We start from the raw sequence: 72089 nt of genomic DNA on the forward strand, positions 1-72089 counted from the left end.
AAGAAGAATGACTCTTCTTACTGTCTATGTTTGAGCAATTCCTGTGACACTAGTTATAGATTACGTTGCTTCACTTCAGGTTTACTGTATCCCTTGGACCTTCTTATCGACGATGAAACAGAAATAGCATCGGAATTTAATACAAAAGGCACAGTGCCGACTTAAGTACAAGAAGACTGACTTTTCTTACTGTCTATGTTTTGAACCATTCCTGTGACACTAGTTATGGATTCCGATGCTTCACTTCAGGTTTACTGAATCCCTCTGACATTCTTATTGACGATGAAACAAAGAAATTGCATCGGAATTAAATAGAAAAGGCACAATGCCGACTTAAGTACAAGAAGACTGACTCTTATAACTGTCTATGTTTTTAAAAATTCCTGTGACACTAGTTATAGATTCCGATGCTCCACTTCAGGTTTACTGTATCCCTTGGACCTTCTTATCGACGATGAAACACAGAAATAGCATCGGAACACAGAAATAGCATCGGAATTAAATACAAAAGGCACAATGCCGACATAAGTACAAGAAGACTGACTCTACTTAGTGTCTATGTTTTGAACCATTCCTGTGACACTAGTTATGGATTCCGATGCTTCACTTCAGGTTTACTGAATCCCTCTGACATTCTTATTGACGATGAAACACAGAAATTGCATCGGAATTAAATGCAAACGGCACAGTGCAGACTTAAGTACAAGAAGACTGACTCTTCTTACTGACTATGTTTTGAATATTTCCTGTGAGACCAGTTTTAGTTTCCGATGCTTCACTATACGTTTACTGTATCCCTTGGACCTTCTTATTGACGATGAATCACAGAGATTGCATCGGAAATTAATACAAAAGGCACAATGCCGACTCAAATACAAGATGACTGGCTCTTCTTACTCTCTATGTTTTGAACCTCTCCTGTGAGACCGGTTTTAGATTCCGATGCTTCACTTCAGGTTTACTGTATCCCTTGGACCTTCTTATTGACGACGAAACACAGAAATTGCATCGGCATTAAATAGAAAAGGCACAATGCTGACTTACGTACAAGAAGACTGACACTTCCTAGTGTCTATGTTTTGAACCGTTCCTGTGACACTAGTTATAGATTCCGATGCTTCACTTCAGGTATTTTGTATCACTCTGACATTCTTATTGTCGATGAAACACAGAAATTGCAACGGAATTAGATAGAATAGGCACAATGCCGTATTAAGTACAAGAAGACTGACTCTTCTTACAGTCTATGTTTTGAAAAATTCCTGTAACAATAGTTATAGATTCCGATGCTACACTTCAAATTTACTGTATCCCTCTGACCTTCATATTGACGATGAAACACAGTAATTGCATCGGAATTAAATACAAAAGGCACAATGCCGACTTAAGTACAAGAAGACTGACTCTTCTTATTGTTGCATGTTTTGAACCATTCCTGTGGCATTAGTTATAGATTCCGATGCTTCAGTTCAGGTTTCCTGTATCCCTTGGACCTTCTTATCGACGATGTAACATAGATATTGCATCGGAACTGAATGCAAAAGGCCCAATGCCGACTTATGTACAAGAAGATTGACTCTTCTTAGTGACTATGATTTGAACATTTCCTGTGAGACCAGTTTTAGCTTCTGATGCTTCACTATAAGTGTACTGTATCCCTTGTACCTTCATATTGACGATGAAACACAGAAATTGCATCGGAATTAAATGCAAAAGGCACAAGGCCGACTTAACTACAAGAAGACTGACTCTTCTTACTGTCTATGTTTTGAACCATTCCTGTGACACTAGTTGTAGATTACGATGCTTCAATTCAGATTTACTGTATCCCTCTGACCTTCTTATTGACGACGAAACACAGAAATTGCATCGGAATTAAATTGAAAAGGCACAATGCCGACTTTGGTACAAGAAGGCTGACTCTTCCTACTGTCTATATTCTGAACCATTCCTGAGACTCTAGTTATAGACTCCGATGCTTCACTTTACATTTACTGTATCTCTCTGACCTTCTTATTGAGGATGAAACACAGAATTTGCATCTGAATTATATAAAAAAGGCACAATGCCGACTTAAGTACAAGAAGATTGACTCTTCTTACTGTCTATGTTTTGGACCATTCCTGTGACACTAGTTATAGATTCCGATGCTTCACTTCAGGTTTACTGTATCCCTCTGACATTCTTTTTGGCGTTGAAACAGAGAAATTGCATTGGAATTAAATGCAAACGGCACAGTGCCGACTTAAGTACAAGAAGACTGACTCTTCTTACTGACTATGTTTTGAATGTTTCCTCTGAGACCAGTTTTAGATTCCGATGCTTCACTATACGTTTACTGTATCCCTTGGACCTTCTTATTGACGATGAAGCACAGAAATTGCTTCGGAATTAAATACAAAAGGCACAATGCCGACTTAAGTACAAGAAGACTGACTCATCCGACTATCTATGTTTTGAACCATTTCTGTGACACTAGTTACAGATTCCGATGCTTCACTTCAGGTTTACTGTATCCCTCTGACTTTCTTATTGACGATGAAACACAGAAATTGCATCGGACTTAAATACAAAAGGCACAATGCCGACTCAAATACAGGATGACTGGCTCTTCTTACTCTCTATGTTTTGAACCTTTCCTGTGAAACCGGTTTTAGATTCCGATGCTTCACTTCAGGTTTACTGTATCCCTTGGACCTTCTTATCGACGATGAAACAGAAATTGCATCGGAATTTAATACAAAAGGCACAACGCCGACTTAAGTACAAGAAGACTTACTCTTCTTACTCTCTATGTTTTGAAACATTCCTGTGACACTAGTTATAGTTTCCGATGCTTCACTTCAGGTTTACTGTATCCCTGTGACCTTCGTATTGACGACGAAGCACAGAAATTGCATCGGAATTAAATAGAAAAGGCAAAATGCCGACTTAAGCACAAGAAGACTGACTCTTATAACTGTCTATGTTTTTAAAAATTCCTGTGACACTAGTTATAGATTCCGATGCTCCACTTCAGGTTTACTGTATCCCTTGGACATTCTTATCGACGATGAAACACAGAAATAGCATCGGAATTAAATACAAAAGGCACAATGCCGACTTAAGTACAAGAAGACTGACTCTTCTTACTGTCTATGTTTTGAACCATTCCTGTGACACTAGTTATGGATTCCGATGCTTCACTTCAGGTTTACTGAATCCCTCTGACATTCTTATTGACGATGAAACACAGAAATTGCATCGGAATTAAATACAAAAGGCACAATGCCGACTTAAGTTCAAGAAGACTGACTCTTCTTACTGTCTATGTTTTGAACCATTCCTGTGACACTACGTATAGATTCCGAAGCTTCACTTCAGGTTTACTGTATCCTTTGGACCTTCTTATTGACGATGAAACACAGAATTTGCATCTGAATTATAAAAAAAAGGCACAATGCCGACTTAAGTACAAGAAGAATGACTCTTCTTACTGTCTATGTTTTGAGCAATTCCTGTGACACTAGATATAGATTACGTTGCTTCACTTCAGGTTTACTGTATCCCTTAGACCTTCTTATCGACGATGAAACAGAAATAGCATCGGAATTTAATACAAAAGGCACAATGTCGACTTAAGTACAAGAAAACTGACTCTTCTTACTCTCTATGTTTTGAACCATTCCTGTGACACTAGTTATATATTCCGATGCTTCACTTCAGGTTTACTGTATCTCGCTGACCTTCTTATTGACGACGAAACACAGAAATTGCATCGGAATTAAATAGAAAAGGCACAATGCCGACTTAAGTACACGAAGACTGCCTCTTATAACTGTCTATGCTTTTAAAAATTCCTGTGACACTAGTTATGGATTCCGATGCTTCACTTCAGGTTTACTGAATCCCTCTGACATTCTTATTGACGATGAAACACAGAAATTGCATCGGAATTAAATGCAAACGGCACAGTGCCGACTTAAGTACAAGAAGACTGACTCTTCTTACTGACTATGTTTTGAACATTTCCTGTGAGACCAGTTTTAGATTCCGATGCTTCACTATACGTTTACTGTATCCCTTGGACCTTCTTATTGACGACGAAACACAGAAATTGCATCGGCATTAAATAGAAATGGCACAATGCTGACTCAAGTACAAGAAGACTGACACTTCCTAGTGTCTATGTTTTGAACCGTTGCTGTGACACTAGTTATAGATTCCGATGCTTCACTTCAGGTTTTCTGTATCCCTCTGACATTCTTATTGTCGATGAAACAAAGAAATTGCAACGGAATTAGATAGAAAAGGCACAATGCCGTATTAAGTACAAGAAGACTGACTCTTCTTACAGTCTATGTTTTGAAAAATTCCGGTAACAATAGTTATAGATTCCGATGCTTCACTTCAAATTTACTGTATCCCTCTGACCTTCATATTGACGATGAAACACAGTAATTGCATCGGAATTAAATACAAAGGGCACAATGCCGACTTAAGTAGAAGAAGACTGACTCTTCTTATTGTTGTATGTTTTGAACCATTCCTGTGGCATTAGTTATAGATTCCGATGTTTCAGTTCAGGTTTCCTGTATCCCTTGGACCTTCTTATCGACGATGAAACACAGATATTGCATCGGAACTGAATGCAAAAGGCACAATGCCGACTTATGTACAAGAAGATTGACTCTTCTTACTGACTATGTTTTGAACCATTCCTGTGACACTAGTTATAGATTCCGATGCTTCACTTCAGGTTTACTGTATCCCTTGGACCTTGCCATTGTCGATGAAACACAGAATTTACATCGGAATTAAATACAAAAGTCACAATGCCGACTTATGTACAAGAAGACTGACTCTTCTGACTGTCTATGTTTTGAATCATTCCTGTGACACTAGTCTTAGATTCCGATGCTTCACTTCAGGTTTACTGTATCCCTTGGACCCTCTTATTGACTATGAAACACAGAAATTGCATCGGAATTAAATACAAAGGGCACAATGCCGACTTAAGTACAAGAAGACTCACTCTTCTTACTGTCTATGTTTTGAACCTTTTCTGTGACATTAGTTATAGTTTCCGTTGCTTCACTTCAGGTTTACTGTATCCCTTGGACCTTCATATTGACGACGAAATACAGAAATTGCATCAGAATTAAATACAAATGAACAATGCCGACTTAAACACAAGATGACTGACTCTTCCGTGTCTATGTTCTCAACCATTCCTGTGAAACTAGATATAGATTCCAATGCTTCACTTCAGGTTTACTGTATCCCTTGGACTTCCGTATTGACGAGGAAAAACAGAAATTGCATCGGAATCAAATAGAAAAGGCACAATGCCGACTTAAGTACAACAAGAATGACTCTTCCAACTGTCTATGTTTTGAACCATTCCTGTGATACTAGTTATAGATTCCGATGCTTCACTTCAGGTTTACTGAATCCCTTGGACCGTCTTATCGACGATGAAACACAGAAATAGCATCGGAATTAAATACATAAGGCACAATGCCGGCTTAAGTACAAGATGACTGACTCTTCTTACTCTCGATGTTTTGAACCATTCCTGTGACACTAGTTATAGATTCCGATGCTTCAGTTCAGGTTTACTGTATCCCGTGGACCTTCTTATTGACGACGAAACACAGAAATTCCATCGGGATTAAATACAAAAGGCACAATGCGGACTTAAGTACAAGAAGACTGACTCTTCCTACTGTCTATGTTTTAACCATTCCTGTGACACTAGTAATAGATTCCGATGCTTCACTTCAGGTTTACTGTATCCCTCTGACCTTCTTATTGACGATGAAACACAGAAATTGCATCGGAATTAATACAAAAGGCACAATGCCGACTCAAATACAAGATGACTGGCTCTTCTTACTCTCTATGTTTTGAACCTTTCCTGTGAGACCGGTTTTAGATTACGATGCTTCACTTCAGGTTTACTGTATCCCTTGGACCTTCTTACTGACGACGAAACACAGAAATTGCATCGGCATTATATAGAAAAGGCACAATGCCGACTTAAGTACAAGAAGGCTAACTCATCCAACTGGCTATGTTTTGAAAAATTCCTGTGACACTAGTTATAGATTCCGAGGCTTCACTTCAGGTTTACTGTATCCCTCTGACACTCTTACGGACGATGAAACACAGAAATTGCATCGGAATTTAATACAAAAGGCACAATGTCGACTTAAGTACAAGAAGACTGACTCTTCTTACTCTCTATGTTTTGAACCATTCCTGTGACACTAGTTATATATTCCGATGCTTCACTTCAGGTTTACTGTATCCCGCTGACCCTCTTATTGACGACGAAACACAGAAATTGCATCGGAATTAAATAGAAAAGGCACAATGCCGACTTAAGTACACGAAGACTGACTCTTATAACTGTCTATGCTTTTAAAAATTCCTGTGACACTAGTTATAGATTCCGATGCTCCACTTCAGGTTTACTGTATCCCTTGGTCCTTCTTATCGACGATGAAACACAGAAATAGCATCGGAACACAGAAATAGCATCGGAATTAAATACAAAAGGCACAATGCCGACTTAAGTACAAGAAGACTGACTCTTCTTACTGTCTATGCTTTGAACCATTCCTGTGACACTAGTTATGGATTCCGATGCTTCACTTCAGGTTTACTGAATCCCTCTGACATTCTTATTGACGATGAAACACAGAAATTGCATCGGAATTAAATGCAAACGGCACAGTGCCGACTTAAGTACAAGAAGACTGACTCTACTTACTGACTATGTTTTGAACATTTCCTGTGAGACCAGTTTTAGATTCCGATGCTTCACTATACGTATACTGTATCCCTTGGACCTTCTTATTGACGACGAAACACAGAAATTGCATCGGCATTAAATAGAAATGGCACAATGCTGACTTAAGTACAAGAAGACTGACACTTCCTAGTGTCTATGTTTTGAACCGTTCCTGTGACACTAGTTATAGATTCCGATGCTTCACTTCAGGTTTTCTGTATCCCTCTGACATTCTTATTGTCGATGATACAAAGAAATTGCAACGGAATTAGATAGAAAAGGCACAATGCCGTATTAAGTACAAGAAGACTGACTCTTCTTACAGTCTATGTTTTGAAAAATTCCTGTAACATTAGTTATAGATTCCGATGCTTCACTTCAAATTTACTGTAACCCTCTGACCTTCATATTGACGATGAAACACAGTAATTGCATCGGAATTAAATACAAAGGGCACAATGCCGACTTAAGTAGAAGAAGACTGACTCTTCTTATTGTTGTATGTTTTGAACCATTCCTGTGGCATTAGTTATAGATTCCGATGTTTCAGTTCAGGTTTCCTGTATCCCTTGGACCTTCTTATCGACGATTAAACACAGATATTGCATCGGAACTGAATGCAAAAGGCACAATGCCGACTTATGTACAAGAAGATTGACTCTTCTTACTGACTATGATTTGAACATTTCCTGGGAGACCAGTTTTAGATTCCGATGCTTCACTACATGTTTACTGTATCCCTTGGACCTTCTTATTGACGATGAAACACAGAAATTGCATCGGAATTAAATACAAATGGCACAAGGCCGATTTTGGTACAAGAAGACAGACTCTCCTTCCTGTCTATGTTTTGAACCATTCCTGTGACACTAGTTATAGATTCCGATGCTTCACTTCAGGTTTACTGTATCCCTTGGACCGTCTTATCGACGTAGAAACACAGAAATAGCATCGGAATTAAATACATAAGGCACAATGCCGACTTAAGTACAAGAAGACTGACTCCTCTTACTCTCTATGTTTGAACCATTCCTGTGACACTAGTTGTAGATTCCGATGCTTCAGTTCAGGTTTACTGTATCCCTCTGACACTCTTATTGACGATGATACACAGAAATTGCATCGGAATTAAATACAAAAGGCACAATGCCGACTTAAGTACAAGAAGACTGACGCTTCTTACTCTCTATGTTTTGAACCATTCCTGTGACACTAGTTATAGATTCCGATGCTTCACATCAGGTTTACTGTATCCCTTGGACCGTCTTATCGACGATGAAACACAGAAATAGCATCGGAATTAAATACATAAGGCACAATGCCGGCTTAAGTACAAGAAGACTGACTCTTCTTACTCTCGATGTTTTGAACCATTCCTGTGACACTAGTTATAGATTCCGATGCTTCAGTTCAGGTTTACTGTATCCCGTGGACCTTCTTATTGACGACGAAACACAGAAATTCCATCGGGATTAAATACAAAAGGCACAATGCGGACTTAAGTACAAGAAGACTGACTCTTCCTACTGTCTAAGTTTTAACCATTCCTGTGACACTAGTAATAGATTCCGATGCTTCACTTCAGGTTTACTGTATCCCTCTGACCTTCTTATTGACGATGAAACACAGATATTGCATCGGAATTAATACAAAAGGCACAATGCCGACTCAAATACAAGATGACTGGCTCTTCTTACTCTCTATGTTTTGAACCTTTCCTGTGAGACCGGTTTTAGATTCCGATGCTTCACTTAAGGTTTACTGTATCCCTTGGACCTTCGTACTGACGACGAAACACAGAAATTGCATCAGCATTAAATAGAAAAGGCACAATGCCGACTTAAGTACAAGAAGGCTAACTCATCCAACTGGCTATGTTTTGAAAAATTCCTGTGACACTAGTTATAGATTCCGAGGCTTCACTTCAGGTTTACTGTATCCCTCTGACACTCTTACGGACGATGAAACACAGAAATTGCATCGGAATTAAATACAAAAGGCATAGTGCCGACTTAAGTACAAGAAGACTGACTCTTTATACTGTCTATGTTTTGAACCATTCCTGTGACACTAGTTATAGATTCCGATGCTTCACTTCAGGTTTACTGTATCCCTCTGACATTTTTATTGTCGATGAAACACAGAAATTGCATCGGAATTAGATAGAAAAAACACAATGCCGTATTAAGTACAAGAGGACTGCCTCTTCTTACAGTCTGTGTATTGAATAATTCCTGTAACTAAAGTTACAGATTCCGATGGTTCACTTCTAATTTACTGTATCCCATTGACCTTCTTATTGACGATGAAACACAGAAATTGCTTCAGAATTAAATACAAAAGGCACAAAGCCGACTTAAGTATAACAAGACTGACTTTTCTTACTGACTATGATTTGAACATTTCCTGTGAGACCAGTTTTAGAGTCCGATGCTTCACTATAAGTGTACTGTATCCCTTGTACCTTCCTATTGACGATGAAACACAGAAATTGCATCGGAATTAAATACAAAAGGCACAAGGCCGACTGAAGTACAAGAAGACAGACTATTCTTACTGTCTATGTTTTGAACCATTCCTGTGACACTAGTTATAGATTCCGATGCTTCACTTCAGGTTTACTGTATCCCTTGGACCGTCTTATCGACGTAGAAACACAGAAATAGCATCGGAATTAAATACATAAGGCACAATGCCGACTTAAGTACAAGAAGACTGACTCCTCTTACTCTCTATGTTTGAACCATTCCTGTGACACTAGTTGTAGATTCCGATGCTTCAGTTCAGGTTTACTGTATCCCTTGGACCTTCTTATTGACGACCAAACACAGAAATTGCATCGGGATTAAATACAAAAATCACAATGCGGACTTAAGTACAAGAAGACTGACTCTTCCTACTGTCTATGTTTTAACCATTCCTGTGACACTAGTTATAGATTCCGATGCTTCACTACAGGTTTACTGTATCTCTCTGACCTTCTTATTGACGATGAAACACAGAAATTGCATCGGAATTAAATACAAAAGGCACAATGCCGACTCAAATACAAGATGACTGGCTCTTCTTACTCTCTGTGTTTTGAACCTTTCCTGTGAGACCGGTTTTAGATTCCGATGCTTCACTTCAGGTTTACTGTATCCCTTGGACCTTCTTATTGACGATGAAACACAGAAATTGCATCGGAATTAAATACAAATGGCACAAGGCCGACTTAGGTACAAGAAGACTGACTCTCCTTACTGTCTATGTTTTGAACCATTCCTGTGACACTAGTTATAGATTCCGATGCTTCACTTCAGGTTTACTGTATCCCTTGGACCTTCTTATTGACTATGAAACACAGAAATTGCATCGGAATTATATACAAAGGGCACAATGCCGACTTAAGTACAAGAAGACTCACTCTTCTTACTGTCTATGTTTTGAACCTTTTCTGTGACACTAGTTATAGATTCCGATGCTTCACTTCAGGTTTACTGTATCTCTTGGACCTTCATATTGACGACGAAACACAGAAATTGCATCGGAATTAAATACAAATGAACAATGCCGACTTAAGCACATGAAGACTGACTCTTCCGTGTCTATGTTCTCAACCATTCCTGTGACACTAGAAATAGATTCCAATGCTTTACTTCAAGTTTACTGTATCCCTTGGACTTTCGTATTGACGACGAAACACAGAAATTGCATCGGAATTAAATAGAAAAGGCACAATGCCGACTTAAGTACAACAAGACTGACTCTTCCAACTGTCTATGTTTTGAACCATTCCTGTGATACTAGTTATTGATTCCGATGCTTCACTTCAGATTTACTGTATCCCTCTGACACTCTTACTGACGATGAAACACAGAAATTGCATCGGAATTAAATACAAAAGGCACTGGGCCGACTTAAGAGCAAGAAGACTGACTCTTCTTACTGTCTATGTTTTGAACCATTCCTGTGACACTAGTTATAGATTCCGATGCTTCACTTCAGGTTTACTGTATCCCTCCGACATTCTTATTGTCGATGAAACACAGAAATTGCATTGGAATTAGATAGAAAAGGCACAATGCCGTATTAAGTACAAGAAGACTGACTCTTCTTACAGTCTATGTATTGAATAATTCCTGTAACAATAGTTATAGATTCCGATGCTTCACTTCTAATTTACTGTATCCCATTGACCTTCTTATTGACGATGAAACACAGAAATTGCTTCAGAATTAAATACAAAAGGCACAAAGCCGACTTAAGTATATCGAGACTGACTCTTCTTACTGACTATGATTTGAACATTTCCTGTGAGACCAGTTTTAGAGTCCGATGCTTCACTATAAGTGTACTGTATCCCTTGTACCTTCCTATTGACGATGAAACACAGAAATTGCATCGGAATTAAATACAAAAGCCACAAGGCCGACTTAAGTACAAGACGACTGACTATTCTTACTGTCTATGTTTTGAACCATTCCTGTGACACTAGTTATAGATTACGATGCTTCACTTCAGATTTACTGTATCCCTTGGACCTTGTTATTGATGATGAATCACAGAAATTGCATCGGAATTAAATACAAAAGGCACAATGCCGACTTAAGTACAAGAAGACTGACACTTCCGACAGACTATGCTTTGAATCATTCCTGTGACACTAGTTATAGATTCCGATGCATCACTTCAGGTTTACTGTATCCCTTGGACCTTCGTATTGACGATGACGCACAGAAATTGCATCGGATTTAAATACAAAAGGCTCAATGTCGACTTAAGTACAAGAAGACTGACTCTTCTTGCTGTGTATGTTTTGAACCATTCCTGTGACACTAGGTATAGATCCCGATGCTTCACTTCAGGTTTACTGTATCCCTCTGACATTCTTATTGACGATGAAACACAGAAATTGCATCGGAATTAAATGCAAACGGCACTGTGCCGACTTAAGTACAAGAAGACTGACTCTTATTGCTGTGTATGTTTTGAACCATTCCTGTGACAATAGTTATAGATTCCGATGCTTCAATTCAGGTTTACTGTATCCCTCTGACCTTCTTAGTGACGTCGAAACACAGAAATTGCATCTGAATTATGTAGAAAAGGCACAAAGCCGACTTAAGTATAAGAAGACTGACTCTTCTTACTGACTATGATTTGAACATCTCCAGTGAGACCAGTTTTAGATTCAGATGCTTCGCTATATGTTTACTGTATCCCTTGGTCCTTCTTATTGACGATGAAACACAGAAATTGCATCGGAATTATGTAGAAAAGGCACAAAGCCGACTTAAGTATAAGAAGACTGACTCTTCTTACTGACTATGATTTGAACATTTCCAGTGAGACCAGTTTTAGATTCAGATGCTTCACTATATGTTTACTGTATCCCTTGGACCTTCCTATTGACGGTGAAACACAGAAATTGCATCGGAATTAAATACAAATGGCACAAGGCCGACTTAGGTACAAGAAGACTGACTCTTCTTACTGTCTATGTTTTGAACCATTCCTGTGACACTAGTTATAGATACCGATGCTTCACTTCAGGTTTACTGTATCCCTTGTACCTTGTTATTGTCGATGAAACACAGAATTTGCATCGGAATTAAATACAAAGGGCACAATGCCGACTTAAGTACAAGAAGACTCACTCTTCTTACTGTCTATGCTTTGAACCTATTCTGTGACACTAGTTATAGATTCCGATGCTTCACTTCAGGTTTACTGTATCCCTTGGACCTTCTTATCGCCGATGAAACACAGAAATAGCATCGGAATTAAATACAAAAGGCACAATGCCGACTTAAGTACAAGAAGACTGACTCTTCTTACTCTCTATGTTTTGAACCATTCCTGTGACACTAGTTATAGATTCCGATGCTTCAGTTCAGGTTTACTGTATCCCTTGGACCTTCGTATTGACGATGACACACAGAAATTGCATCGGATTTAAATACAAAAGGCTCAATGTCGACTTAAGTACAAGAAGACTGACTCTTCTTGCTGTGTATGTTTTGAACCATTCCTGTGACACTAGGTATAGATCCCGATGCTTCACTTCAGGTTTACTGTATCCCTCTGACATTCTTATTGACGATAAAACACAGAAATTGCATCGGAATTAAATGCAAACGGCACAGTGCCGACTTAAGTACAAGAAGACTGACTCTTATTGTTGTGTATGTTTTGAACCATTCCTGTGACAATAGTTATAGATTCCGATGCTTCAATTCAGGTTTACTGTATCCCTCTGACCTTCTTAGTGACGTCGAAACACAGAAATTGCGTCTGAATTATGTAGAAAAGTCACAAAGCCGACTTAAGTATAAGAAGACTGACTCTTCTTACTGACTATGATTTGAACATTTCCAGTGAGACCAGTTTTAGATTCAGATGCTTCGCTATATGTTTACTGTATCCCTTGGTCCTTCTTATTGACGATGAAACACAGAAATTGCATCGGAATTATGTAGAAAAGGCACAAAGCCGACTTAAGTATAAGAAGACTGACTCTTCTTACTGACTATGATTTGAACATTTCCAGTGAGACCAGTTTTAGATTCAGATGCTTCACTATATGTTTACATTATCCCTTGGACCTTCCTATTGACGATGAATCACAGAAATTGCATCGGAATTAAATACAAATGGCACAAGGCCGACTTAGGTACAAGTAGACTGACTCTTCTTACTGTCTATGTTTTTAACCATTCCTGTGACACTAGTTATAGATACCGATGCTTCACTTCAGGTTTACTGTATCCCTTGTACCTTGTTATTGTTGATGAAACACAGAAATTGCATCGGAATTAAATACAAAGGGCACAATGCCGACTTAAGTACAAGAAGACTCACTCTTCTTACTGTCTATGCTTTGAACCTATTCTGTGACACTAGTTATAGATTCCGATGCTTCACTTCTGGTTTACTGTATCCCTCTGACCTTCTTATTGACGATGAAACACAGAAATTGCATCGGAATTAGATAGAAAAGGCACAATGCCGTATTAAGTACAAGAAGACTGACACTTCCGACAGACTATGCTTTGAACCATTCCTGTGACACTAGTTATAGATTCCGATGCATCACTTCAGGTTTACTGTATCCCTTGGACCTTGTTATTGACGATGAAACACAGAAATTGCATCGGAATTAAATACAAAAGGCACAATGCCGACTTATGTACAAGAAGACTGACACTTCCGACAGACTATGCTTTGAACCATTCCTGTGACACTAGTTATAGATTCCGATGCATCACTTCAGGTTTACTGTATCCCTTGGACCTTCGTATTGACGATGACACACAGAAATTGCATCGGATTTAAATACAAAAGGCACAATGTCGACTTAAGTACAAGAAGACAGACTCATCTTGCTGTGTATGTTTTGAACCATTCCTGTGACACTAGTTATAGATTCCGATGCTTCACTTCAGGTTTACTGTATCCCTCTGACATTCTTATTGACGATGAAACACAGAAATTGCATCGGAATTGAATGCAAACGGCACAGTGCCGACTTAAGTACAAGAAGACTGACTCTTCTTACTGACTATGTTGTGAACATTTCCAGTGAGACCAGTTTTAGATTCCGATGCTTCACTATACGTTTACTGTATCCCTTAGACCTTCGTATTGACGACGAAACACAGAAATTGCATCGGAATTAAATACAAATGCACAATGCCGACATAAGCACAAGAAGACTGACTCTTCCGTGGCTATGATTTCAACCATTCCTGTGACAAAAGATATAGATTCCAATGCTTCACTTCAGGTTTTTGTATCCCTTGGACCTTCGTATTGACGACGAAACACAGAAATTGCATCGGAATTAAATAGAAAAGGCACAATGCCGTCATAAGTACAAGAAGACTGACGCTTATTTCTGACTATGTTTTGAACCATTGCTGTGACACTAGTTATAGATTCCGAAGCTTCACTTCAGGTTTACTGTATCCTTTGCACCTTCTTATTGACGATGAAGCACAGAATTTGCATCGGAATTAAATACAAAAGGCATAAAGCCGACTTAAGTATAACAAGACTGACTCTTCTTACTGACTATGTTTTGAACATTTCCTGTGAGACCAGTTTTAGAGTCCGATGCTTCACTATAAGTGTACTGTATCCCTTGTACCTTCCTATTGACGAGGAAACACAGAAATTGCTTCGGGATCGAATACAAAAGGCAAAAAGCCGACTTAAGTATAAGAAGACTGACTCTTCTTACTGACTATGATTTGAACACTTCCTGTGAGACCAGTTTTAGATTCCGATGCTTCACTATATGTTTACTGTATCCCTTGGACCTTCTTATTGACGATGAAACACAGAAATTGCATCGGAATTAAATACAAAAAGCACAATGCCGACTTAAGTACAAGAAGACTGACTCTTATTGCTGTGTATGTTTTGAACCATTCCTGTGAAACTAGTTATAGATTCCGATGCTTCACTTCAGGTTTACTGTATCCCTCTGACCTTCTTATTGACGACGAAACACAGAAATTGCATCGGAATTATGTAGAAAAATCACAAAGCCGACTTAAGTATAAGAAGACTGACTCTTCTTACTGGCTATGATTTGAACATTTCCTGTGAGAACAGTTTTAGATTCCGATGCTTCACTATATGTTTACTGTATCCCTTGGACCTTCTTATTGACGATGAAACACAGAAATTGCATCGGAATTAAATACAAATGGCACAAGGCCGACTTAGGTACAAGAAGACTGACTCTTCTTACTGTCTATGTTTTGAACCATTCCTGAGACACTAGTTATAGATTCCGATGCTTCACTTCAGGTTTACTGTATCCCCTGGACCTTGTTATTGTCGATGAAACACAGAAATTGCATCGGAATTAAATATAAAAGGCACAATGCCGACTTAAGTACAAGAAGACTGCCTCTTCCTACTGTCTATGTTTTAACCATTCCTGTGACACTAGTTATAGATTCCGATGCATCACTTCAGGTTTACTGTATCCCTTGGACCTTCGTATTGACGATGAAACACAGAAATTGCATCGGAATTAAATACAAAAGGCACAATGCCGAATCAAATACAAGATGACTGGCTCTTCTTACTCTCTATGTTTTGAACGTTTCCTGTGAGACCGGTTTTAGATTCCGATCCTTCACTTCAGGTTTACTGTATCCCTTGGACCTTCTTATTGACGACGAAAGTCTGAAATTGCATCGGCATTAATGAGAAAAGGCACAATGCCGACTTAAGTACAAGAAGACTGACTCTTCTTAGTGTCTATGTTTTGAACCATTCCTGTGACACTAGTTATAGATTCCGATGCATCACTTCAGGTTTACTGTATCCCTTGGACCTTCGTATTGACGATGACACACAGAAATTGCATCGGATTTAAATACAAAAGGCACAATGCCGACTTAAGTACGAGAAGACTGACTCTTCTTGCTGTGTATGTTTTGAACCATTCCTGTGACACTAGTTATAGATTCCGATGCTTCACTTCAGGTTTACTGTATCCCTCTGACCCTCTTATTGACTCTGAAACACAGAAATTGCATCGGAATTAAATAGAAAAGGCACAATGCCGACTAAAGTACAAGAAGACTGACTCTTCCTATTGTCTATGTTTTGAACCACTCCTGTGACTCTAGTTATAGATTCCGATGCTTCACTTCACGTTTACTGTATCCCTCCGACCTTCTTATTGAGGATGAAACACAGAAATTGCATCGGAATTAAATACAAAAAGCTCAATGCCCACTTCAGTACAAGAAGATTGACTCTTCTTACTGTCTATGTTTTCAACCATTCCTGTGACACTAGTTATAGATTCCGAAGCTTCACTTCAGGTTTACTGTATCCTTTGGACCTTCTTATTGACGATGAAACACAGAATTTGCATCTGAATTATATAAAAAAGGCACTATGCCGACTTAAGTACAAGAAGAATGACTCTTCTTACTGTCTATGTTTTGAGCAATTCCTGTGACACTAGTTAAAGGCTCCGATGCTTCACTTCAGGTTTACTGTATCCCTCTGACCTTCTTATTGACGACGAAACACAGAAATTGCATCGGAATTATGTAGAAAAATCACAAAGCCGACTTAAGTATAAGAAGACTGACTCTTCTTACTGGCTATGATTTGAACATTTCCTGTGAGAACAGTTTTAGATTCCGATGCTTCGATATATGTTTACTGTATCCCTTGGACCTTCTTATTGACGATGAAACACAGAAATTGCATCGGAATTAAATACAAATGGCACAAGGCCGACTTAGGTACAAGAAGACTGACTCTTCTTACTGTCTATGTTTTGAACCATTCCTGTGACACTAGTTATAGATTCCGATGCTTCAGTTCATGTTTACTGTGTCCCTTGGACCTTCTTATTGACGACGAAACACAAAAATTGCATCGGAATTAAATACAAAAGGCACAATGCGGACTGAAGTACAAGAAGACTGACTCTTCCTACTGTCTATGTTTTAACCATTCCTGTGACACTAGTTATAGATTCCGATGCATCACTTCAGGTTTACTGTATCCCTTGGACCTTCGTATTGACGATGAAACACAGAAATTGCATCGGAATTAAATACAAAAGGCACAATGCCGAATCAAATACAAGATGACTGGCTCTTCTTACTCTCTATGTTTTGAACGTTTCCTGTGAGACCGGTTTTAGATTCCGATCCTTCACTTCAGGTTTACTGTATCCCTTGGACCTTCTTATAGACGACGAAACACAGAAATTGCATCGGCATTAATGAGAAAAGGCACAATGCCGACTTAAGTACAAGAAGACTGACTCTTCTTAGTGCCTATGTTTTGAACCATTCCTGTGACACTAGTTATAGATTCCGATGCATCACTTCAGGTTTACTGTATCCCTTGGACCTTCGTATTGACGATGACACACAGAAATTGCATCGGATTTAAATACAAAAGGCACAATGCCGACTTAAGTACGAGAAGAATGACTCTTCTTGCTGTGTATGTTTTGAACCATTCCTGTGACACTAGTTATAGATTCCGATGCTTCACTTCAGGTTTACTGTATCCCTCTGACCCTCTTATTGACTCTGAAACACAGAAATTGCATCGGAATTAAATAGAAAAGGCACAATGCCGACTTAAGTACAAGAAGACTGACTCTTCCTATTGTCTATGTTTTGAACCACTCCTGTGACTAGTTATAGATTCCGATGCTTCACTTCACGTTTACTGTATCCCTCCGACCTTCTTATTGAGGATGAAACACAGAAATTGCATCGGAATTAAATACAAAGGGCTCAATGCCCACTTCAGTACAAGAAGACTGACTCTTCTTACTGTCTATGTTTTCAACCATTCCTGTGACACTAGTTATAGCTTCCGAAGCTTCACTTCAGGTTCACTGTATCCTTTGGACCTTCTTATTGACGATGAAACACAGAATTTGCATCTGAATTATATAAAAAAGGCACTATGCCGACTTAAGTACAAGAAGAATGACTCTTCTTACTGTCTATGTTTTGAGCAATTCCTGTGACACTAGTTAAAGGCTCCGATGCTTCACTTCAGGTTTACTGTATCCCTCTGACATTCTAATTGACGATGAAACACAGAAATTGCATTGGAATTAAATGCAAACGGCACAGTGCTGACTTAAGTACAAGAAGACTTACTCTTCCTACTGTCTATGTTGTGAACATTTCCTGTGAGACCAGTTTTAGATTCCGATGCTTCACTATACGTTTACTGTATCCCTTGGACCTTCTTATTGACGATGAAACACAGAACTTGCTTCAGAATTAAACACAAAAGGCACAAAGCCGACTTAAGTATAACAAGACTGACTCTTCTTACTGACTATGATTTGAACATTTCCTGTGAGACCAGTTTTAGATGCCGATTCTTCACTATATGTTTACTGTATCCCTTGGACCATTTTATTGTCGATGAAACACAGAAATTGCATCGGAATTAAATACAAAAGTCACAAGGCCGACTTAGGTACAAGAAGACTGACTCTTCTTACTGTCCATGTTTTGAACCATTCCTGTGACACTAGTTATAGATTCCGATGCTTCACACCAGGTTTACTGTATCCCTTGGACCTTGTTATTGACGATGAAACACAGAAATTGCATCGGAATTAAATACAAAAGACACAATGCCGACTTAAGTACAAGAAGACTGACTCTTCCGACTGTCTGTGTTTTGAACCATTCCTGTGACACTAGTTATAGATTCCGATGCATCACTTCAGGTTTACTGTATCCCTTGGACCTGCTTATTGACGATGAAACACGGAAATTGCATCGGAATTAAATACAAAAGGCACAATGCCGATTTAAGTACAAGAAGACTGACTCTTCTTACTGTCTATGTTTTGAACCTTTTCTGTGACACTAGTTACAGATTCCGATGCTTCACTTCAGGTTTACTGTATCCCTTGGACTTTCTTATTGACGACGAAACACAGAAATTGCATCGGAATTAATTACAAAAGGCACAATGCCGAGATAAGTACAAGAAGACTGACTCTTCCATGTTTATGTTTTCAACAATTCATGTGACACTAGATATAGATTACGATGCTCCACTTCAGGTTTACTGTATCCCTTGGAGCTTCTTTTTGACGACGAAACACAGAGATTGCATCGGAATTAAATAGAATAATCACAATGCCGACTTAAGTACAAGAAGACAGAATTTTCAAACTGTCTATGTTTTGAACCATTCCTGTGACACTAGTTATGGATTCCGATGCTTCACTTCAGGTTTACTGTATCCCTCTGCCACTCTTATTGACTATGAAACACAGAAATTTCATCGGAATTAAATACAAAAGGCACAATGCCGACTTAAGTACAAGAAGACTGACTCCTCTTACTGTCTATGTTTTGAACCATTCCTGCGACACTAGTTATAGATTCCGAAGCTTCACTTCAGGGTTACTGTATCCTTTGGACCTTCTTATTGACAAGGAAACACAAAATTTGCATCGGAATTAAATACAAAAGGCACAATGCCGACTTAAGTACAAGAAGACTGACTCTTCTTACTGTCTATGCTTTGAGCAATTCCTGTGACACTAGTAAGAGATTCCGATGCTTCACTTCAGGTTTACTGTATCCCTTGGACCTTCTTATCGACGATGACACACAGAAATTGCATCGGATTTAAATACAAAAGGCACAATGCCGACTTAAGTACGAGAAGACTGACTCTTCTTGCTGTGTATGTTTTGAACCATTCCTGTAACACTAGTTATAGATTCCGATGCTTCACTTCAGGTTTACTGTATCCGTCTGACCCTCTTATTGACTCTGAAACACAGAAATTGCATCGGAATTAAATAGAAAAGGCACAATGCCGACTTAAGTACAAGATGACTGACTCTTCCTATTGCCTATGTTTTGAACCACTCCTGTGACTCTAGTTATAGATTCCGATGCTTCACTTCACGTTTACTGTATCCCTCCGACCTTCGTATTGAGGATGAAACACAGAAATTGCATCGGAATTAAATACAAAGGGCTCAATGCCGACTTAAGTACAAGAAGACTGACTCTTCTTACTGTCTATGTTTTCAACCATTCCTGTGACACTAGTTATAGATTCCGAAGCTACACTTCAGGTTTACTGTATCCTTTGGACCTTCTTATTGACTATGAAACACAACATTTGCATCGGAATTAAATACAAAAGGCACAATGCCGACTTAAGTACAAGAAGACTGACTCTTCTTACTGTCTATGTTTTGAACCATTCCTGTGACACTAGTTATAGATTCCGATGCTTCACTTCAGGTTTACTGTATCCCTTGGACCATCTTATTGACGACTAAACACAGAAATTGAATCAGGATTAAATACAAAAGGCACAATGCCGACTTAAGTACAGGAAGACTGACTCTTCCTACTGTCTATGTTTTAACCATTCCTGTGACAGTAGTTATAGATTCCGATGCTTCCCTACAGGTTTACTGTATCCCTCCGACCTTCGTATTGAGGATGAAACACAGAAATTGCATCGGAATTAAATACAAAAGGCCCAATGCCGACTCATGTACAAGAAGACTGACACTTTTAACTGTCTATGTTTTGAACCTTTCCTGTGACACTAGATATAGATTCCGATGCTTCACTTCAGGTTTACTGTATCCCTTGGACCTTCTTATTGAAGGCGAAACACAGAAATTGCATCGGAATTAAATACAAAAGGCACAATGCCGACTTAAGTACAAGACGACTGACTCTTCTTACTGTCTATGTTTGAACCATTCCTGTGACACTAGTTATAGATTCCGATGCATCACTTCAGGTTTACTGTATCCCTTGGACCATCTTATTGACGACGAAACACAGAAATTGAATCAGGATAAAATACAAAAGGCACAATCCCGACTTAAGTACAAGAAGACTGACCCTTCTTACTGTCTATGTTTTAACCATTCCTGTGTCACTAGTTATAGATTCCGATGCTTCACTACAGGTTTACTGTATCCCTCTGACCGTCTTGTTGACGACGAAACACAGAAATTGCATCGGAATTAAATACAAAAGGCACAATGCCGACTTAAGTAAAAGAAGACAGACTCTTCTTACTGACTATGATTTGAACATTTCCTGTGAGACCAGATTTAGATTCCGATGCTTCACTATATGTTTACTGTATCCCTTGGACCTTCTTGTTTACGATGAAACACAGAAATTGCATCGGAATTCTATACAAAAAGCACAATGCCGACTTAAGTACAAGAACACTGACTCTTCTTGCTGTGTATGTTTTGAACCATTCCTGTGACACTAGTTATAGATTCCGATGCTTCACTTCAGGTTTACTGTATCGCTCTGACCTTCTTATTGACGATAAAACACAGTAATTGCATCGGAATTAAATACAAAAGGCCCAATGCCGACTCATGTACAAGAAGACTGACACTTCTGACTGTCTATGTTTTGAACCTTTCCTGTGACACTAGATATAGATTCCGATGCTTCACTTCAGGTTTACTGTATCCCTTGGACCTTCTTATTGAAGGAGAAACACAGAAATTGCATCGGAATTAAATACAAAAGGCACAATGCCGACTTAAGTACAAGAACACTGACTCTTCCTACTGTCTATGATTTCAACCATTTCTGTGACACTAGTTATAGATTCGGATGCTTCACTTCAGGTTTACTGTATCCCTCTGACATTCTTATTGACGATGAAACACAGAAATTGAATCGGAATTAAATACAAACGGCACAGTGCCGACTTAAGTACAAGAAGACTTACTCTTCTTACTGACTAAGTTGTGAACATTTCCTGTGAGACCAGTTTTAGATTCCGATGCTTCACTATATGTTTACTGTATCACTTGGACCTTCTTAATGACGATGAAACACAGAAATTGCATCGGAATTAGATACAAAAGTCACAAAGCCGACTTAAGTATAAGAAGACTGTCTCTTCTTACTGTCTATGATTTGAACATTTCCTGTGAGACCAGTTTTAGATTCCGATGCTTCACAATATGTTTACTGTATCCCTTGGACCTTCTTATTGACGATGAAACACAGAAATTGTAACGGAATTAAATACAAAAGGCACAATGCCGACTTAAGTACGAGAAGACTGACTCTTCTTACTGTCTATGTTTTGACCATTCCTGTGACACTAGTTATAGATTCCGATGCTTCACTTCAGGTTTACTGTATCCCTTGGACCTTGTTATTGACGATGAAACACAGAAATTGCATCGGAATTAAATAACCAGACACAATGCCGACTCATGTACAAGATGACTGACACTTCTAACTGTCTATGTTTTGAACCTTTCCTGTGACACTAGATATAGATTCCGATGCTTCACTTCAGGTTTACTGTATCCCTTGGACCTTCTTATTGAAGGCGAAACACAGAAATTGCTTCGGAATTAAATACAAAAGGCACAATGCTGACTTAAGTACAAGAACACTGACTCTTCCTACTGTCTATGTTTTCAACCATTTCTGTGACACTAGTTATAGATTCGGATGCTTCACTTCAGGTTTACTGTATCCCTCTGACATTCTTATTGACGATGAAACACAGAAATTGAATCGGAATTAAATACAAACGGCACAGTGCCGACTTAAGTACAAGAAGACTGACTCTTCTTACTGACTAAGTTGTGAACATTTCCTGTGAGACCAGATTTAGATTCCGATGCTTCACTATTTGTTTACTGTATCCCTTGGACCTTCTCATTGACGATGAAACACAGAAATTGCATCGGAATTAAATACAAAAGGCACAAAGACGACTTACGTATAAGAAGACTGTCTCTTCTTACTGACTATGATTTGAACATTTCCTGTGAGACCAGTTTTAGATTCCGATGCTTCACTATATGTTTACTGTATCCCTTGGACCTTCTTATTGACGATGAAACACAGAAATTGCATCGGAATTAAATACAACAGGCACAATGCCGACTTATGTACAAGAAGACTGACTCTTCCTACTTTCTATGTTTTGAACCATTCCTGTGACACTAGTTATATATTCCGATGCATCACTTCAGGTTTACTGTATCCCTTGGACCTTCCTATTGACGATGAAACACAGAAATTGCATCGGAATTAAATACAAAAGTCAAATGCAGACTTAAGTACACGAAGACTGACTCTTCCTGCTGTGGATGTTTTGAACCATTTCTGTGACACTAGTTATAGATTCCGATGCTTCACTTCAGGTTTACTGTATCCCTCTGACCTTCGGATTGACGACGAAACACAGAAATTGCATCGGAATTAAATACGACAGGCACAATGCCGACTTAAGTACAAGAAGACTGACACTTCCAAATGTCTATGTTTTGAACCATTCCTGTGACACTAGTTATAGATTCCGATGCTTCACTTCAGGTTTACTGTATCCCTCTGACACTCTTATTGACTCATGAAACACAGAAATTGCATCGGAATTAAATACAAAAGGCACAATGCCGACTTAAGTACAAGAAGACTGACTCTTCCTACTGTCTATGTTTTGAACCATTCCTGTGACACTAGTTATAGATTCCGATGCTTCACTTCAGGTTTACTGTATCCCTCTGACACTCTTATTGACGATGAAACACAGAAATTGCATCGGAATTAAATACAAAAGGCACAATGCCGACTTAAGTACAAGAAGACTGACTCTTCCAAATGACTATGTTTTGAACCATTCCTGTGACACTAGTTATGGATTCCGATGCTTCATTTCAGGTTTACTGTATCCCTCTGACACTCTTATTGACGATAAAACACAGAAATAGCATCGGAATTAAATACAAAAGGCACAATGCCGACTTGAGTACAAGAAGACTGACTCTTATTACTGTCTATGCTTTGAACCATTCCTGTGACACTAGTTATAGGTTCCGAAGCTTCACTTCAGGTGTACTGTATCCTTTGGACCTTCTTATTGACGATGAAACACAGAATTTCTATCGGAATTAAATACAAAAGGAACAATGCCGGCTTAAGTACAAGAAGACTGACTCTTCTTTCTGTCTATGTTTTGAGCAATTCCTTTGACACTAGTTATAGATTCCCATGCTTCACTTCAGGTTTACTGTATCCCTTGGACCTTCTTATTGACGATGAAACACAGAAATTGCATCGGATTTAAATAGAAAAAGCACAATGCCGACTTAAGTACAACAAGATTGACTCTTCCTACTGTCTATGTTTTGAACCATTCCTGTGACACCAGTTATAGATTCCGATGCTTCACCTCAGGTTTACTGTAACCCTCTGACATTCTTATTTACGATGAAACACAGAAATTGCATCGGAATTAACAACAAACGGCACAGTGCCGACTTAAGTACAAGAAGACTGACTCTTCTTACTGACTATGTTGTAAACATTCCCTGTGAGACCAGTTTTAGATTCCGATGCTTCACTATATGTTTACTGTATCCCTTCGACCTTCTTATTGATGATGAAACACAGAAGGTGCATCGGAATTTAATACAAAAGGCACAATGCCGACTTAAGTATAAGAAGACTGAATCTTCTTACTGACTATGATTTGAACCATTTCTGTGACACTAGTTATAGATTCCGATGCTTCACTTCAGGTTTACTGTATCACTTGGACCTTGTTATTGACGACGAAACACAGAAATTGCATCGGAATTAAATACAAAAGGCACAATGCCGACTTAAGTACAACAAGACTGACTCTTCTTGCTGTGTATGTTTTGAACCATTCCTGTGACACTAGTTATAGATTCCGATGCTTCACTTCAGGTTTGCTGTATCCCTTGGACCATCTTATTGACGACGAAACACAGAAATTGCATCGGAATTAAATAGAAAAGGAACAATGCCGACTTAAGTAGAAAAAGACTGACTCGTCCGTGTCTATGTTTTGAACCATTCCCGTGACACTAGTTATACATTCCGATGCTTCACTTCAGGTTTACTGTATCCCTCTGACACTCTTGTTGACGATGAAACACCGAAATTGCCTCGGAATTAAATACATCAGGCACAATGGCGACTTAAGTACAAGAAGACTGACTCTTCCAAATGCCTATGTTTTGAACCATTCCTGTGCCACTAGGAGTGGATTCCGATGCTTCACTTCAGGTTTACTGTATCCCTCTGACACTCTTATTGACTCATGAAACACAGAAATTGCATCGGAATTAAATACAAAAGGCACAATGGCGACTTAAGTACAAGAAGACTGACTCTTCCTACTGTCTATGCTTTTAACCATTACTGTGACTCTAGTTATAGATTCCGATGCTTCACTTCAGTTTTACTGTATCCCTCTGACAATCTAATTGACGATGAAACACAGAAATTGCATCGGAATTAAATACAAAAGGCACAATGCCGACTTAAGTACAAGAAGACTGACTCTTCCAAATGTCTATGTTTTGAACCATTCCTGTGACACTAGTTATAGATTCCGATGCTTCAATTCAGGTTTACTGTATCCCTTGGACCTTATTATCGACGATGAAAATCAGGAATAGCTTCGGAAATAAATACAAAAGGCACAAAGACGACTTACGTATAAGAAGACTGTCTCTTCTTACTGACTATGATTTGAACATTTCCTGTGAGACCAGTTTTAGATTCCGATGCTTCACTATATGTTTACTGTATCCCTTGGACCTTCTTATTGACGATGAAACACAGAAATTGCATCGGAATTAAATACAACAGGCACAATGCCGACTTATGTACAAGAAGACTGACTCTTCCTACTTTCTATGTTTTGAACCATTCCTGTGACACTAGTTATATATTCCGATGCATCACTTCAGGTTTACTGTATCCCTTGGACCTTCCTATTGACGATGAAACACAGAAATTGCATCGGAATTAAATACAAAAGGCACAATGCCGACTTAAGTACAACAAGACTGACTCTTCTTGCTGTGTATGTTTTGAACCATTCCTGTGACACTAGTTATAGATTCCGATGCTTCACTTCAGGTTTACTGTATCCCTCTGACATTCTTGTTGACGATGAAACACAGAAATTGCATCGAAATTAAATAGATAATGCACAATGCAGACTTAAGTACAACAAGATTGACTCTTCCTACTGTCTATGTTTTGAACCATTCCTGGGGCACTAGTTATAGATTCCGATGCTTCACCTCAGGTTTACTGTAACCCTCTGACATTCTTATTGACAATGAAACACAGAAATTGCATCGGAATTAAATACAAACGGCACAGTGCCGACTTAAGTACAAGAAGACTGTCTCTTCTTACTGACTATGTTGTAAACATTTCCTGTGAGACCAGTTTTAGATTCCGATGCTTCACTATATGTTTACTGTATCCCTTGGACCTTCTTATTGATGATGAAACACAGAAAGTGCATCGGAATTAAATACAAAAGGCACAATGCCGACTTAAGTATAAGAAGACTGACTCTTCTTACTGACTATGATTTGAACATTCCTGTGAGACCAGTTTTAACTTCCGATGTTTCACTATATGTTTACTGTATCTCTTGGACCTTCTTATTGACGAAGAAACACAGAAATTGCATCGGGATACATACAAAAGGCACAATGCAGACTTAAGTACAAGAAGACTGACACCTCTTACTGTCTATGATTTGACACACTTTTGTGACACTAGTTATAGATTCCGATGCTTCATTTCAGGTTTACTGTATCCCTTGGCCCTTCTTAATGACGACGAAACACAGAAATTGCATCGGAATTAAACAGAATAGGCACAATGCCGACATAAGTACAAGAAGACTGACTCTTCTTACTGACTATGATTTGAACATTTCCTGTGAGACCAGTTTTAGATTCCGATGCTTCACTATATGTTTACTGTATCCCTTATGCCTTTTTTTTGACGATGAAACACAGAAATTGCATCGGAATTAAATACAAATGGCACAATGCCGACTTAAGTACAAGATGACTGACTCTTCTTGCTGTGTAAGTATTAAACCATTCCTGTGACACTAGTTATAGGTTCCGATGCTTCACTTCAAGTTTACTGTATCCCTTTGACCTTCTTATATACGATGAAACACAGTAATTGCATCGGAATTAAATACAAAATTCATAATGCCGACTCATGTACAAGAAGACTGACTCTTCTTACTATGTATGTTTTGAACCATTCCTGTGACACTAGATATAGATTCCGATGCTTCACTTCAGGTTTATTGTATTCCTCTTACCTTCTTATTGACGACGAAACTCTGAAATAGCATCGGAATTAAATAGAAAAGGCACAATGCCGACTTAAGCACAAGAAGACTGACTCTTCCAACTGTCTATGGTTTGAACCATTCCTGTGGCACTAGTTATAGTTTCCGATGCTTCACTTCAGGTTTACTGTATCCTTTGGACCTTCTTATTGACGATGAAACACAGAATTTGCATCGGAATTAAATACAAAAGGTACAAAGCCGACTAAAGTACAAGATGACTGACTCTTCCTACTGTCTATGTTTTGAGCAATTCCATTGACACTAGTTATAGATTCCGATGCTTCACTTCAGGTTCACTGTATCCTTTGGACCTTCTTATTGACGTTGAAACACAGAAATTGCATCTTAAATAAATACAAAAGGCACAATGCCGACTCAAATATAAGATGACTGGCTCTTCTTACTCTCTATGTTTTGAACCTTTCCTGTGAGACCGGTTTTTGATTCCAATGCTTCACTTCAGGAATACTGTATCCCTTGGACCTCCTTATTGACGACGAAACACAAAAAATGGCATTGGAATTAAATAGAAAAGGCACAAGGCCGACATAAGTACAAGAATACTGACTCTTCTTACTGACTATGATTTGAACATTTCCTGTGAGACCAGTTTTAGATTCCGATGCTTCACTATATGTTTACAGTATCCCTTGGACCTTCTAGTTGACGATGAAACACAGAAATTGCATCGTAATAACATACAAAAGGCACAATGCCGACTTAAGTACAAGAAGGTTGACTCTTCTTGCTGTGTATGTTTTGAAGCATTCCTGTGACACTAGTTATAGATTCCATGCCTCACTTCAGGTTTACTGTATTCCTCTGACATTCTTATTGACGATGAAACACAGTACTTGCATCGGAATTAAATACAAAATGCACAATGCCGACTCATGTACAAGAAGACTGACTTTTCTTACTGTCTATGTTTTGAACCTTTCCTGTGACGCTATATACAGATTCCGACGCTTCACTTCAGGTTTACTGTATCCCTTGGACCTTCTTATTGACGACGAAACACAGAAATTGCATCGGAATTAAATAGAAAAGGCACAATGCCGACTTAAGTACTAGAAGACTGACTCTTCCTACTGTCTATGCTTTGAACCATTCCTGTGACACTAGTTATAGATTCCAATGCTTCCCTTCAGGTTTACTGTATCCCTCTGACATTCTTATTGACGATGAAACACAGAAATTGCATCGGAATTAAATACAAACAACAAAGTGCCGACTTAAGTACAAGAAGACTGACTCTTCTTACTGACTATGTTGTGAACATTTCCTATGAGACCAGTTTTTGATGCCGATGCTTCACTATATGTTTACTATATCCCTTGGACCTTCTCATTGATGATGAAACACAGAAAGTGCATCGGAATTAAATACAAAAGGCACAATGCCGACTTAAGTATAAGAAGAGTGTCTCTTCTTACTGCCTATGATTTGAACATTTCCTGTGAGACCAGTTTTAGATTCGGATCTTCACTATATGTTTGCTGTATCCCTTGGACCTTCTTATTGACGAAGAAACACAGAAATTGCATCGGAATTAAATACAAAAGGCACAATGCCGACTTCAGTACAAGAAGACTGACTCTTCTTACTGTCTATGTTTTGAACCATTACTGTGACACTAGTTATAGATTCCGATGCTTCACTTCAGGTTTACTGTATCCCTTGGACCTTGTTATTGACGATGAAACACAGAAATTGCATCGGAATTAAATACAAATGGCACAATGCCGACTTAAGTACAACATGACTGACTCTTCTTGCTGTGTATGTTTTGAACCATTCCTGTGACACTAGTTATAGATTCCGATGCTTCACTTCAGGTTCACTGTATCCCTCGGACCATCTTATTGACGACGAAACACAGAAATTGCATCGGAATTAAAGAGAAGAGGCACAATGCCGACTTAAGTACAAGAAGCCTGACTCGTCCGTGTCTGTGATTTGAACCATTCCTGTGACACTAGTTACAGATTCCGATGCTTCACTTTAGGTTTACTGTATCCCTCTGACACTCTTATTGACGATGAAACACAGAAATTGCATCGGAATTAAATACAAAAGGCACAATGCCGCCTTAAGTACAAGAAGACTGACTCTTCTTGCTGTGTATGTTTTGAACCATTCCTGTGACACTAGTTATAGATTCCGATGCTTTACTTCAGGTTTACTGTATTCCTCTGACCTTATTGACGATGAAACACAGTAATTGCATCGGAATTAAATACAAATTGCACAATGCCGACTTAAGTACAAGAAGACTGTCTCTTCATTTTGACTATGTTTTGAACCATTCCTGTGACACTAGTTATAGATTCCGATGCTTCACTTCAGATGTACTGTATCCCTCTGACGGTCTTATTGACGATGAAACACAGAAAATGCGTCAGAATTAAATACAAAATGCACAATGCCGAATTAAGTACAAAAAGTCTGACTCTTCTTACTGTCTATGTTTTGAACCATTCCTGTGACACTAGTAATAGATTCCGATGCTTCACTCTTGGTTTACTGTATCGCTTGGACCCTCTTAATGACGATGAAACACTGAAATTGCATCGGAACTAAACACAAAAGGCACATTGCCGACTTTGGTACAAGAAGACTGACTCTTCTTACTGACTATGTTTTAATTCATTCCTGTGACACTAGTTATGGATTCAGATGCTTCACACCAGGTTTACTGTATCCCTTGGACCTTCTTATTGACGATGAAACACAGAAATTGCATCGGAAATAAATACAAAAGGCACAATGCCGACTTAAGTACAAGAAGACTGACTCGTCCGTGTCTATGTTTTGAACCATTCCTGTGACACTAGTTATAGTTTCCGATGCTTCACTTCAGGTTTACTGTATCCCTCTGACACTCTTATTGACGTTGAATCACAGAAATTGCATCGGACTTAAATACAAAAGGCACAATGCCGACTTAAGTACAAGAAACTGACTCTTCTTACTGTCTATGTTTTGAACCATTCCTGTGACACTACTTATTGATTCCGATGCTTCACATCAGGTTTACTGTATACCTCTGACACCCTTATTGACGATGAAACACAGAAATTGCGTCGGAATTAAATACAAAAGGCACAATGCCGACTTAAGTACAAGAAGACTGACTCTTCCAAATGTCTATGATATGAACCATTCTTGTGAAACTAGTTATAGATTCCGATGCTTCACTTCAGGTTTACTGTATCCCTGTGACACTCCTATTGACGATGATACACAGAAATTGCATCGTAATTAAATACAAAAGGCACAATGCCGACTTAAGTACAAGAAGACTGACTCTTCTTACTGTCTAGGTTTTGAACCATTCCTGTGACACTAGTTATAGATTCCGAAGCTTCACTTCAGGTTTACTGTATCCCTTGGAATTTCTTATTGACGATGAAACACAGAATTTGCATCGGAATTAAATACAAAAAGTACAATGCCGACTGAAGTACAAGAACACTGACTCTTCTTACTGTCTATGTTTTGAGCAATTCCATTGACACTAGTTATAGATTCCGATGCTTCACTTCAGGTTCACTGTATCCCTTGGACCTTCTTATCGACGATGAAACACAGAAATAGCATCGGAATTAAATAGAAAAGGCACAATGCCGACTTAAGTACAAGAAGACTGACTCTTACTAATGTCTATGTATTAACCATTCCTGTGGCACTAGTTATAGATTCCGATGCTTCACTTCAGGTTTACTGTATCCCTCTGACCTTCGTATTGACGATGAAACACAGAAATTGCATCGGAATTAAATACAAAAGGTACAATGCCGACTCAAATACTAGATGACTGGCTCTTCTTACTCTCTATGTTTTGAACCTTTCCTGTGAGACTGGTTTTAGATTCCGATGCTTCACTTCAGGATTACTGCATCCCTTGGACCTCCATATTGACGACGAAACACAGAAATTGCATCGGAAGTAAATAGAAAAGGCACAATACCGACATTAGTAAGAAAAGACTGACTCTTCTTGTTGTGTATGCTTTGAACTATTCCTGTGACACTAGCTATAGATTCCGATGTTTCACTTCAGCTTTACTGTATCCCTCTGACCTTCTTATTGACGATGAAACGCAGTAATTGCATCGGAATTAAATACAAAATGCACAATGCCGACTTATGTATAAGAAGACTGTCTATGTATTGAACCATTCCTGTGACACTAGATATAGATTCCGATGCTTCACTTCAGGTTTACTGTATCCCTTGGACATTCTTAATGACGACGAAACACAGTAATTGTATCGGAATTAAATAGAAAACGCACAATGCCGACTTAAGTACAAGAAGACTGACGCTTCCTACTGTCTATGTTTTGAACCATTCCTGTGACACTAGTTATAGATTCCGATGCATCACTTCAGGTTTACTGTAACCATCTGACATTCTTATTGACGATCAAACACAGAAATTTTATCGGAATTAAATACAAACGGCACAGTGCCGACTTAAGTACAAGATTAATGACTCTTCTTACTGACTATGTTGTAAACATTTCCTGTGAGACCAGTTTCAGATTCCGATGCTTCACTATATGTTTACTGTATCCCTTGGACCTTCTTATTGATGATGAAACACAGAAAGTGCATCGGAATTAAATACAAAAGGCACAATGCCGACTTAAGTATAAGAAGACTGACTCTTCTTACTGACTATGATTCGAACATTTCCTGTGAGACCAGTTTTAGATTCCGATGTTTTACTATATGTTTAAAGTATGCATTGGACCTTCTTATCGACGATGTAACACAGAAATAGCATCGCAATTAAATACAAAAGGCACAATGCCGACTTAAGTACAAGAAGACTGACTCTTCTTGTTGTGTGTGCTTTGAACTATTCCTGTGACACTAGTTATAGATTCCGATGCTTCACTTCAGGTTTACTGTATCCATTGGACCTATTTATTGACGACGAAACACAGAAATTGAATCGGGATTAAATACAAAAGGCACAATGCCGACGTAAGTACAAGAAGACTCACTCTTCCTACTGTCTATGTTTTAACCATTCCTGTGACACTGGTTATAGATTCCGATGCTTCACTTTAGGTTTAGTGTATCGCTTGGACCTCCGTATTGACGACGAAACACAGAAATTGCATCGGAATTAAATAGAAAAGGCACAATGCCGACATAAGTACAAGAAGACTGACTCTTCTTACTGACTATGATTTGAACATTTCCTGTGAGACCAGTTTTAAATTCCGATGCTTTACTATATGTTTACTGTATCCCTTGGACCTTCTTGTTGACGATGAAACACAGAAATTGCATCGGAATTACAAACAAAAGGCACAATGCCGACTCAAGTACAAGAAGACTGACTCTTCTTGCTGTGTATGTTTTAAACCATTCCTGTGACACTAGTTATAGATTCCGTTGCTTCACTTCAGGTTTACTGTATACCTCTGACACCCTTATTGACGATGAAACACAGAAATTGCGTCGGAATTAAATACAAAAGGCACAATGCCGACTTAAGTACAAGAAGACTGACTCTTCCAAATGTCTATGATATGAACTATTCTTGTGACACTAGTTATAGTCTCCGATGCTTCACTTCAGGTTTACTGAATCCCTCTGACACTCCTATTGACGATGATACACAGAAATTGCATCGTAATTAAATACAAAAGGCACAATGCCTACATAAGTACAAGAAGACTGACTCTTCTTACTGTCTAGGTTTTGAACCATTCCTGTGACACTAGTTATAGATTCCGAAGCTTCACTTCAGGTTTACTGTATCCCTTGGAATTTCTTATTGACGATGAAACCCAGAGATTGCATCGGAATTAAATACAAACGGCACAGTGCCGACTTAAGTACAAGAAGACTGACTCTTCTTACTGACTACGTTGTGAACATTTCCTATGAGACCAGTTTTAGATTCCGATGCTTCACTATATGTTTACTGTATCCCTTGGACCTTCTTATTGATAATGAAACACAGAAAGTGCATCGAAATTAAATAGAGAATTTACAATGCCGACTTAAGTACAAGAACACTGACTCTTCCGTGTCTATGTTTAGAACCATTCCTGTGACACTCGATATAGATTCCGAAGCTTAACTTCAGGTTTTCAGTATGCCTTGGACCTTCCTATTGACGACGAAACACAGAAATTGAATCGGGATTAAATACAAAAAGCACAATGCCGACTTAAGTACAAGAAGACTCACTCTTCTTACTGTCTATGTTTTGAACCATTCCTGTGACACTACTTATTGATTCCGATGCTTCACATCAGGTTTACTGTATACCTCTGACACCCTTATTGACGATGAAACACAGAAATTGCGTCGGAATTAAATACAAAAGGCACAATGCCGACTTAAGTACAAGAAGACTGACTCTTCCAAATGTCTATGATATGAACTATTCTTGTGACACTAGTTATAGTCTCCGATGCTTCACTTCAGGTTTACTGAATCCCTCTGACACTCCTATTGACGATGATACACAGAAATTGCATCGTAATTAAATACAAAAGGCACAATGCCTACATAAGTACAAGAAGACTGACTCTTCTTACTGTCTAGGTTTTGAACCATTCCTGTGACACTAGTTATAGATTCCGAAGCTTCACTTCAGGTTTACTGTATCCCTTGGACCTTCTTATCGACGATGAAACACAGAAATAGCATCGGAATTAAATACAAAAGGCACAATGCCGACTTAAGTACAAGAAGACTAACTCTTACTACTGTATATGTATTAACCATTCCTGTGGCACTAGTTATAGATTCCGATGTTTCACTTCAGGTTTACTGTATCCCTCTGACACTCCTATTGACGATGATACACAGAAATAGCATCGTAATTAAATACAAAAGGCACAATGCCGACTTAAGTACAAGAAGACTGACTCTTCTTACTGTCTAGGTTTTGAACCATTCCTGTGACACTAGTTATAGATTCCGAAGCTTCACTTCAGGTTTACTGTATCCCTTGGACCTTTTTACTGACGATAAAGCACAGAATTTGAATTGGAATTAAATACAAAAAGTACAATGCCGACCTAAGTACAAGAAGACTGACTCTTCCTACTGTCTATGTATGAACCATTCCTGTGACACTAGTTATAGATTCCGATGCTTCACTTCAGGTTTACTGTATCCCTCTGACCTTCTTATTGACGATGAAACACAGTAATTGCATCGGAATTAAATACAAAATGCATAATCCCGTCTAATGTACAAGAAGACTGACTCTTCTTCCTGTCTATGTTTTGAACCTTTAATGTGACACTAGATATAGATTCCGATTCTTCACTTCAGGTTTACTGTATCCGTTGGACATTCTTATTAAAGACGAAACACAAAAATTGCATCGGAATTAAATAGAAAAGGCACAATGCCAACTTAAAACAAGAAGACTGACTCTTCCTACTGTCTATGTTTTGAACCATTCCTGTGACACTACTTATAGATTCCGATGCTTCACTTCAGGTTTACTGTATCCCTCTGACATTCTTATTGACGATGAAACTCAGAAATTGCATCGGATTTAAATACAGACGGCACAGTGTCGACTTAAGTACAAGATGACTGACTCTTCTTACTGTTTATGTTTTGAACATTTCCTGTGAGACCAGTTTTAGATTCCGATGCTTCACTATATGTTTACTGTATCCCTTGGACCTTCTTATTGATGATGAAACACAGAAAGTGCATCGGAATTAAATAGAGAATTCACAATGCCGACTTAAGTACAAGGAGACTGACTCTTCCGTGTCTATGTTTAGAACCATTCCTGTGACACTTGATACAGATTCCGATGCTTCACTTCAGGTTTTCTGTATCCCTTGGACCTTCTTATTGACGATGAAACACAGAGATTGCATCGGAATTAAATACAAACGGCACAGTGCCGACTTAAGTACAAGAAGACTGACTCTTCTTACTGACTACGTTGTGAACATTTCCTATGAGACCAGTTTTAGATTCCGATGCTTCACTATATGTTTACTGTATCCCTTGGACCTTCTTCTTGATGATGAAACACAGAAAGTGCATCGAAATTAAATAGAGAATTCACAATGCCGACTTAAGTACAAGAAGACTGACTCTTCCGTGTCTATGTTTAGAACCATTCCTGTGACACTTGATATAGATTCCGATGCTTAACTTCAGGTTTTCAGTATGCCTTGGACCTTCTTATTGACGACGAAACACAGAAATTGAATCGGGATTAAATACAAAAAGCACAATGCCGACTTAAGTACAAGAAGACTCACTCTTCTTACTGTCTATGCTTTAAACCATTCCTGTGACACTAGTTATAGATTCCGAAGCTTCACTTCAGGTTTTCTGTATCCCTCTGACCTTCTTATTGACGATGAAACACAGAAATTGCATCGGAATTAAATACAAAAGGCACAATGCCGACTTATGTACAAGAAGACTGACTCTTCTTACAGTGTATGTTTTGAACGTTTTCTGTGACACTAGTTATAGATTCCGATGCTTCACTTCATTTTTACTGTATCCCTTGGACCATCTTATTGACGACGAATACAGAAATTGCATCGGAATTAAATAGAAGAGGCACAATGCCGACTTAAGTACAAGAAGACTGACTCTTCCTACTGTCTATGTTTTGAACCATTCCTGTGACACAAGCTATTGATTCCGATGCTACACATCAGGTTTACTGTATCCCTCTGACACTCGTCTTGACGATGAAACACAGAAATTGCATCGGAATTAAATACAAAAGGCACAATGCCGACTTAAGTACAAGAAGACTGACTCTTCCTACTGTCTATGTTTTGAACCATTCCTGTGACACTAGCTATTGATTCCGATGCTTCACATCAGGTTTACTGTATCCCTCTGACACTCTTCTTGACGATGAAAAACAGAAATTGCATCGGAATTAAATAGAAAAGGCACAATGCCGACTTAAGTACAAGAAGACTGACACTTCCAAATGTCTATGTTATGAACCATTCCTGTGACACTAGTTATAGATTCCGATGCTACACTTCAGGTTTACTGTATCCCTCTGACACTCCTATTGACGATGATACACAGAAATTGCATCGTAATTAAATACAAAAGGCACAATGCCGACTTAAGTACAAGAAGACTGACTCTTCTTACTGTCTAGGTTTTGAACCATTCCTGTGACACTAGTTATAGATTCCGAAGCTTCACTTCAGGTTTACTGTATCCCTTGGAATTTCTTATTGACGATGAAACACAGAATTTGCATCGGAATTAAATACAAAAAGTACAATGCCGACTGAAGTACAAGAAGACTGACTCTTCTTACTGTCTATGTTTTGAGCAATTCCATTGACACTAGTTATAGATTCCGATGCTTCACTTCAGGTTTACTGTATCCCTTGGACCTTCTTATTGACGACGAAACACAGAAATTGAATCGGGATTAAATACATAAGGCACAATGCCGACTCAAATACTAGATGACTGGCTCTTCTTACTCTCTATGTTTTGAACCTTTCCTGTGAGACTGGTTTTAGATTCCGATGCTTCACTTCAGGATTACTTCATCCCTTGGACCTCCATATTGACGACGAAACACAGAAATTGCATCGGAAGTAAATAGAAAAGGCACAATACCGACATAAGTACAAAAAGACTGACACTTCTTGCTGTGTATGTTTTGAACCATTCCTGTGACACTAGTTATAGATTCCGATGCTTCGCTTCAGGTTTACTGTATCCCTCTCACCTTGTTATTGACGATGAAACACAGTAATTGCATCGGAATTAAATACAAAATGCACAATTCCGTCTCATGTACAAGAAGACTGACTCTTCTTCCTGTCTATGCTTTGAACCTTTCCTGTTTAACTAGATACAGATTCCGATTCTTCACTTCAGGTTTACTGTATCCCTTGGACATTCTTATTGACGACGAAACACAGATATTGCATCGGAATTAAATAGAAAAAGCACAATGCCGACTTAAAACAAGAAGACTGATTCTTCCTACTGTCTATGTTTTAACCATTCCTGTGACACTACTTATAGATTCCGATGCTTCACTTCAGGTTTACTGTATCCGTCTGACATTCTTATTGACGATGAAACACAGAAATTGCATCGGAATTAAATACAAAAGGTACAATGCCGACTCAAATACTAGATGACTGGCTCTTCTTACTCTCTATGTTTTGAACCTTTCCTGTGAGACTGGTTTTAGATTCCGATGCTTCACTTCAGGATTACTGCATCCCTTGGACCTCCATATTGACGACGAAACACAGAAATTGCATCGGAAGTAAATAGAAAAGGCACAATACCGACATTAGTAAGAAAAGACTGACTCTTCTTGTTGTGTATGCTTTGAACTATTCCTGTGACACTAGCTATAGATTCCGATGTTTCACTTCAGCTTTACTGTATCCCTCTGACCTTCTTATTGGCGATGAAACGCAGTAATTGCATCGGAATTAAATACAAAATGCACAATGCCGACTTATGTACAAGAACACTGTCTATGTATTGAACCATTCCTGTGACACTAGATATAGATTCCGATGCTTCACTTCAGGTTTACTGTATCCCTTGGACATTCTTAATGACGACGAAACACAGTAATTGTATCGGAATTAAATAGAAAACGCACAATGCCGACTTAAGTACAAGAAGACTGACTCTTCCTACTGTCTATGTTTTGAACCATTCCTGTGACACTAGTTATAGATTCCGATGCATCACTTCAGGTTTACTGTAACCATCTGACATTCTTATTGACGATCAAACACAGAAATTTTATCGGAATTAAATACAAACGGCACAGTGCCGACTTAAGTACAAGATTAATGACTCTTCTTACTGACTATGTTGTAAACATTTCCTGTGAGACCAGTTTCAGATTCCGATGCTTCACCATATGTTTACTGTATCCCTTGGACCTTCTTATTGATGATGAAACACAGAAAGTGCATCGGAATTAAATACAAAAGGCACAATGCCGACTTAAGTATAAGAAGACTGACTCTTCTTACTGACTATGATTTGAACATTTCCTGTGAGACCAGTTTTAGATTCCGATGTTTTACTATATGTTTAAAGTATGCATTGGACCTTCTTATCGACGATGTAACACAGAAATAGCATCGCAATTAAATACAAAAGGCACAATGCCGACTTAAGTACAAGAAGACTGACTCTTCTTGTTGTGTGTGCTTTGAACTATTCCTGTGACACTAGTTATAGATTCCGATGCTTCACTTCAGGTTTACTGTATCCCTTGGACCTTCTTATTGACGACGAAACACAAAAATTGAATCGGGATTAAATACAAAAGGCACAATGCCGACGTAAGTACAAGAAGACTCACTCTTCCTACTGTCTATGTTTTAACCATTCCTGTGACACTGGATATAGATTCCGATGCTTCACTTTAGGTTTAGTGTATCGCTTGGACCTCCGTATTGACGACGAAACACAGAAATTGCATCGGAATTAAATAGAAAAGGCACAATGCCGACATAAGTACAAGAAGACTGACTCTTCTTACTGACTATGATTTGAACATTTCCTGTGAGACCAGTTTTAAATTCCGATGCTTTACTATATGTTTACTGTATCCCTTGGACCTTCTTGTTGACGATGAAACACAGAAATTGCATCGAAATTACAAACAAAAGGCACAATGCCGACTCAAGTACAAGAAGACTGACTCTTCTTGCTGTGTATGTTTTAAACCATTCCTGTGACACTAGTTATAGATTCCGTTGCTTCACTTCAGGTTTACTGTATTCCTCTGACCTTCTTGTTGACGATGAAACACAGTAATTGCATCGGAATTAAATACAAAAGGCACAATGCCGACTCATGTACAAGAAGACTGACTCTTCTTACTGTCTATGTTTTGAACCTTTCCTGTGACACTAGATATAGATTCCGATGCTTCACTTCAGGTTTACTGTATCCCATGGACCTTCTTATTGACGACGAAACACAGAAATTGCATCGGAATTAAATAGAAAAGGCACAATGCCGACGTAAGTACAAGAAGACTGACTCTTCCTACTGTCTATGTTTTGAACCATTCCTGTGACACTAGTTATAGATTCCGATGCTTCACTTCAGGTTTACTGTATCCGTCTGACGTTCTTATTGACGATGAAACCCAGAGATTGCATCGGAATTAAATACAAACGGCACAGTGCCGACTTAAGTACAAGAAGACTGACTCTTCTTACTGACTACGTTGTGAACATTTCCTATGAGACCAGTTTTAGATTCCGATGCTTCACTATATGTTTACTGTATCCCTTGGACCTTCTTATTGATAATGAAACACAGAAAGTGCATCGAAATTAAATAGAGAATTCACAATGCCGACTTAAGTACAAGAAGACTGACTCTTCCGTGTCTATGTTTAGAACCATTCCTGTGACACTTGATATAGATTCCGATGCTTAACTTCAGGTTTTCAGTATGCCTTGGACCTTCTTATTGACGACGAAACACAGAAATTGAATCGGGATTAAATACAAAAAGCACAATGCCGACTTAAGTACAAGAAGACTCACTCTTCTTACTGTCTATGCTTTAAACCATTCCTGTGACACTAGTTATAGATTCCGAAGCTTCACTTCAGGTTTTCTGTATCCCTCTGACCTTCTTATTGACGATGAAACACAGAAATTGCATCGGAATTAAATACAAAAGGCACAATGCCGACTTATGTACAAGAAGACTGACTCTTCTTAAAGTGTATGTTTTGAACCTTTTCTGTTACACTAGTTATAGATTCCGATGCTTCACTTCATTTTTACTGTATCCGTTGGACCATCTTATTGACGACGAATACAGAAATTGCATCGGAATTAAATAGAAGAGGCACAATGCCGACTTAAGTACAAGAAGACTGACTCGTCCGTGTCTATGTTTTGAACCATTCCTGTGACACTAGTTATAGTTTCCGATGCTTCACTTCAGGTTTTCAGTATGCCTTGGACCTTCTTATTGACGACGAAACACAGAAATTGAATCGGGATTAAATACAAAAAGCACAATGCCGACTTAAGTACAAGAAGACTCACTCTTCTTACTGTCTATGCTTTAAACCATTCCTGTGACACTAGTTATAGATTCCGAAGCTTCACTTCAGGTTTTCTGTATCCCTCTGACCTTCTTATTGACGATGAAACACAGAAATTGCATCGGAATTAAATACAAAAGGCACAATGCCGACTTATGTACAAGAAGACTGACTCTTCTTACAGTGTATGTTTTGAACGTTTTCTGTGACACTAGTTATAGATTCCGATGCTTCACTTCATTTTTACTGTATCCCTTGGACCATCTTATTGACGACGAATACAGAAATTGCATCGGAATTAAATAGAAGAGGCACAGTGCCGACTTAAGTACAAGAAGACTGACTCTTCCTACTGTCTATGTTTTGAACCATTCCTGTGACACTAGCTATTGTATCCGATGCTACACATCAGGTTTACTGTATCCCTCTGACACTCTTCTTGACGATGAAAAACAGAAATTGCGTCGGAATTAAATACAAAAGGCACAATGCCGACTTAAGTACAAGAAGACTGACTCATCCTACTGTCTATGTTTTGAACCATTCCTGTGACACTAGCTATTGATTCCGATGCTTCACATCAGGTTTACTGTATCCCTCTGACACTCTTCTTGACGATGAAAAACAGAAATTGCATCGGAATTAAATAGAAAAGGCACAATGCCGACTTAAGTACAAGAAGACTGACACTTCCAAATGTCTATGTTATGAACCATTCCTGTGACACTAGTTATAGATTCCGATGCTACACTTCAGGTTTACTGTATCCCTCTGACACTCCTATTGACGATGATACACAGAAATTGCATCGTAATTAAATACAAAAGGCACAATGCCGACTTAAGTACAAGAAGACTGACTCTTCGTACTGTCTAGGTTTTGAACCATTCCTGTGACACTAGTTATAGATTCCGAAGCTTCACTTCAGGTTTACTGTATCCCTTGGAATTTCTTATTCACGATGAAACACAGAATTTGCATCGGAATTAAATACAAAAAGTACAATGCCGACTGAAGTACAAGAAGACTGACTCTTCTTACTGTCTATGTTTTGAGCAATTCCATTGACACTAGTTATAGATTCCGATGCTTCACTTCAGGTTTACTGTATCCCTTGGACCTTCTTATTGACGACGAAACACAGAAATTGAATCGGGATTAAATACATAAGGCACAATGCCGACTCAAATACTAGATGACTGGCTCTTCTTACTCTCTATGTTTTGAACCTTTCCTGTGAGACTGGTTTTAGATTCCAATGCTTCACTTCAGGATTACTGCATCCCTTGGACCTCCATATTGACGACGAAACACAGAAATTGCATCGGAAGTAAATAGAAAAGGCACAATACCGACATAAGTACAAAAAGACTGACACTTCTTGCTGTGTATGTTTTGAACCATTCCTGTGACACTAGTTATAGATTCCGATGCTTCGCTTCAGGTTTACTGTATCCCTCTCACCTTGTTATTGACGATGAAACACAGTAATTGCATCGGAATTAAATACAAAATGCACAATTCCGTCTCATGTACAAGAAGACTGACTCTTCTTCCTGTCTATGCTTTGAACCTTTCCTGTTTAACTAGATACAGATTCCGATGCTTCACTTCAGGTTTACTGTATCCCTTGGACCTTCTTATTGACGACGAAACACAGAAATTGAATCGGGATTAAATACATAAGGCACAATGCCGACTCAAATACTAGATGACTGGCTCTTCTTACTCTCTATGTTTTGAACCTTTCCTGTGAGACTGGTTTTAGATTCCGATGCTTCACTTCAGGATTACTGCATCCCTTGGACCTCCATATTGACGACGAAACACAGAAATTGCATCGGAAGTAAATAGAAAAGGCACAATACCGACATTAGTAAGAAAAGACTGACTCTTCTTGTTGTGTATGCTTTGAACTATTCCTGTGACACTAGCTATAGATTCCGATGTTTCACTTCAGCTTTACTGTATCCCTCTGACCTTCTTATTGACGATGAAACGCAGTAATTGCATCGGAATTAAATACAAAATGCACAATGCCGACTTATGTACAAGAAGACTGTCTATGTATTGAACCATTCCTGTGACACTAGATATAGATTCCGATGCTTCACTTCAGGTTTACTGTATCCCTTGGACATTCTTAATGACGACGAAACACAGTAATTGTATCGGAATTAAATAGAAAACGCACAATGCCGACTTAAGTACAAGAAGACTGACTCTTCCTACTGTCTATGTTTTGAACCATTCCTGTGACACTAGTTATAGATTCCGATGCATCACTTCAGGTTTACTGTAACCATCTGACATTCTTATTGACGATCAAACACAGAAATTTTATCGGAATTAAATACAAACGGCACAGTGCCGACTTAAGTACAAGATTAATGACTCTTCTTACTGACTATGTTGTAAACATTTCCTGTGAGACCAGTTTCAGATTCCGATGCTTCACTATATGTTTACTGTATCCCTTGGACCTTCTTATTGATGATGAAACACAGAGAGTGCATCGGAATTAAATACAAAAGGCACAATGCCGACTTAAGTATAAGAAGACTGACTCTTCTTACTGACTATGATTTGAACATTTCCTGTGAGACCAGTTTTAGATTCCGATGTTTTACTATATGTTTAAAGTATGCATTGGACCTTCTTATCGACGATGTAACACAGAAATAGCATCGCAATTAAATACAAAAGGCACAATGCCGACTTAAGTACAAGAAGACTGACTCTTCTTGTTGTGTGTGCTTTGAACTATTCCTGTGACACTAGTTATAGATTCCGATGCTTCACTTCAGGTTTACTGTATCCCTTGGACCTTCTTATTGACGACGAAACACAGAAATTGAATCGGGATTAAATACAAAAGGCACAATGCCGACGTAAGTACAAGAAGACTCACTCTTCCTACTGTCTATGTTTTAACCATTCCTGTGACACTGGATATAGATTCCGATGCTTCACTTTAGGTTTAGTGTATCGCTTGGACCTCCGTATTGACGACGAAACACAGAAATTGCATCGGAATTAAATAGAAATGGCACAATGCCGACATAAGTACAAGAAGACTGACTCTTCTTACTGACTATGATTTGAACATTTCCTGTGAGACCAGTTTTAAATTCCGATGCTTTACTATATGTTTACTGTATCCCTTGGACCTTCTTGTTGACGATGAAACACAGAAATTGCATCGGAATTACAAACAAAAGGCACAATGCCGACTCAAGTACAAGAAGACTGACTCTTCTTGCTGTGTATGTTTTAAACCATTCCTGTGACACTAGTTATAGATTCCGTTGCTTCACTTCAGGTTTACTGTATTCCTCTGACCTTCTTGTTGACGATGAAACACAGTAATTGCATCGGAATTAAATACAAAAGGCACAATGCCGACTCATGTACAAGAAGACTGACTCTTCTTACTGTCTATGTTTTGAACCTTTCCTGTGACACTAGATATGGATTCCGATGCTTCACTTCAGGTTTACTGTATCCCACGGACCTTCTTATTGACGACGAAACACAGAAATTGCATCGGAATTAAATAGAAAAGGCACAATGCCGACGTAAGTACAAGAAGACTGACTCTTCCTACTGTCTATGTTTTGAACCATTCCTGTGACACTAGTTATAGATTCCGATGCTTCACTTCAGGTTTACTGTATCCGTCTGACGTTCTTATTGACGATGAAACCCAGAGATTGCATCGGAATTAAATACAAACGGCACAGTGCCGACTTAAGTACAAGAAGACTGACTCTTCTTACTGACTACGTTGTGAACATTTCCTATGAGACCAGTTTTAGATTCCGATGCTTCACTATATGTTTACTGTATCCCTTGGACCTTCTTATTGATAATGAAACACAGAAAGTGCATCGAAATTAAATAGAGAATTCACAATGCCGACTTAAGTACAAGAAGACTGACTCTTCCGTGTCTATGTTTAGAACCATTCCTGTGACACTTGATATAGATTCCGATGCTTAACTTCAGGTTTTCAGTATGCCTTGGACCTTCTTATTGACGACGAAACACAGAAATTGAATCGGGATTAAATACAAAAAGCACAATGCCGACTTAAGTACAAGAAGACTCACTCTTCTTACTGTCTATGCTTTAAACCATTCCTGTGACACTAGTTATAGATTCCGAAGCTTCACTTCAGGTTTTCTGTATCCCTCTGACCTTCTTATTGACGATGAAACACAGAAATTGCATCGGAATTAAATACAAAAGGCACAATGCCGACTTATGTACAAGAAGACTGACTCTTCTTAAAGTGTATGTTTTGAACCTTTTCTGTTACACTAGTTATAGATTCCGATGCTTCACTTCATTTTTACTGTATCCGTTGGACCATCTTATTGACGACGAATACAGAAATTGCATCGGAATTAAATAGAAGAGGCACAATGCCGACTTAAGTACAAGAAGACTGACTCGTCCGTGTCTATGTTTTGAACCATTCCTGTGACACTAGTTATAGTTTCCGATGCTTCACTTCAGGTTTTCAGTATGCCTTGGACCTTCTTATTGACGACGAAACACAGAAATTGAATCGGGATTAAATACAAAAAGCACAATGCCGACTTAAGTACAAGAAGACTCACTCTTCTTACTGTCTATGCTTTAAACCATTCCTGTGACACTAGTTATAGATTCCGAAGCTTCACTTCAGGTTTTCTGTATCCCTCTGACCTTCTTATTGACGATGAAACACAGAAATTGCATCGGAATTAAATACAAAAGGCACAATGCCGACTTATGTACAAGAAGACTGACTCTTCTTACAGTGTATGTTTTGAACGTTTTCTGTGACACTAGTTATAGATTCCGATGCTTCACTTCATTTTTACTGTATCCCTTGGACCATCTTATTGACGACGAATACAGAAATTGCATCGGAATTAAATAGAAGAGGCACAGTGCCGACTTAAGTACAAGAAGACTGACTCTTCCTACTGTCTATGTTTTGAACCATTCCTGTGACACTAGCTATTGTATCCGATGCTACACATCAGGTTTACTGTATCCCTCTGACACTCTTCTTGACGATGAAAAACAGAAATTGCGTCGGAATTAAATACAAAAGGCACAATGCCGACTTAAGTACAAGAAGACTGACTCATCCTACTGTCTATGTTTTGAACCATTCCTGTGACACTAGCTATTGATTCCGATGCTTCACATCAGGTTTACTGTATCCCTCTGACACTCTTCTTGACGATGAAAAACAGAAATTGCATCGGAATTAAATAGAAAAGGCACAATGCCGACTTAAGTACAAGAAGACTGACACTTCCAAATGTCTATGTTATGAACCATTCCTGTGACACTAGTTATAGATTCCGATGCTACACTTCAGGTTTACTGTATCCCTCTGACACTCCTATTGACGATGATACACAGAAATTGCATCGTAATTAAATACAAAAGGCACAATGCCGACTTAAGTACAAGAAGACTGACTCTTCTTACTGTCTAGGTTTTGAACCATTCCTGTGACACTAGTTATAGATTCCGAAGCTTCACTTCAGGTTTACTGTATCCCTTGGAATTTCTTATTCACGATGAAACACAGAATTTGCATCGGAATTAAATACAAAAAGTACAATGCCGACTGAAGTACAAGAAGACTGACTCTTCTTACTGTCTATGTTTTGAGCAATTCCATTGACACTAGTTATAGATTCCGATGCTTCACTTCAGGTTTACTGTATCCCTTGGACCTTCTTATTGACGACGAAACACAGAAATTGAATCGGGATTAAATACATAAGGCACAATGCCGACTCAAATACTAGATGACTGGCTCTTCTTACTCTCTATGTTTTGAACCTTTCCTGTGAGACTGGTTTTAGATTCCAATGCTTCACTTCAGGATTACTGCATCCCTTGGACCTCCATATTGACGACGAAACACAGAAATTGCATCGGAAGTAAATAGAAAAGGCACAATACCGACATAAGTACAAAAAGACTGACACTTCTTGCTGTGTATGTTTTGAACCATTCCTGTGACACTAGTTATAGATTCCGATGCTTCGCTTCAGGTTTACTGTATCCCTCTCACCTTGTTATTGACGATGAAACACAGTAATTGCATCGGAATTAAATACAAAATGCACAATTCCGTCTCATGTACAAGAAGACTGACTCTTCTTCCTGTCTATGCTTTGAACCTTTCCTGTTTAACTAGATACAGATTCCGATGCTTCACTTCAGGTTTACTGTATCCCTTGGACCTTCTTATTGACGACGAAACACAGAAATTGAATCGGGATTAAATACATAAGGCACAATGCCGACTCAAATACTAGATGACTGGCTCTTCTTACTCTCTATGTTTTGAACCTTTCCTGTGAGACTGGTTTTAGATTCCGATGCTTCACTTCAGGATTACTGCATCCCTTGGACCTCCATATTGACGACGAAACACAGAAATTGCATCGGAAGTAAATAGAAAAGGCACAATACCGACATTAGTAAGAAAAGACTGACTCTTCTTGTTGTGTATGCTTTGAACTATTCCTGTGACACTAGCTATAGATTCCGATGTTTCACTTCAGCTTTACTGTATCCCTCTGACCTTCTTATTGACGATGAAACGCAGTAATTGCATCGGAATTAAATACAAAATGCACAATGCCGACTTATGTACAAGAAGACTGTCTATGTATTGAACCATTCCTGTGACACTAGATATAGATTCCGATGCTTCACTTCAGGTTTACTGTATCCCTTGGACATTCTTAATGACGACGAAACACAGTAATTGTATCGGAATTAAATAGAAAACGCACAATGCCGACTTAAGTACAAGAAGACTGACTCTTCCTACTGTCTATGTTTTGAACCATTCCTGTGACACTAGTTATAGATTCCGATGCATCACTTCAGGTTTACTGTAACCATCTGACATTCTTATTGACGATCAAACACAGAAATTTTATCGGAATTAAATACAAACGGCACAGTGCCGACTTAAGTACAAGATTAATGACTCTTCTTACTGACTATGTTGTAAACATTTCCTGTGAGACCAGTTTCAGATTCCGATGCTTCACTATATGTTTACTGTATCCCTTGGACCTTCTTATTGATGATGAAACACAGAGAGTGCATCGGAATTAAATACAAAAGGCACAATGCCGACTTAAGTATAAGAAGACTGACTCTTCTTACTGACTATGATTTGAACATTTCCTGTGAGACCAGTTTTAGATTCCGATGTTTTACTATATGTTTAAAGTATGCATTGGACCTTCTTATCGACGATGTAACACAGAAATAGCATCGCAATTAAATACAAAAGGCACAATGCCGACTTAAGTACAAGAAGACTGACTCTTCTTGTTGTGTGTGCTTTGAACTATTCCTGTGACACTAGTTATAGATTCCGATGCTTCACTTCAGGTTTACTGTATCCCTTGGACCTTCTTATTGACGACGAAACACAGAAATTGAATCGGGATTAAATACAAAAGGCACAATGCCGACGTAAGTACAAGAAGACTCACTCTTCCTACTGTCTATGTTTTAACCATTCCTGTGACACTGGATATAGATTCCGATGCTTCACTTTAGGTTTAGTGTATCGCTTGGACCTCCGTATTGACGACGAAACACAGAAATTGCATCGGAATTAAATAGAAATGGCACAATGCCGACATAAGTACAAGAAGACTGACTCTTCTTACTGACTATGATTTGAACATTTCCTGTGAGACCAGTTTTAAATTCCGATGCTTTACTATATGTTTACTGTATCCCTTGGACCTTCTTGTTGACGATGAAACACAGAAATTGCATCGGAATTACAAACAAAAGGCACAATGCCGACTCAAGTACAAGAAGACTGACTCTTCTTGCTGTGTATGTTTTAAACCATTCCTGTGACACTAGTTATAGATTCCGTTGCTTCACTTCAGGTTTACTGTATTCCTCTGACCTTCTTGTTGACGATGAAACACAGTAATTGCATCGGAATTAAATACAAAAGGCACAATGCCGACTCATGTACAAGAAGACTGACTCTTCTTACTGTCTATGTTTTGAACCTTTCCTGTGACACTAGATATGGATTCCGATGCTTCACTTCAGGTTTACTGTATCCCACGGACCTTCTTATTGACGACGAAACACAGAAATTGCATCGGAATTAAATAGAAAAGGCACAATGCCGACGTAAGTACAAGAAGACTGACTCTTCCTACTGTCTATGTTTTGAACCATTCCTGTGACACTAGTTATAGATTCCGATGCTTCACTTCAGGTTTACTGTATCCGTCTGACGTTCTTATTGACGATGAAACCCAGAGATTGCATCGGAATTAAATACAAACGGCACAGTGCCGACTTAAGTACAAGAAGACTGACTCTTCTTACTGACTACGTTGTGAACATTTCCTATGAGACCAGTTTTAGATTCCGATGCTTCACTATATGTTTACTGTATCCCTTGGACCTTCTTATTGATAATGAAACACAGAAAGTGCATCGAAATTAAATAGAGAATTCACAATGCCGACTTAAGTACAAGAAGACTGACTCTTCCGTGTCTATGTTTAGAACCATTCCTGTGACACTTGATATAGATTCCGATGCTTAACTTCAGGTTTTCAGTATGCCTTGGACCTTCTTATTGACGACGAAACACAGAAATTGAATCGGGATTAAATACAAAAAGCACAATGCCGACTTAAGTACAAGAAGACTCACTCTTCTTACTGTCTATGCTTTAAACCATTCCTGTGACACTAGTTATAGATTCCGAAGCTTCACTTCAGGTTTTCTGTATCCCTCTGACCTTCTTATTGACGATGAAACACAGAAATTGCATCGGAATTAAATACAAAAGGCACAATGCCGACTTATGTACAAGAAGACTGACTCTTCTTACAGTGTATGTTTTGAACCTTTTCTGTTACACTAGTTATAGATTCCGATGCTTCACTTCATTTTTACTGTATCCGTTGGACCATCTTATTGACGACGAATACAGAAATTGCATCGGAATTAAATAGAAGAGGCACAATGCCGACTTAAGTACAAGAAGACTGACTCGTCCGTGTCTATGTTTTGAACCATTCCTGTGACACTACTTATAGTTTCCGATGCTTCACTTCATGTTTACTGTATCCCTCTGACACTCTTATTGACGTTGAAACACAGAAATTGCATCGGAATTAAATACAAAAGGCACAATGCCGACTTAAGTACAAGAAGACTGACTCTTCTTACTGTCTATGTTTGGAACCATTCCTGTGACACTACTTATTGATTCCGATGCTTCACATCAGGTTTACTGTATACCTCTGACACCCTTATTGACGATGAAACACAGAAATTGCGTCGGAATTAAATACAAAAGGCACAATGCCGACTTAAGTACAAGAAGACTGACTCTTCCAAATGTCTATGATATGAACTATTCTTGTGACACTAGTTATAGATTCCGATGCTTCACTTCAGGTTTACTGAATCCCTCTGACACTCCTATTGACGATGATACACAGAAATTGCATCGTAATTAAATACAAAAGGCACAATGCCTACTTAAGTACAAGAAGACTGACACTTCTTACTGTCTAGGTTTTGAACCATTCCTGTGACACTAGTTATAGATTCCGAAGCTTCACTTCAGGTTTACTGTATCCCTTGGAATTTCTTATTGACGATGAAACACAGAAATAGCATCGGAATTAAATACAAAAGGCACAATGCCGACTTAAGTACAAGAAGACTGACTCTTACTAATGTCTATGTATTAACCATTCCTGTGGCACTAGTTATAGATTCCGATGCTTCACTTCAGGTTTACTGTATCCCTCTGACCTTCGTATTGACGATGAAACACAGAAATTGCATCGGAATTAAATACAAAAGGTACAATGCCGACTCAAATACTAGATGACTGACTCTTCTTACTGACTACGTTGTGAACATTTCCTATGAGACCAGTTTTAGATTCCGATGCTTCACTATATGTTTACTGTATCCCTTGGACCTTCTTATTGATGGTGAAACACAGAAAGTGCATCGGAATTAAATAGAGAATTCACAATGCCGACTTAAGTAAAAGAAGACTGACTCTTCCGTGACTATGTTTAGAACCATTCCTGTGACACTTGATATAGATTCCGATGCTTAACTTCAGGTTTTCAGTATCCCCTGGACCTCCTTATTGACGACGAAACACAGAAATTGAATCGGGATTAAATACAAAAGGCACAATGCCGACTTAAGTACAAGAAGACTCACTCTTCTTACTGTCTATGTTTTAAACCATTCCTGAGACACTAGTTATAGATTCCGAAGCTTCACTTCAGGTTTTCTGTATCCCTCTGACCTTCTTATTGACGATGAAACACAGAAATTGCATCGGAATTAAATAGAAAAGGCACAATGCCGACTTAAGTACAAGAAGACTGACTCTTCCAAATGTCTATGTTATGAACCATTCCTGTGACACTAGTTATAGATTCCGATGCTTCACTTCAGGTTTACTGTATCCCTCTGACACTCCTATTGACGATGATACACAGAAATAGCATCGTAATTAAATACAAAAGGCACAATGCCGACTTAAGTACAAGAAGACTGACTCTTCTTACTGTCTAGGTTTTGAACCATTCCTGTGACACTAGTTATAGATTCCGAAGCTTCACTTCAGGTTTACTGTATCCCTTGGACCTTCTTACTGACGATAAAGCACAGAATTTGAATTGGAATTAAATACAAAAAGTACAATGCCGACCTAAGTACAAGAAGACTGACTCTTCCTACTGTCTATGTATTAACCATTCCTGTGGCACTAGTTATAGAATCCGATGCTTCACTTCAGGTTTACTGTATCCCACTGACCTTCTTATTGACGATGAAACACAGAAATTGCATCGGAATTAAATACAAAAGGTACAATGCCGACTCAAATACTAGATGACTGGCTCTTCTTACCCTCTATGTTTTGAACCTTTCCTGTGAGACCGGTTTTAGATTCCGATGCTTCACTTCAGGATTACTGTATCCCTTGGACCTCCATATTGACGACGAAACACAGAAATTGCATCGGAAGTAAAATAGAAAAAGGACAATACCGACATAAGTACAAGAAGACTGACTCTTCTTGCTGTGTATGTTTTGAACCATTCCTGTGACACTAGTTATAGATTCCGATGCTTCACTTCAGGTTTACTGTATCCCTCTGACCTTCTTATTGACGATGAAACACAGTAATTGCATCGGAATTAAATACAAAATGCATAATCCCGTCTAATGTACAAGAAGACTGACTCTTCTTCCTGTCTATGTTTTGAACCTTTAATGTGACACTAGATATAGATTCCGATTCTTCACTTCAGGTTTACTGTATCCGTTGGACATTCTTATTAAAGACGAAACACAAAAATTGCATCGGAATTAAATAGAAAAGGCACAATGCCAACTTAAAACATGAAGACTGACTCTTCCTACTGTCTATGTTTTGAACCATTCCTGTGACACTACTTATAGATTCAGATGCTTCACTTCAGGTTTACTGTATCCCTCTGACATTCTTATTGACGATGAAACTCAGAAATTGCATCGGATTTAAATACAGACGGCACAGTGTCGACTTAAGTACAAGAAGACTGACTCTTCTTACTGTTTATGTTTCGAACATTTCCTGTGAGACCAGTTTTAGATTCCGATGCTTCACTATATGTTTACTGTATCCCTTGGACCTTCTTATTGACGATGAAACACAGAAAGTGCATCGGAATTAAATAGAGAATTCACAATGCCGACTTAAGTACAAGGAGACTGACTCTTCCGTGTCTATGTTTAGAACCATTCCTGTGACACTTGATACAGATTCCGATGCTTCACTTCAGGTTTTCTGTATCCTTTGGACCTTCTTATTGACGATGAAACACAGAGATTGCATCGGAATTAAATACAAACGGCACAGTGCCGACTTAAGTACAAGAAGACTGACTCTTCTTACTGACTACGTTGTGAACATTTCCTATGAGACCAGTTTTAGATTCCGATGCTTCACTATATGTTTACTGTATCCCTTGGACCTTCTTATTGATGATGAAACACAGAAAGTGCATCGAAATTAAATAGAGAATTCACAATGCCGACTTAAGTACAAGAAGACTGACTCTTCCGTGACTATGTTTAGAACCATTCCTGTGACACTTGATATAGATTCCGATGCTTAACTTCAGGTTTTCAGTATGCCTTGGACCTTCTTATTGACGACGAAACACAGAAATTGAATCGGGATTAAATACAAAAAGCACAATGCCGACTTAAGTACAAGAAGACTCACTCTTCTTACTGTCTATGCTTTAAACCATTCCTGTGACACTAGTTATAGATTCCGAAGCTTCACTTCAGGTTTTCTGTATCCCTCTGACCTTCTTATTGACGATGAAACACAGAAATTGCATCGGAATTAAATACAAAAGGCACAATGCCGACTTATGTACAAGAAGACTGACTCTTCTTACAGTGTATGTTTTGAACGTTTTCTGTGACGCTAGTTATAGATTCCGATGCTTCACTTCATTTTTACTGTATCCCTTGGACCATCTTATTGACGACGAATACATAAATTGCATCGGAATTAAATAGAAGAGGCACAATGCCGACTTAAGTACAAGAAGACTGACTCTTCCTACTGTCTATGTTTTGAACCATTCCTGTGACACTAGCTATTGATTCCGATGCTACACATCAGGTTTACTGTATCCCTCTGACACTCTTCTTGACGATGAAACACAGAAATTGCATCGGAATTAAATACAAAAGGCACAATGCCGACTTAAGTACAAGAAGACTGACTCTTCCTACTGTCTATGTTTTGAACCATTCCTGTGACACTAGCTATTGATTCCGATGCTTCACATCAGGTTTACTGTATCCCTCTGACACTCTTCTTGACGATGAAAAACAGAAATTGCATCGGAATTAAATAGAAAAGGCACAATGCCGACTTAAGTACAAGAAGACTGACACTTCCAAATGTCTATGTTATGAACCATTAATGTGACACTAGTTATAGATTCCGATGCTACACTTCAGGTTTACTGTATCCCTCTGACACTCCTATTGACGATGATACACAGAAATTGCATCGTAATTAAATACAAAAGGCACAATGCCGACTTAAGTACAAGAAGACTGACTCTTCTTACTGTCTAGGTTTTGAACCATTCCTGTGACACTAGTTATAGATTCCGAAGCTTCACTTCAGGTTTACTGTATCCCTTGGACCTTCTTACTGACGTTAAAACACAGAATTTGAATTGGAATTAAATACAAAAAGTACAATGCCGACCTAAGTACAAGAAGACTGACTCTTCTTACTGTCTATGTTTTCAGCAATCCCATTGACACTAGTTATAGATTCCGATGCTTCACTTCAGGTTTACTGTATCCCTTGGACCTTCTTATTGACGACGAAACACAGAAATTGAATCGGGATTAAATACATAAGGCACAATGCCGACTTAAGTACAAGAAGACAGACTCTACCTACTGTCTATGTATTAACCATTCCTGTGGCACTAGTTATAGAATCCGATGCTTCACTTCAGGTTTACTGTATCCCACTGACCTTCTTATTGACGATGAAACATAGAAATTGCATCGGAATTAAATACAAAAGGTACAATGCCGACTCAAATACTAGATGACTGGCTCTTCTTACTCTCTATGTTTTGAACCTTTCCTGTGAGACCGGTTTTAGATTCCGATGCTTCACTTCAGGATTACTGTATCCCTTGGACCTCCATATTGACGACGAAACACAGAAATTGCATCGGAAGTAAATAGAAAAAGGACAATACCGACATAAGTACAAGAAGACTGACTCTTCTTGCTGTGTATGTTTTGAACCATTCCTGTGACACTAGTTATAGATTCCGATGCTTCACTTCAGGTTTACTGTATCCCTCTGACCTTCTTATTGACGATGAAACACAGTAATTGCATCGGAATTAAATACAAAATGCATAATCCCGTCCAATGTACAAGAAGACTGACTCTTCTTCCTGTCTATGTTTTGAACCTTTAATGTGACACTAGATATAGATTCCGATTCTTCACTTCAGGTTTACTGTATCCCTTGGACATTCTTATTAAAGACGAAACACAGAAATTGCATCGGAATTAAATAGAAAAGGCACAATGCCAACTTAAAACAAGAAGACTGACTCTTCCTACTGTCTATGTTTTGAACCATTCCTGTGACACTACTTATAGATTCCGATGCTTCACTTCAGGTTTACTGTATCCCTCTGACATTCTTATTGACGATGAAACTCAGAAATTGCATCGGATTTAAATACAGACGGCACAGTGTCGACTTAAGTACAAGAAGAGTGACTCTTCTTACTGATTATGTTTTGAACATTTCCTGTGAGACCAGTTTTAGATTCCGATGCTTCACTATATGTTTACTGTATCCCTTGGACCTTCTTATTGATGATGAAACACAGAAAGTGCATCGGAATTAAATAGAGAATTCACAATGCCGACTTAAGTACAAGAAGACTGACTCTTCCGTGTCTATGTTTAGAACCATTCCTGTGACACTTGATACAGATTCCGATACTTCACTTCAGGTTTTCTGTATCCCTTGGACCTTCTTATTGACGATGAAACACAGAGATTGCATCGGAATTAAATACAAACGGCACAGTGCCGACTTAAGTACAAGAAGACTGACTCTTCTTACTGACTACGTTGTGAACATTTCCTATGAGACCAGTTTTAGATTCCGATGCTTCACTATATGTTTACTGTATCCCTTGGACCTTCTTATTGATGATGAAACACAGAAAGTGCATCGAAATTAAATAGAGAATTCACAATGCCGACTTAAGTACAAGAAGACTGACTCTTCCGTGACTATGTTTAGAACCATTCCTGTGACACTTGATATAGATTCCGATGCTTAACTTCAGGTTTTCAGTATGCCTTGGACCTTCTTATTGACGACGAAACACAGAAATTGAATCGGGATTAAATACAAAAAGCACAATGCCGACTTAAGTACAAGAAGACTCACTCTTCTTACTGTCTATGCTTTAAACCATTCCTGTGACACTAGTTATAGATTCCGAAGCTTCACTTCAGGTTTTCTGTATCCCTCTGACCTTCTTATTGACGATGAAACACAGAAATTGCATCGGAATTAAATACAAAAGGCACAATGCCGACTTATGTACAAGAAGACTGACTCTTCTTACAGTGTATGTTTTGAACGTTTTCTGTGACGCTAGTTATAGATTCCGATGCTTCACTTCATTTTTACTGTATCCCTTGGACCATCTTATTGACGACGAATACATAAATTGCATCGGAATTAAATAGAAGAGGCACAATGCCGACTTAAGTACAAGAAGACTGACTCTTCCTACTGTCTATGTTTTGAACCATTCCTGTGACACTAGCTATTGATTCCGATGCTACACATCAGGTTTACTGTATCCCTCTGACACTCTTCTTGACGATGAAACACAGAAATTGCATCGGAATTAAATACAAAAGGCACAATGCCGACTTAAGTACAAGAAGACTGACTCTTCCTACTGTCTATGTTTTGAACCATTCCTGTGACACTAGCTATTGATTCCGATGCTTCACATCAGGTTTACTGTATCCCTCTGACACTCTTCTTGACGATGAAAAACAGAAATTGCATCGGAATTAAATAGAAAAGGCACAATGCCGACTTAAGTACAAGAAGACTGACACTTCCAAATGTCTATGTTATGAACCATTAATGTGACACTAGTTATAGATTCCGATGCTACACTTCAGGTTTACTGTATCCCTCTGACACTCCTATTGACGATGATACACAGAAATTGCATCGTAATTAAATACAAAAGGCACAATGCCGACTTAAGTACAAGAAGACTGACTCTTCTTACTGTCTAGGTTTTGAACCATTCCTGTGACACTAGTTATAGATTCCGAAGCTTCACTTCAGGTTTACTGTATCCCTTGGACCTTCTTACTGACGATAAAACACAGAATTTGAATTGGAATTAAATACAAAAAGTACAATGCCGACCTAAGTACAAGAAGACTGACTCTTCTTACTGTCTATGTTTTCAGCAATCCCATTGACACTAGTTATAGATTCCGATGCTTCACTTCAGGTTTACTGTATCCCTTGGACCTTCTTATTGACGACGAAACACAGAAATTGAATCGGGATTAAATACATAAGGCACAATGCCGACTTAAGTACAAGAAGACAGACTCTACCTACTGTCTATGTATTAACCATTCCTGTGGCACTAGTTATAGAATCCGATGCTTCACTTCAGGTTTACTGTATCCCACTGACCTTCTTATTGACGATGAAACATAGAAATTGCATCGGAATTAAATACAAAAGGTACAATGCCGACTCAAATACTAGATGACTGGCTCTTCTTACTCTCTATGTTTTGAACCTTTCCTGTGAGACCGGTTTTAGATTCCGATGCTTCACTTCAGGATTACTGTATCCCTTGGACCTCCATATTGACGACGAAACACAGAAATTGCATCGGAAGTAAATAGAAAAAGGACAATACCGACATAAGTACAAGAAGACTGACTCTTCTTGCTGTGTATGTTTTGAACCATTCCTGTGACACTAGTTATAGATTCCGATGCTTCACTTCAGGTTTACTGTATCCCTCTGACCTTCTTATTGACGATGAAACACAGTAATTGCATCGGAATTAAATACAAAATGCATAATCCCGTCCAATGTACAAGAAGACTGACTCTTCTTCCTGTCTATGTTTTGAACCTTTAATGTGACACTAGATATAGATTCCGATTCTTCACTTCAGGTTTACTGTATCCCTTGGACATTCTTATTAAAGACGAAACACAGAAATTGCATCGGAATTAAATAGAAAAGGCACAATGCCAACTTAAAACAAGAAGACTGACTCTTCCTACTGTCTATGTTTTGAACCATTCCTGTGACACTACTTATAGATTCCGATGCTTCACTTCAGGTTTACTGTATCCCTCTGACATTCTTATTGACGATGAAACTCAGAAATTGCATCGGATTTAAATACAGACGGCACAGTGTCGACTTAAGTACAAGAAGAGTGACTCTTCTTACTGATTATGTTTTGAACATTTCCTGTGAGACCAGTTTTAGATTCCGATGCTTCACTATATGTTTACTGTATCCCTTGGACCTTCTTATTGATGATGAAACACAGAAAGTGCATCGGAATTAAATAGAGAATTCACAATGCCGACTTAAGTACAAGAAGACTGACTCTTCCGTGTCTATGTTTAGAACCATTCCTGTGACACTTGATACAGATTCCGATACTTCACTTCAGGTTTTCTGTATCCCTTGGACCTTCTTATTGACGATGAAACACAGAGATTGCATCGGAATTAAATACAAACGGCACAGTGCCGACTTAAGTACAAGAAGACTGACTCTTCTTACTGACTACGTTGTGAACATTTCCTATGAGACCAGTTTTAGATTCCGATGCTTCACTATATGTTTACTGTATCCCTTGGACCTTCTTATTGATGATGAAACACAGAAAGTGCATCGAAATTAAATAGAGAATTCACAATGCCGACTTAAGTACAAGAAGACTGACTCTTCCGTGTCTATGTTTAGAACCATTCCTGTGACACTTGATATAGATTCCGATGCTTAACTTCAGGTTTTCAGTATCCCTTGGACCTTCTTATTGACGACGAAACACAGAAATTGAATCGGGATTAAATACAAATAGCACAATGCCGACTTAAGTACAAGAAGACTCACTCTTCTTACTGTCTATGCTTTAAACCATTCCTGTGACACTAGTTATAGATTCCGAAGCTTCACTTCAGGTTTTCTGTATCCTTCTGACCTTCTTATTGACGATGAAACACAGAAATTGCATCGGAATTAAATACAAAAGGCACAATGCCGACTTATGTACAAGAAGACTGACTCTTCTTACAGTGTATGTTTTGAACCTTTTCTGTTACACTAGTTATAGATTCCGATGCTTCACTTCATTTTTACTGTATCCCTTGGACCATCTTATTGACGACGAATACAGAAATTGCATCGGAATTAAATAGAAGAGGCACAATGCCGACTTAAGTACAAGAAGACTGACTCGTCCGTGTCTATGTTTTGAACCATTCCTGTGACACTACTTATAGTTTCCGATGCTTCACTTCAGGTTTACTGTATCCCTCTGACACTCTTATTGACGTTGAAACACAGAAATTGCATCGGAATTAAATACAAAAGGCACAATGCCGACTTAAGTACAAGAAGACTGACTCTTCTTACTGTCTATGTTTTGAACCATTCCTGTGACACTACTTATTGATTCCGATGCTTCACATCAGGTTTACTGTATACCTCTGACACCCTTATTGACGATGAAACACAGAAATTGCGTCGGAATTAAATACAAAAGGCACAATGCCGACTTAAGTACAAGAAGACTGACACTTCCAAATGTCTATGTTATGAACCATTCCTGTGACACTAGTTATAGATTCCGATGCTACACTTCAGGTTTACTGTATCCCTCTGACACTCCTATTGACGATGATACACAGAAATTGCATCGTAATTAAATACAAAAGGCACAATGCCGACTTAAGTACAAGAAGACTGACTCTTCTTACTGTCTAGGTTTTGAACCATTCCTGTGACACTAGTTATAGATTCCGAAGCTTCACTTCAGGTTTACTGTATCCCTTGGAATTTCTTATTGACGATGAAACACAGAAATAGCATCGGAATTAAATACAAAAAGTACAATGCCGACCTAAGTACAAGAAGACTGACTCTTCTTACTGTCTATGTTTTCAGCAATCCCATTGACACTAGTTATAGATTCCGATGCTTCACTTCAGGTTTACTGTATCCCTTGGACCTTCTTATTGACGACGAAACACAGAAATTGAATCGGGATTAAATACATAAGGCACAATGCCGACTTAAGTACAAGAAGACAGACTCTACCTACTGTCTATGTATTAACCATTCCTGTGGCACTAGTTATAGAATCCGATGCTTCACTTCAGGTTTACTGTATCCCACTGACCTTCTTATTGACGATGAAACATAGAAATTGCATCGGAATTAAATACAAAAGGTACAATGCCGACTCAAATACTAGATGACTGGCTCTTCTTACTCTCTATGTTTTGAACCTTTCCTGTGAGACCGGTTTTAGATTCCGATGCTTCACTTCAGGATTACTGTATCCCTTGGACCTCCATATTGACGACGAAACACAGAAATTGCATCGGAAGTAAATAGAAAAAGGACAATACCGACATAAGTACAAGAAGACTGACTCTTCTTGCTGTGTATGTTTTGAACCATTCCTGTGACACTAGTTATAGATTCCGATGCTTCACTTCAGGTTTACTGTATCCCTCTGACCTTCTTATTGACGATGAAACACAGTAATTGCATCGGAATTAAATACAAAATGCATAATCCCGTCCAATGTACAAGAAGACTGACTCTTCTTCCTGTCTATGTTTTGAACCTTTAATGTGACACTAGATATAGATTCCGATTCTTCACTTCAGGTTTACTGTATCCCTTGGACATTCTTATTAAAGACGAAACACAGAAATTGCATCGGAATTAAATAGAAAAGGCACAATGCCAACTTAAAACAAGAAGACTGACTCTTCCTACTGTCTATGTTTTGAACCATTCCTGTGACACTACTTATAGATTCCGATGCTTCACTTCAGGTTTACTGTATCCCTCTGACATTCTTATTGACGATGAAACTCAGAAATTGCATCGGATTTAAATACAGACGGCACAGTGTCGACTTAAGTACAAGAAGAGTGACTCTTCTTACTGATTATGTTTTGAACATTTCCTGTGAGACCAGTTTTAGATTCCGATGCTTCACTATATGTTTACTGTATCCCTTGGACCTTCTTATTGATGATGAAACACAGAAAGTGCATCGGAATTAAATAGAGAATTCACAATGCCGACTTAAGTACAAGAAGACTGACTCTTCCGTGTCTATGTTTAGAACCATTCCTGTGACACTTGATACAGATTCCGATACTTCACTTCAGGTTTTCTGTATCCCTTGGACCTTCTTATTGACGATGAAACACAGAGATTGCATCGGAATTAAATACAAACGGCACAGTGCCGACTTAAGTACAAGAAGACTGACTCTTCTTACTGACTACGTTGTGAACATTTCCTATGAGACCAGTTTTAGATTCCGATGCTTCACTATATGTTTACTGTATCCCTTGGACCTTCTTATTGATGATGAAACACAGAAAGTGCATCGAAATTAAATAGAGAATTCACAATGCCGACATAAGTACAAGAAGACTGACTCTTCCGTGTCTATGTTTAGAACCATTCCTGTGACACTTGATATAGATTCCGATGCTTAACTTCAGGTTTTCAGTATCCCTTGGACCTTCTTATTGACGACGAAACACAGAAATTGAATCGGGATTAAATACAAATAGCACAATGCCGACTTAAGTACAAGAAGACTCACTCTTCTTACTGTCTATGCTTTAAACCATTCCTGTGACACTAGTTATAGATTCCGAAGCTTCACTTCAGGTTTTCTGTATCCTTCTGACCTTCTTATTGACGATGAAACACAGAAATTGCATCGGAATTAAATACAAAAGGCACAATGCCGACTTATGTACAAGAAGACTGACTCTTCTTACAGTGTATGTTTTGAACCTTTTCTGTTACACTAGTTATAGATTCCGATGCTTCACTTCATTTTTACTGTATCCCTTGGACCATCTTATTGACGACGAATACAGAAATTGCATCGGAATTAAATAGAAGAGGCACAATGCCGACTTAAGTACAAGAAGACTGACTCGTCCGTGTCTATGTTTTGAACCATTCCTGTGACACTACTTATAGTTTCCGATGCTTCACTTCAGGTTTACTGTATCCCTCTGACACTCTTATTGACGTTGAAACACAGAAATTGCATCGGAATTAAATACAAAAGGCACAATGCCGACTTAAGTACAAGAAGACTGACTCTTCTTACTGTCTATGTTTTGAACCATTCCTGTGACACTACTTATTGATTCCGATGCTTCACATCAGGTTTACTGTATACCTCTGACACCCTTATTGACGATGAAACACAGAAATTGCGTCGGAATTAAATACAAAAGGCACAATGCCGACTTAAGTACAAGAAGACTGACACTTCCAAATGTCTATGTTATGAACCATTCCTGTGACACTAGTTATAGATTCCGATGCTACACTTCAGGTTTACTGTATCCCTCTGACACTCCTATTGACGATGATACACAGAAATTGCATCGTAATTAAATACAAAAGGCACAATGCCGACTTAAGTACAAGAAGACTGACACTTCTTACTGTCTAGGTTTTGAACCATTCCTGTGACACTAGTTATAGATTCCGAAGCTTCACTTCAGGTTTACTGTATCCCTTGGAATTTCTTATTGACGATGAAACACAGAAATAGCATCGGAATTAAATACAAAAAGTACAATGCCGACCTAAGTACAAGAAGACTGACTCTTCTTACTGTCTATGTTTTCAGCAATCCCATTGACACTAGTTATAGATTCCGATGCTTCACTTCAGGTTTACTGTATCCCTTGGACCTTCTTATTGACGACGAAACACAGAAATTGAATCGGGATTAAATACATAAGGCACAATGCCGACTTAAGTACAAGAAGTCAGACTCTACCTACTGTCTATGTATTAACCATTCCTGTGGCACTAGTTATAGAATCCGATGCTTCACTTCAGGTTTACTGTATCCCACTGACCTTCTTATTGACGATGAAACATAGAAATTGCATCGGAATTAAATACAAAAGGTACAATGCCGACTCAAATACTAGATGACTGGCTCTTCTTACTCTCTATGTTTTGAACCTTTCCTGTGAGACCGGTTTTAGATTCCGATGCTTCACTTCAGGATTACTGTATCCCTTGGACCTCCATATTGACGACGAAACACAGAAATTGCATCGGAAGTAAATAGAAAAAGGACAATACCGACATAAGTACAAGAAGACTGACTCTTCTTGCTGTGTATGTTTTGAACCATTCCTGTGACACTAGTTATAGATTCCGATGCTTCACTTCAGGTTTACTGTATCCCTCTGACCTTCTTATTGACGATGAAACACAGTAATTGCATCGGAATTAAATACAAAATGCATAATCCCGTCCAATGTACAAGAAGACTGACTCTTCTTCCTGTCTATGTTTTGAACCTTTAATGTGACACTAGATATAGATTACGATTCTTCACTTCAGGTTTACTGTATCCCTTGGACATTCTTATTAAAGACGAAACACAGAAATTGCATCGGAATTAAATAGAAAAGGCACAATGCCAACTTAAAACAAGAAGACTGACTCTTCCTACTGTCTATGTTTTGAACCATTCCTGTGACACTACTTATAGATTCCGATGCTTCACTTCAGGTTTACTGTATCCCTCTGACATTCTTATTGACGATGAAACTCAGAAATTGCATCGGATTTAAATACAGACGGCACAGTGTCGACTTAAGTACAAGAAGAGTGACTCTTCTTACTGATTATGTTTTGAACATTTCCTGTGAGACCAGTTTTAGATTCCGATGCTTCACTATATGTTTACTGTATCCCTTGGACCTTCTTATTGATGATGAAACACAGAAAGTGCATCGGAATTAAATAGAGAATTCACAATGCCGACTTAAGTACAAGAAGACTGACTCTTCCGTGTCTATGTTTAGAACCATTCCTGTGACACTTGATACAGATTCCGATACTTCACTTCAGGTTTTCTGTATCCCTTGGACCTTCTTATTGACGATGAAACACAGAGATTGCATCGGAATTAAATACAAACGGCACAGTGCCGACTTAAGTACAAGAAGACTGACTCTTCTTACTGACTACGTTGTGAACATTTCCTATGAGACCAGTTTTAGATTCCGATGCTTCACTATATGTTTACTGTATCCCTTGGACCTTCTTATTGATGATGAAACACAGAAAGTGCATCGAAATTAAATAGAGAATTCACAATGCCGACTTAAGTACAAGAAGACTGACTCTTCCGTGTCTATGTTTAGAACCATTCCTGTGACACTTGATATAGATTCCGATGCTTAACTTCAGGTTTTCAGTATCCCTTGGACCTTCTTATTGACGACGAAACACAGAAATTGAATCGGGATTAAATACAAATAGCACAATGCCGACTTAAGTACAAGAAGACTCACTCTTCTTACTGTCTATGCTTTAAACCATTCCTGTGACACTAGTTATAGATTCCGAAGCTTCACTTCAGGTTTTCTGTATCCTTCTGACCTTCTTATTGACGATGAAACACAGAAATTGCATCGGAATTAAATACAAAAGGCACAATGCCGACTTATGTACAAGAAGACTGACTCTTCTTACAGTGTATGTTTTGAACCTTTTCTGTTACACTAGTTATAGATTCCGATGCTTCACTTCATTTTTACTGTATCCCTTGGACCATCTTATTGACGACGAATACAGAAATTGCATCGGAATTAAATAGAAGAGGCACAATGCCGACTTAAGTACAAGAAGACTGACTCGTCCATGTCTATGTTTTGAACCATTCCTGTGACACTACTTATAGTTTCCGATGCTTCACTTCAGGTTTACTGTATCCCTCTGACACTCTTATTGACGTTGAAACACAGAAATTGCATCGGAATTAAATACAAAAGGCACAATGCCGACTTAAGTACAAGAAGACTGACTCTTCTTACTGTCTATGTTTTGAACCATTCCTGTGACACTACTTATTGATTCCGATGCTTCACATCAGGTTTACTGTATACCTCTGACACACTTATTGACGATGAAACACAGAAATTGCGTCGGAATTAAATACAAAAGGCACAATGCCGACTTAAGTACAAGAAGACTGACTCTTCCAAATGTCTATGATATGAACTATTCTTGTGACACTAGTTATAGATTCCGATGCTTCACTTCAGGTTTACTGAATCCCTCTGACACTCCTATTGACGATGATACACAGAAATTGCATCGTAATTAAATACAAAAGGCACAATGCCTACTTAAGTACAAGAAGACTGACTCTTCTTACTGTCTAGGTTTTGAACCATTCCTGTGACACTAGTTATAGATTCCGAAGCTTCACTTCAGGTTTACTGTATCCCTTGGAATTTCTTATTGACGATGAAACACAGAAATAGCATCGGAATTAAATACAAAAGGCACAATGCCGACTTAAGTACAAGAAGACTGACTCTTACTAATGTCTATGTATTAACCATTCCTGTGGCACTAGTTATAGATTCCGATGCTTCACTTCAGGTTTACTGTATTCCTCTGACCTTCGTATTGACGATGAAACACAGAAATTGCATCGGAATTAAATACAAAATGCACAATTCCGTCTCATGTACAAGAAGACTGACTCGTCTTCCTGTCTATGCTTTGAACCTTTCCTGTTTAACTAGATACAGATTCCTATTCTTCACTTCAGGTTTACTGTATCCCTTGGACATTCTTATTGACGACGAAACACAGAAATTGCATCGGAATTAAATAGAAAAAGCACAATGCCGACTTAAAACAAGAAGACTGATTCTTCCTACTGTCTATGTTTTAACCATTCCTGTGACACTACTTATAGATTCCGATGCTTCACTTCAGGTTTACTGCATCCGTCTGACATTCTTATTGACGATGAAACACAGAAATTGCATCGGAATTAAATACAAACGGCACAGTGCCGACTTAAGTACAAGAAGACTGACTCTTCTTACTGACTACGTTGTGAACATTTCCTATGAGACCAGTTTTAGATTCCGATGCTTCACTATATGTTTACTGTATCCCTTGGACCTTCTTATTGATGGTGAAACACAGAAAGTGCATCGGAATTAAATAGAGAATTCACAATGCCGACTTAAGTAAAAGAAGACTGACTCTTCCGTGACTATGTTTAGAACCATTCCTGTGACACTTGATATAGATTCCGATGCTTAACTTCAGGTTTTCAGTATCCCCTGGACCTCCTTATTGACGACGAAACACAGAAATTGAATCGGGATTAAATACAAAAGGCACAATGCCGACTTAAGTACAAGAAGACTCACTCTTCTTACTGTCTATGTTTTAAACCATTCCTGTGACACTAGTTATAGATTCCGAAGCTTCACTTCAGGTTTTCTGTATCCCTCTGACCTTCTTATTGACGATGAAACACAGAAATTGCATCGGAATTAAATAGAAAAGGCACAATGCCGACTTAAGTACAAGAAGACTGACTCTTCCAAATGTCTATGTTATGAACCATTCCTGTGACACTAGTTATAGATTCCGATGCTTCACTTCAGGTTTACTGTATCCCTCTGACACTCCTATTGACGATGATACACAGAAATAGCATCGTAATTAAATACAAAAGGCACAATGCCGACTTAAGTACAAGAAGACTGACTCTTCTTACTGTCTAGGTTTTGAACCATTCCTGTGACACTAGTTATAGATTCCGAAGCTTCACTTCAGGTTTACTGTATCCCTTGGACCTTCTTACTGACGATAAAGCACAGAATTTGAATTGGAATTAAATACAAAAAGTACAATGCCGACCTAAGTACAAGAAGACTGACTCTTCCTACTGTCTATGTATTAACCATTCCTGTGGCACTAGTTATAGAATCCGATGCTTCACTTCAGGTTTACTGTATCCCACTGACCTTCTTATTGACGATGAAACACAGAAATTGCATCGGAATTAAATACAAAAGGTACAATGCCGACTCAAATACTAGATGACTGGCTCTTCTTACCCTCTATGTTTTGAACCTTTCCTGTGAGACCGGTTTTAGATTCCGATGCTTCACTTCAGGATTACTGTATCCCTTGGACCTCCATATTGACGACGAAACACAGAAATTGCATCGGAAGTAAATAGAAAAAGGACAATACCGACATAAGTACAAGAAGACTGACTCTTCTTGCTGTGTATGTTTTGAACCATTCCTGTGACACTAGTTAAAGATTCCGATGCTTCACTTCAGGTTTACTGTATCCCTCTGACCTTCTTATTGACGATGAAACACAGTAATTGCATCGGAATTAAATACAAAATGCATAATCCCGTCTAATGTACAAGAAGACTGACTCTTCTTCCTGTCTATGTTTTGAACCTTTAATGTGACACTAGATATAGATTCCGATTCTTCACTTCAGGTTTACTGTATCCGTTGGACATTCTTATTAAAGACGAAACACAAAAATTGCATCGGAATTAAATAGAAAAGGCACAATGCCAACTTAAAACAAGAAGACTGACTCTTCCTACTGTCTATGTTTTGAACCATTCCTGTGACACTACTTATAGATTCAGATGCTTCACTTCAGGTTTACTGTATCCCTCTGACATTCTTATTGACGATGAAACTCAGAAATTGCATCGGATTTAAATACAGACGGCACAGTGTCGACTTAAGTACAAGAAGACTGACTCTTCTTACTGTTTATGTTTCGAACATTTCCTGTGAGACCAGTTTTAGATTCCGATGCTTCACTATATGTTTACTGTATCCCTTGGACCTTCTTATTGACGATGAAACACAGAAAGTGCATCGGAATTAAATAGAGAATTCACAATGCCGACTTAAGTACAAGGAGACTGACTCTTCCGTGTCTATGTTTAGAACCATTCCTGTGACACTTGATACAGATTCCGATGCTTCACTTCAGGTTTTCTGTATCCCTTGGACCTTCTTATTGACGATGAAACACAGAGATTGCATCGGAATTAAATACAAACGGCACAGTGCCGACTTAAGTACAAGAAGACTGACTCTTCTTACTGACTACGTTGTGAACATTTCCTATGAGACCAGTTTTAGATTCCGATGCTTCACTATATGTTTACTGTATCCCTTGGACCTTCTTATTGATGATGAAACACAGAAAGTGCATCGAAATTAAATAGAGAATTCACAATGCCGACTTAAGTACAAGAAGACTGACTCTTCCGTGACTATGTTTAGAACCATTCCTGTGACACTTGATATAGATTCCGATGCTTAACTTCAGGTTTTCAGTATGCCTTGGACCTTCTTATTGACGACGAAACACAGAAATTGAATCGGGATTAAATACAAAAAGCACAATGCCGACTTAAGTACAAGAAGACTCACTCTTCTTACTGTCTATGCTTTAAACCATTCCTGTGACACTAGTTATAGATTCCGAAGCTTCACTTCAGGTTTTCTGTATCCCTCTGACCTTCTTATTGACGATGAAACACAGAAATTGCATCGGAATTAAAATACAAAACGCACAATGCCGACTTATGTACAAGAAGACTGACTCTTCTTACAGTGTATGTTTTGAACGTTTTCTGTGACGCTAGTTATAGATTCCGATGCTTCACTTCATTTTTACTGTATCCCTTGGACCATCTTATTGACGACGAATACAGAAATTGCATCGGAATTAAATAGAAGAGGCACAATGCCGACTTAAGTACAAGAAGACTGACTCTTCCTACTGTCTATGTTTTGAACCATTCCTGTGACACTAGCTATTGATTCCGATGCTACACATCAGGTTGACTGTATCCCTCTGACACTCTTCTTGACGATGAAACACAGAAATTGCATCGGAATTAAATACAAAAGGCACAATGCCGACTTAAGTACAAGAAGACTGACTCTTCCTACTGTCTATGTTTTGAACCATTCCTGTGACACTAGCTATTGATTCCGATGCTTCACATCAGGTTTACTGTATCCCTCTGACACTCTTCTTGACGATGAAAAACAGAAATTGCATCGGAATTAAATAGAAAAGGCACAATGCCGACTTAAGTACAAGAAGACTGACACTTCCAAATGTCTATGTTATGAACCATTCCTGTGACACTAGTTATAGATTCCGATGCTACACTTCAGGTTTACTGTATCCCTCTGACACTCCTATTGACGATGATACACAGAAATTGCATCGTAATTAAATACAAAAGGCACAATGCCGACTTAAGTACAAGAAGACTGACTCTTCTTACTGTCTAGGTTTTGAACCATTCCTGTGACACTAGTTATAGATTCCGAAGCTTCACTTCAGGTTTACTGTATCCCTTGGACCTTCTTACTGACGATAAAACACAGAATTTGAATTGGCATTAAATACAAAAAGTACAATGCCGACCTAAGTACAAGAAGACTGACTCTTCTTACTGTCTATGTTTTCAGCAATCCCATTGACACTAGTTATAGATTCCGATGCTTCACTTCAGGTTTACTGTATCCCTTGGACCTTCTTATTGACGACGAAACACAGAAATTGAATCGGGATTAAATACATAAGGCACAATGCCGACTTAAGTACAAGAAGACTGACTCTACCTACTGTCTATGTATTAACCATTCCTGTGGCACTAGTTATAGAATCCGATGCTTCACTTCAGGTTTACTGTATCCCACTGACCTTCTTATTGACGATGAAACATAGAAATTGCATCGGAATTAAATACAAAAGGTACAATGCCGACTCAAATACTAGATGACTGGCTCTCCTTACTCTCTATCTTTTGAACCTTTCCTGTGAGACCGGTTTTAGATTCCGATGCTTCACTTCAGGATTACTGTATCCCTTGGACCTCCATATTGACGACGAAACACAGAAATTGCATCGGAAGTAAATAGAAAAAGGCCAATACCGACATAAGTACAAGAAGACTGACTCTTCTTGCTGTGTATGTTTTGAACCATTCCTGTGACACTAGTTATAGATTCCGATGCTTCACTTCAGGTTTACTGTATCCCTCTGACCTTCTTATTGACGATGAAACACAGTAATTGCATCGGAATTAAATACAAAATGCATAATCCCGTCCAATGTACAAGAAGACTGACTCTTCTTCCTGTCTATGTTTTGAACCTTTAATGTGACACTAGATATAGATTCCGATTCTTCACTTCAGGTTTACTGTATCCCTTGGACATTCTTATTAAAGACGAAACACAGAAATTGCATCGGAATTAAATAGAAAAGGCACAATGCCAACTTAAAACAAGAAGACTGACTCTTCCTACTGTCTATGTTTTGAACCATTCCTGTGACACTACTTATAGATTCCGATGCTTCACTTCAGGTTTACTGTATCCCTCTGACATTCTTATTGACGATGAAACTCAGAAATTGCATCGGATTTAAATACAGACGGCACAGTGTCGACTTAAGTACAAGAAGAGTGACTCTTCTTACTGATTATGTTTTGAACATTTCCTGTGAGACCAGTTTTAGATTCCGATGCTTCACTATATGTTTACTGTATCCCTTGGACCTTCTTATTGATGATGAAACACAGAAAGTGCATCGGAATTAATTAGAGAATTCACAATGCCGACTTAAGTACAAGAAGACTGACTCTTCCGTGTCTATGTTTAGAACCATTCCTGTGACACTTGATACAGATTCCGATACTTCACTTCAGGTTTTCTGTATCCCTTGGACCTTCTTATTGACGATGAAACACAGAGATTGCATCGGAATTAAATACAAACGGCACAGTGCCGACTTAAGTACAAGAAGACTGACTCTTCTTACTGACTACGTTGTGAACATTTCCTATGAGACCAGTTTTAGATTCCGATGCTTCACTATATGTTTACTGTATCCCTTGGACCTTCTTATTGATGATGAAACACAGAAAGTGCATCGAAATTAAATAGAGAATTCACAATGCCGACTTAAGTACAAGAAGACTGACTCTTCCGTGTCTATGTTTAGAACCATTCCTGTGACACTTGATATAGATTCCGATGCTTAACTTCAGGTTTTCAGTATCCCTTGGACCTTCTTATTGACGACGAAACACAGAAATTGAATCGGGATTAAATACAAATAGCACAATGCCGACTTAAGTACAAGAAGACTCACTCTTCTTACTGTCTATGCTTTAAACCATTCCTGTGACACTAGTTATAGATTCCGAAGCTTCACTTCAGGTTTTCTGTATCCTTCTGACCTTCTTATTGACGATGAAACACAGAAATTGCATCGGAATTAAATACAAAAGGCACAATGCCGACTTATGTACAAGAAGACTGACTCTTCTTACAGTGTATGTTTTGAACGTTTTCTGTGACACTAGTTATAGATTCCGATGCTTCACTTCATTTTTACTGTATCCCTTGGACCATCTTATTGACGACGAATACAGAAATTGCATCGGAATTAAATAGATGAGGCACAATGCCGACTTAAGTACAAGAAGACTGACTCTTCTTACTGTCTATGATTTGAACCATTCCTGTGACACTACTTATTGATTCCGATGCTTCACATCAGGTTTACTGTATCCCTCTGACACTCTTCTTGACAATGAAACACAGAAATTGCATCGGAATTAAATAGAAAAGGCACAATGCCGACTTAAGTACAAGAAGACTGACACTTCCAAATGTCTATGTTATGAACCATTCCTGTCACACTAGTTATAGATTCCGATGCTTCACTTCAGGTTTACTGTATCCCTCTGACACTCCTATTGACGGTGATACACAGAAATTGCATCGTAATTAAATACAAAAGGCACAATGCCGACATAAGTACAAGAAGACTGACTCTTCTTACTGTCTAGGTTTTGAACCATTCCTGTGACACTAGTTATAGATTCCGAAGCTTCACTTCAGGTTTACTGTATCCCTTGGACATTCTTACTGACGATAAAACACAGAATTTGAATTGGAATTAAATACAAAAAGTACAATGCCGACCTAAGTACAAGAAGACTGACTCTTCTTACTGTCTATGTTTTTAGCAATCCCATTGACACTAGTTATAGATTCCGATGCTTCACTTCAGGTTTACTGTATCCCTTGGACCTTCTTATTGACGACGAAACACAGAAACTGAATTGGGATTAAATACATAAGGCACAATGCCGACTCAAATACTAGATGACTGGCTCTTCTTACTCTCTATGTTTTGAACCTTTCCTGTGAGACCGGTTTTAGATTCCGATGCTTCACTTCAGGATTACTGTATCCCTTGGTCCTCCATATTGACGACGAAACACAGAAATTGCATCGGAAGTAAATAGAAAAAGGACAATACCGACATAAGTACAAGAAGTCCGACTCTTCTTGCTGTGTATGTTTTGAACCATTCCTGTGACACTAGTTATCGATTCCGATGCTTCACTTCAGGTTTACTGTATCCCTCTGACCTTCTTATTGACGATGAAACACATTAATTGCATCGGAATTAAATACAAAATGCATAATCCCGTCTAATGTACAAGAAGACTGACTCTTCTTCCTGTCTATGTTTTGAACCTTTAATGTGACACTAGATATAGATTCCGATTCTTCACTTCAGGTTTACTGTATCCCTTGGACATTCTTATTAAAGACGAAACACAAAAATTGCATCGGAATTAAATAGAAAACGCACAATGCCAACTTAAAACAAG

The sequence above is a fragment of the Schistocerca americana genome, unplaced genomic scaffold, assembly GCF_021461395.2.
Source record: "Schistocerca americana isolate TAMUIC-IGC-003095 unplaced genomic scaffold, iqSchAmer2.1 HiC_scaffold_33, whole genome shotgun sequence".
NCBI lineage: Eukaryota > Metazoa > Arthropoda > Insecta > Orthoptera > Acrididae > Schistocerca > Schistocerca americana.